Below are 72,089 nucleotides of genomic sequence, written 5' to 3'. Positions count from 1 at the left end.
TGGGGATCCAACGGGCAATCTAATTAACATCTGTTGCATTCATGTCTCCCCTTCAGTGCACAGCTTTGTAACAGAGGGCATTAATAGTGCAAGTCAGACCTTTCTAGCCTCAGACTATTGAAGCATCTTCCCAGACATCTAACATATTGTCACGGAGTAATGAAATTCTCTCCAACGATAACAGAAGCCATTTCTGTCAGGCTAATTTACTTTAAACATCAATGAAATGGCATTTTGATTTTAATTTCTTTTACAGGGGAAGAGCATGAACGTTGGCAGGAAGGTGGTGTTCTCATGAACAGTTTCCACTGGAGAGGAGGCTTGAAATTCTCGCCAGTTTTCAGGCAGGCTTGACAACTGAGATTATTACAAGGCCAGTAGGAACTAACAGGACCGGGAGGGATGTTTCTCCTCTCCCCTAGCCCTTTATTATCAACTCCCTGACTGCCTCTCCCTCGAAATGTCTGGGCAGGTGGAGGACACACTGAACGGAGGGCTCTGCTCAGAGGAAAGGCAGAGGCAGATTAGCCTAAAGCTGATGAATGTCAAGCTTTGGGGCCCATCACTTGCCCAACTCCTTTCCAGGACCCCAGGAAAAGCACGAGCAGGATGTTTGCATGATCTTCTGGGGGTACAAATGTTTGGGTTACGTATATTGCCTTTGCCCCACCCGAGTCAGAGCTTCCAGTGTGTCCATCCCCCAGATGATGAGCACCACACCCATTAGGTGTGAATATACCCATCCCCACCTCACTCCCAACCTGGCCGACCCCCTATGAATGCTACTACTATATGTGCATTTAAGTGTTGGTCAGCAGTAATAGATGTATGTATTATATTATTTTTCTATATTAGGATGCATATTTACTCGTTTGTAGGATAATATATTTGTGTGGGACTTTGATAGAGAGCTGCCAGTTTGGGTTGACTTCTTGTTTCCTGTGTGGACAAGGTCAACATCACCATCAGCAACTATTTATTGAATGCTTATCAGGCACAAGGCAATGGGAATTTTTGGATTGCTAATTCCCAATCAGAGGAAATTGTTTCTTCTTCTAAAGGCATTTGTCTGTAGCCTTGCAGTGATAAAGTACATTATATTTAGTATCACATTTGACCCTCACAATACCTCTCTGAAGAAGGTGTTACTGGATCTTTTTTAGAGATGAGTAAAGCCTCAGAGAGCTTATGTGACTTTTCTGAGTTCATGAGGCTCATAAATGGCAGAGCTTGGACTGGACCTCCTGCATAGACCCCATGCCATCACCTTCCTCCACGACCACAGATGCCTCTTGCTAATTTGTCCCTAGATTCATCATTAGATGTAGCAAGTAGGACACCATGCCAGAAAATTTTCTCGGGACATATCAAGTCTAGGTTCTAATTGACTCCTTCAATTACAGCTTTGAACAAGTCAATGAATATCTCCCAGTTTCTGTTTCATTGTATGTTAAGTGGAATAATCATCATTACCCCAGCTTGCTGTGAGCAAGGTACCTTTATAGAGGTAACTATGACCAGAGCTCTGGGAGGAAACTGCTAAAGGGTATGGGGTGAAAAAGCTAAATAAGGCACATGATGTAGCTGTTACCCCTTGATTCAGATCTATCTCTTTCTAAATTTAAAAGATATCAGATGCAGACAAAGCTTCTTTGTAACTATTCTAAACTGGTGTGTGTCCTTCCCATGCATATTTTATAGTTTTACCCATATATACATTTCTATATGTAATGCTATGTGATTCACAGAGTTCCCAACATATGGCAAGTTCCGATAGTGTCAGTAGGAGAGTCCATCTTTCTCTACATCCTGGTCAAATATTGATATTGCCAATATCATGAATTAAAACTGGTATCCACTACTTTAATTGCATTTCCCTCATGACTAATGAGGTAATACATTTCTTAAGTTTATTAGACATTTACTTTTCTCCTTCTGATCTTTGACCGTTTTCTCCTATAGGTATGTTTGTTTCTCTTAATGATTTTTGAGGTTCTCTGCTTATTCCAAATACAAATCAGTCAGTAATATTATAAGTCACAAATATCTTCTTTTAATCTGTGATTTGTCAGTTGACTTTGTTAATGATTTGTTTTATTACACCAATGCTATTCATTTTGATCATAGAAAAATATATCAAGTTTTCTTTGGGGTATTGTGGTTTTTCTTGTTTAAGAAATTCTTTTTCTACCTGCTATTAAAAAATATTCCTCCTACATTAATTCTACAAGGTTTAAGCACCCCCTTATTTTAATAAGGGTCTTTAATGGAACTGGTATTGGTTTTGCTTGTGGTATAAAATAAATACATAATTCAGTTCTCCACAATGAAGGCAATTTCTCACAGTGCCATTTATTGAATAATCCAGTCTACTTCTTTATATAAAATGCCACACCCATTGCATACCAAGTTTCTATGTATGTATGGGCTTATTGTATTCTGACCTATTGGTCAAATAGTCAATCCCTGAACCCAGAGAGCATTTTTAATAACAGGTAGAGAACACTTTGTTAATAGAATGTAACTAACAAGAGGCTCTGCATCGAAGCACATGGACATCATTGGCTATTTTTCCTTCAGATCACACCGTAAGGGTCTTTAGCTACCTACCTCCTGTGGTTGTGTGGAAGTCACCATGGCACAGTATCTACAAAGAGTAGCTCCTTGCCAAATTAGTGCTACCTTCTGGACTTACTAAACATTCCAAAGGGTAATAAAATGCTTTAAAAGGATACATGAAAATGATCCAGCTGATCATGGTGCTCAGTTAAAGATGGGATCCCTTCAAAAAGATATCCTTGGAGGGTTAAAATTTTAGGAAATCTGTGGGAAATGTTCCTTACTAAGATAAATTCCGTGAAGCTTTGACAACCACAGTGCTCTAACCTGTAGTAGTAAGCACTGCTTTTCCTGATACCTAATCTTTTTGTATCTTGACCAGAAGAGAAGGCCTCATTCAAGTTACCTACTTTTGTTTATGACTGGAATTATTTTCCACTTTTTCAATTTTAAAATCTTCTGAACCTCCAGCTAGAATCTTTCCATTTCTTTGAGGTTTATTCAGGTCAGTCTTAGGAAGGGAAAAAGTTAAGTGTCTGCATAGATGTACTTTGTCTTGTTTTGGCCTCAGAAATTGAAAAGAATATGACTTTGACATATAGAAAGAATCAAAATCTCCCTATGTATTATAAAATTTGTGTCCCATAAACTAGGGTCAGTAAAAAAACAATTAAAATATATGTGAAAATCTTCAACCTAGAAAGAGTAATGGGTGGAACCCATTGGTTCCAGTTTTATATCCAGATATTAACAATAAACTCATTTGTCTCATCAAAAGCTGCATTTCCCCAGTGATTTTTCCCTTTTTCCCTTCATCTTAAAATCACTTCTGGCAGGGGAGGCACTTGGTCTTGATAGTGGTCAGAAAGCCATCAGTCTGTCAAGACACCTAAGAACCTCATCTCATGCAGCCTCACGGACTAATCCTCAGATTTTATCCAAAATAGTGTAGCAATCCCATTGGAACACAACTCAAGTAGAAGATACTTTGATTAGAGTTCTAGGCACTCAGCTTTTAGACACCATAAATATAACATTGATTGGTTGGATTTTATCTGTAAACTTATTATTCTATTTAGAACAGGAATAGTTTAGCCATAAAAACATAAGAGCATAGAGAATGTCCATGTGTGTTCAGTCCTCCATTCTTTTGAATTCAGTAAGTTTTACTTGTTAAACTATGATTCTATCAGACTTGAGTCCAGAAGCAAAGGTTATTTCTTGTACTGGAAATCTACAAATAGCAATGAACTAAAAAGAAAATAGTGTTACTGAAGCTGGCAAAATAGGTGGAAATATTTTCTCAGAATATGGAACCAATGTTATTAGTTGTCCTTAGCAGACATGATGGCCTTTGAGTTTGCCATGTTTAATTAAATGCATATAATAATGAAATTGATATCTCAAACACATTTTGGTTTTTATCACCAGTGGTTAAACCTCAAGACTGGACTGACCTTTGGCTTTCACTATTCTCTTATAGTCATGAAAGACATGAGTCTTACACTTGAGAACAGACTAAGTCAAACCAAATTATGACATTTTCCTGGCAGAAAACTCTTAAAGTTTGTGCAATTTTAATTTTTAAAAATTGATGATGTTTTGCCAGTAATTTGGCTTAGTAAATGTATATGCATCAATACAGTAGTGAATTTGATTTTTTTTTGTTTTACTTGAGCTTACTTTTCAATACACATGAGTAAGGAAAATTTCCTTCTAATATACATTTTCATCTATTATTATGCCAATAATAATTTGAGGTTGCTCATTTTTATAATCACCCCAAAGGGGCTTTTAAAAAAGGTAGTTACTGTGCTATTATAAAATGGATGAATAAGCAAAAATTAAACTGATGAATAAAATATATTAGTAGAGGTTGGTTGAAACTCTCTGTAGGTATTTTCATGGTGTTGATTACCAATGGAAAACAACCAAAGTCATGTAGATTTATGAATCAGTAAGTCATAATTACTGAGTACTCATGAAATGCCAAGACAGAGCTACTTCTGTGTAAGGATTATATTATATTCTCCCTTAGACAGCCGCAGTAGTACAGTGATGCCAAGGTTATGCCACAAACTGAAGATCAATAGCAAGGTATATTTTACAAAATGAAATAGTTAAATTTTTTTTGTCAGAAAACAATTCTTAATGAATGTTTAAGATAAAAACATGTTAGTATTAAGCATAAAGTGGAGCATCACAAAGTTTTGTCTTTTAAAAGGGATAGTTAGAAAGGGGGATTGTGGACAGAATAATAAAAAGGGGAACAGTAAGAGTATATTGTATAACTTTATATTATTTTTCTTTGTGTTTGCATTCCTTTAATTCTATTCCTATCCTTTGGTTTAACAAGTGAGCCAAAGGCAGACTTTAAGCAAATTGTGAGGAGCCAGAAGTGGAAGAGAAAACCTGGTTTGATAAAATAAAGGCAATTTTTTCAACACGTGGGACCAGTGCTTCATCTTGTTAATAGATGGTCTGTGAGCTGAATTGTTACTAACAGATAAGCTATTAATTTAAAATAGAAATTGAATCCACCTTATGGGATTTGCAGAAGTAATGGTTTTTCTTCCATGTTCCTTTCCAGATGTTCTTTATATAACTACAGGCAATCTTAATTTTCAAATATTCCAAATGTATAATTAAAGTTACAGTTTCACCTCAATTTAAAGTATTCAATCTTGAATAAACTTGGATAGACTGCTGCTTTGGCAAACCAAGAAAAGTATCTTGAATTCTTCTGATTCCTCCTTCAGCTGTTCTGTCTGCCATCTGGATGTCAGCCACTCTCCCCGTCTCAAAACATGCACACCTACTTCTTCCTTTCTGGCACAAGCTTGGACCCTACTTTTCAGAACATAACTTCCTTTATATAATATTGTTGAGGGCACAGAGCCTTTGTGCTTCATTCTCCCTTTTCCAACATCAAGAAATATGTCTTACCTTGGATTGCCTATACATTTCCTGTTGTTTGTGTCTTTAGTCAAGTGAATATGCCTTTTTGCACCACTAGAGCCTTCTAAACCCAAGAATCTCACTCAGATGAACCATTCTTTCAGTGATTTTTTTTTCTTCTGTTTTGTTTTGTTTGGGCTTTTCTTTTCTCATGTGCCTTATTTCTTAAAATAGAACAGTAGTGTGGGATTGACTGAAACAGAAATTCATCTAAATTTTCAAATCAAGAAATCCTTTAGGAAAGTGGTCCACTTCTTCAAAGTAGGAGCAATCTGTAATCCTAGATCATTGTGGAGTAGCATGAGCAATCTTCCATCTACCATCTTGCTGGTATAAATTGAATCATATAGACACCATTTCTTGCATTTATTTGTTATATTTTGTTAAGAGATACCAATTAGCTTATTCTCAAGACTCACAAAAAAAGTCTCAAATGTTTAGTCACTAATGAGGGTATTTAGCTGTGAGCTTTAGAAACTTCAAAGCAAAATGCTTGACAGATGTGTTTTCTATTAGTTTGCTGCTTCTTATCTTCCTACTTCCAATGCCATTTTTGCATTTTCAAAAGGTTCTTTTCTTGTACCTGAAAAAGAAAGGCGTGGTTGGGGTTGGGACAGGTGTGGTGGCAAGGAGGGAACGTTATGGTAGGCACAATAGCTTTGAAAGAAAGGTTTATCATCAAATTCTGTTCAGGTCACAATATCTCTGAACCTCCATAACATTTATTTTACAGGGTTGTATATAAGGTTGATACACTAAATATTAAAAGTATTTATTTATCAGCCTTTCCCTGTTATCGTTTTGTGCGACAGACAACACTAAAATCTTAGGGGCTTATTAAAACATTTATTGGGTGTTCATGGATCTGTTTATGCAATAGACAATTCATAATACCCTGATTTGACCATTATGCAGTGTATGAATGTATGAAAATATCACATATACCCCATAAACATGTACATTATGTATCAAAAAAGAAGGAGTAATTTACGTTTCAGGAAGAAACAAATCTTAAATAACAATTATCACTTTATAACTACAATTTGTTTACTATTTTCTTGATCTAGTCAAAGTGAGGAGAGAAAAAAAGAGAGGAATAAATAATAAAAGAAACCAAGTAAAACATTTTAAAAAATCTTAGGGGCTTACAAAAACATTTATTGGGTATTCGTGGATCTGGCAGGGTGGCTGTGGTCTTGGCTGGCCTCAAGCTGGATTGGGATGGACTCCAGGGTTTAGGTTAATTCAGACAGACTCAAACTAAAGGAGCAACAGCTATCTGGGCATCCGCTTCTCATGGTAGAAGGTAGAAGCTCTGAGAAGACAGGTAGGAATTGCCATGCTTCCAAAGGTCTTAGCTTGATACCAATACTCTGTCACTTTCACCCACATTCTATTGAGCAAAGCAAGTCACATAGTCAAGCCTAAAGTCCATGGCAAGTGAAAGAGGATCTGAAGGCAAAAAATTCAATGTATTACCACATAGAATATACTTGGTTTTCAATGAATGCTTTTTTAAAAAATGAAAAGTCACGCTCTTAAAAAGTCACATTTTTATACCTAAATTCTAGCAAGTACATATTAAATTTAATTTTGCTGATTGAGAGTTTAGATTGCTAAATATTTATTTTAAATAAAGTAGAGTATATTTCAAAGATCCTAATATCTGGATCACCAGTGTAATTGAACCTTCCACTCAAAGAACAGGGTCATCTTAAACCTAAAAAACACGCTTGTACTGTTAATGATGGCTTTCCTTGAGTGTTTTAGAGTATGTGTAGATTTTAGAGTACAGGTAGAATACTTCGATATAAGGACAACTATGAAAATGTATTGGAAGAATTAGGATTTGAGATAAAACTTGAAAGGAAGGGGAAGAGAGATACATGCAGCAATTGAGAGAAATGTTAGAATTTGGGGGAGAATTTGGGCAAATGACACAAAGACAGGATTATTTAGGAGGCAGTGAGATGCCAAGAATGGGTACCCAAGTTTAGGGCACAGCATATTTTCTATTTGTTCATGTTGCTCTATTTATTGTTTATAAAGTTATTATTTATTGTACCAAAGCATTTGTTTTGTAGCTATTTCAATTTTTTTTTAGACCAAAAGCATTTCTAAAATCTGTGTTGATTCTGTGGTCTACTCTCAGAAGCATAGTTAAAGGTAAGATTGCAAGTGAAAATTTGAACATTTTCTTTCATATTTCCTGTGTCTTCCCCCAAAATTTCTCTAATTAAAATGAAATTTTCTTAACCTCTCCCCTGCTACCTAGTGAAATAATATATTTAATATTTAAACACTACACACACAGGCACACATATACAAGTTTCTAATTATGGAAGGTATGTATTTTCTGGACAACTGGGATTTTAATTATTGCACTTTTGCTAAATATGATTCTTTACAATTACCATTAAAAGTGGACTGCAGGGTTTTTGCCAACTTTCTTCATGGGCTAGCTAACGACAGTTGAGAAAGCTTTCATCCTCCTTATATTAGGATGAAAAGCCCGTCTCTGACATTAATTCTGTAGATGAAAGGGTGACTACTTTTCCTTTTACAATGCTCGCCTTTCAATGGCCTTTCCTGGTAAACGTTTCAAGGCAACCTCTAACCCAGGCACATTGTGAAGCACTTCTGCAGATCTAGGGAGAAAAGAGATCATCAAAAGATGAAGCTACAGCTAGATTTCTCACGTCACCCTGAATGTACTTCAGAAATACTTCCTTAATTTAAAAAAGTTTTTAGTATTATCTACTGTTCCAGATATTGTGATTTCAAGAAATTAAAATATAGTGCTTCAACTAGATGGATAGTTTTTATATCAATGAGTAGCTCATTTCAGTTTTACATCTGTAGCTCTTGCTGTGCCTCACAATTCTGTAGATGCTCATACTATGCATACACCAGATCCTCATATAAGCAATAAACAGATTTATGGAAATATAAGCCATCAACTGATAAAGCACATATAGTGCAACATCAATGAAGTAGAGTGTCATTCTGAAATACAACTCTTAGCAAATATTTGACTCATCTCTTTATTTTAGGATACATTTTCCTATGGATGTTTAGCAAGGATATACTGAAAAGGATGAAGAGTCTAGAAATGGATTGCATTCCCCCCTCTTTTTAAAAAAAATATTTACATGCATAAACTTTCATGTCAATGAATGGCTTACGGCAGTACTTCTTAAACTGCCTCAACACTGAAAAGCTGCTAATGGTAGTCCATCTGGAGATATTGCAGAGAGAAGTTATGCCAAGTCCGGTTTTTACTTTTAAAGGGATCTTGAATTGCCTGTCTGCTCTATAGCACATGTATGACAGAAATGTTTGCTTTAATGCTTTCCCAGAAAAGAAAAATCTCCAGGTAAACATCATTTCTAGCATGCTATGCTTTGTTTATTTTGTGGATTGTAGTTCTCCTGCCCACAGTTTACACATCCAGGAACATGTGTGTACTCCTCTGAGAAATACAGAATATTCAAAAAAATCCAAATTTGTTTGTTCATTAAACATACATGGTAAGGAATCCAAATAGAGAACCTGATCTCTGTTCTCAGGGAGATTTTAGCATTGTTGGAGAAATACAACAAGTATATAAATAGCTGCAATTTACAAAATAGAAAGTGATAAGATTTAGAGAAAAGTGAAATAACAGAGTATGACTGGTTAGATTAGTTAAAATTTTTATGAGCAGGACATTTAGGGTATAGATACTCAGAAAAGAATAATTGGAAGCTACTTCAAGTAGTAAAAGTATCAAGAAAAACACAGAAGAACGTACAGAAATTATTGACATTTTTTCAGATGCACAGAGGGCAGTAAAGCTGGTAGAAGACAACTGAAAAAAGAATCATTACATTTAGTGATTGGCAATCAGTCAAAATTTAAATGGACAGCAAAATAGGTCTTCTACAAATCTAAAAGTAAGCTTAAAATGATTACTTTTCTGCAATCAAGAAATAAGGAGTTTCCAGGTTATGACATTAACATAGGTCTCAGCAGTTATAGTTTTAAATAATCCAACTAAAGCATTATAGTAATTCCAGATTTAAAAAACAATGGCATTTTCTATCTCTTAATTCTGAAATCTGACCTTTCTTCAGAACAAATTCATTAAGTGTTTTTTAGTGATAACTACAAGAAATACAGATACAATCACTGTAATCTTAAATTATTCCTCCTTCACACAATGACACAAAAAATCCATTTTAGCAAAGACCTGATTGTAAGATGTAAAATAATAAAGTTAGAAGATAACATAGGAGACTTTCTTCATCACTTTGGGACAGGCAAATATTTCTCTAACAGATCCCACACAGTGCTAACCATAAAGAAAAAGATTGATAAATTGGACTTCATTAAAATTAGGACATTCTGTTCATCAAGAGACATGATTAAGAGACTCAACAGGCAAAGCAAGGAGAAGAATAAGAAATGTAAAGCATACTTTATACTTAAAAAAGTATATGTACACAACACTTGAAAAAATTCCTACAAATTAGTAAGAAAAAGATATACAACCTAGTTTATCTACTTAAGTTGTACATAAAATACTTTAGCAATCAGCAATTCTATTTGACCTATGTTGCCAATTTTAAAAAATGTATAAATCTGTCCACAAAAAGACATGTAAAAGAATGTTCTCAGGAACATTATTATTATTATTATTATTATTTTTTTTTTTTTTGAGACAGAGTCTCGCTTTGTTGCCCAGGCTAGAGTGAGTGCCGTGGCATCAGCCTAGCTCACAGCAACCTCAAACTCCTGGGCTCAAGCGATCCTTCTGTCTCAGCCTCCTGAGTAGCTGGGACTACAGGCATGTGCCACCATGCCCGGCTAATTTTTTATATATATATATATATATATATATATATATATATATATATTAGTTGGCCAATTAGTTTCTTTCTATTTATAGTAGAGACGGGGTCTCGCTCTTGCTCAGGCTGGTTTCGAACTCCTGCCCTCGAGCAATTCGCCCACCTCGGCCTCCCAGAGAGCTAGGATTACAGGCGTGAGCCACCGTGCCCGGCCGAGGAACATTATTTTTTAATAGTCCTAAACTGGAAAAAAAAACCCTAATATTCAACAACTGAATGGATAAACTGTGGTATGTTCATCAAAGAGAAAGAATAAATTGCTGCTATACATGGCAACATGAATGAATCTTATAGACATATTGAATAAAAGAAACCAGACAACAAAGAAACCAAACAATGAAATCATCTACTCTATGATTCTAGTTATGTAAAGATAAAAACAGGACAAACTAATTTTAGATAAGAAATTAGAATATTAGTTATCTTTGGGGAGGATGCAACAGGAAGGAGGTGCAAGGAGTCTAGAGGGATGATTATGTTGTCTATCTGAAGCTGAGTGGTTTCCACATAGGTATGTTCACTTTGGAAAATTTCACTGAGATGCATTCTTAAGATGTTTGTACTTTAATGCATGTATGTTACATTTCATTAATAAAGTTTTAATAATCAATTACATACTGGCAGTTAGAATAGAAAGGCTGTATAGGTCATTCATTAAAATTTTGTTGTGTAATACAGATGTCCTAAATATTATTGAACAGAGAACATTTTGAAATACTACATGAATATATATTATATATTACATATATATTCATATATCTTCAGATCATGAAGCAGAGACGACACATGGCTGCTTTGGGTAAGACTGAAAACTGAGTTCTATGGGAAACAGAATTGAATATTATTTCAGCTGTGAGAAGAAGCTCACTATACATTGCCCAAAATATTACAGATTATTTGTATCATGTAGCCAATTACTTCTATTTTAAAAAGATAAATTGTGCTTCACTGAAATATCAAAACTCTTCATTTTCATCAAAATATCAAAATTTCTGTGCTGCAAACTAAACCATGAGGAAAGTAAAAAGATAATCCACAGTAAGGAAGAAAATATTTACAAATCATAAATTTAACAAGGGACTAGTATCTAAAATATATAAAGAACGCTTACAACTCAATAGTAAAAAGATAACCCAATTTCAAAGTGGGCAATGAATTTGAATAGACATTTCTCCAAAGAAGATATGCAATGCCCAAAAAGCACATGAAAAGATGCTCAACATCATTAGCTATTAGGGAAATTCAAATTAAAACCACAAAATACCACTTCACATCCAAAAAGGATGTCTGTAATTTAAAAAAAGAGCCAACAATTGACAAGGGTATGTGGAAAACTGAACCTTCATAAATTGCTGATGGGGATGTAAAATGGCGCAGCCACTTTGGAAACCAGTTGGGCAAGTCTTCAAAATGCTAAACACAGTTATCATATCACACAACAATTCCACTACTGGGCACTTACTCAAGAAAAATGAAAACATATATACACGCGAAGACTTGTATGTGAAGTTTTCATAGCAGCATCATTCATAATAGCCCCAAATTGGAAACAATCTATAATAGATGTCCATCAACTAATCAATGGGCAAATAAAATGTGGCATATTCATACTATGAACTATTACTTGTCAATAAAAATAAATGAAGTACAGTTACATGCTACAACATGGATGAAACTTGAAAACATTATGCTGAGTGAAAGAAGCCAGTTATAAAAGGACAAATAGTGTATAATTCCATTATATGAAATGTCCAGAACAGGCAAAGCCATAGAGACAGAAAGCATATTAGTACTACCCAAGCAGTACCCAAGACTGGCAGGCTGGAAGGGATGAGGGAATGGCAATTACTGCTAATGGGTATAAGAGTTTCCTTTAGGGGAGATGGAAATGTCCTAAAATTATATTGTGGGGATAGTTGCACAATTTAATGCATATATATTTACAATTTGAACTGTATTCTTTAAATGGATGAAGGGAAGAAAACAGTTAATTTTTAAAACTGTACAATATTTTGATTAAAGCCCTTTAAGTTTATAAACTAGCAAATATACAGCGTTTAATTCATTTCTTATAGTAATATTTACCCTTATTGAGTACTTTCTACTTACCTATTACTCTTTTTAGTGCTTTCGTGTATTAACTCAATACACAAAGTGACTATGTGAGATGGCTACTATTATTTCCCTCTAAAGAGGAAGGATCCAGTGCTCACAGAGACCAAGTATATAATTAAGGTCTAACAACTAGTGACACTTCATGACTCTAACTTAGGCAGCTTAAATTCCATATTTTAAAACATTACACTATATTGATTCCATCTCCCAACACAACAGGAGTTCTAATCTTATTATACAATTCCCCAGGGGAGCATGGACTTACCAATGATGTGGTGATAGAACAGCTGTGGGGTCATGAAACTATACAGCAAATGAAATTTCTAGAGATGAACATATACTCACTTTTGTATATGGATATGGATAGAAAAACACAGAAGAATAGATTTAAAGATAACTCCTACATATGCATGCAGCTAGAAAATAATAGCAGCATGGAAAAATATGACATTGACAGAAAAAGGTAAATATTTTATATAAATGTACCTGTCAGAAACATTTTTTGGCTGCAAGTAACTGAATATCGAAGTCACTGTGACTTAAACACTACGTTTATCATCTCTTATAGCAAGGAGGTAAGTGTTCCAGTGATTGGTCAATGGCATGGAGTCTCAGGCACTGTTTATCCTTTTGCTTGGCCAGATTGATAGGTCTCTGCCCTCTGGCTTGTCCCTCTTCTTTGTACAATAAAAAAATGCATCTTTAAATTTTACAGATTTGCACATTAACACCTAAAGAGACATTTTCTGTTTTGCAGCTCTTTTTATCACAGAAGAAAATCCCTGCCAACCTTTCTCACTCCTAAGTAGGAAATCCTTGCCAAAATCTTCTCACCCCACTTCCTTCCTTTCAGCAGCAAGGGTTGCATGGTATCAGCCCATTTCAAATCAGTCACCTGTAGCAGAGATAGAGTGTGATAAATGGCTTTGACTAATCAACATCTACCTCTTTAGGATACCAGTTTGACAGCATGTAAGAGGGTGGACACCCCCAGTAAATTGGAGGCTATGGGCTTGGAAAGAAGAAAGGGGTGGAAGGCTGGTTGTTGGTTTGGCGGCCAGCAGTGTCTGCCACAAGAAAGTAGTAATGCTAAAAACAACCATGCCTTTACAAGTAATAGCCTTAACCACAAACCAAAGTGCCATTTCTACATGAATTCTGCGTGGAGAAGACATTTTCTTATGTCTACACACAGATTTCTCAACAACAAATAAAAATGTGAACAGTATCACCTTTGAGTATTCAAGAATATTGTGTTTGATTTTCTCTTTGAAGCATGGTAAGATATATCATTGAAATGCTAATGTTTAACAAAGTGAATGTTTAAATGATTCTTTTATAATAAAATATGACCTGCACTACCTAAATTGGAAGCCAATAGAAATACTGAGTCAAAAGATTTTTTATTCCTTGCCTAGAGAAAAATTTGGAATTAAAACCTTTAAAATCAAATTTATTTTCTTTAAGCCATTAGGTGATAGATTCATACATTGTGTGGAAAGGTTTATGACTGAAACATTCAAGAATTACCAATGCATTTAAGTTCATTTCCTTATCACTTTAATTTTCTTCTTCCTAATTTAAATTCTGTTTGCAAATGTTTCAAGTAATTGTATTACTTTTAATGTTTTTTAATTCCATACTCGCTATCCTTTTCAATACCACGTTAAAACTGCAGCACAGAAGAATGTTCTTCATCTGCTATAACACAAGCAGTTCTTTTAACATGAACTTTGGAGGTCTTCTATTAGTTTCTAGGAGGGAAACTCAAGTTTTCTGAACTCTGTGCATAAGAATTATGAATAACTACTTGAAAAATACAAACTTAAGGATCTCTTTGTGCTTAAACTACTATAACATTGTAAAACTACACCTCTCTAAAAGGCTTATGTGCACCAAGAATTTTAACCTCTGCACCCCTCTGATAGGTGATGTTTCCTTTTTCTTCTTTGTGAGAGGAACAAAGGTCTCACATTCATCCGAGGCTTAATCCGAGTTTTTAGGTTTGATAAATACGGTGTAGTTGGATGGCAGAAAGAGAGAGGTAGCAGTTTGGAATGATTTGAGTTACTATCAGAATGTTTTACTTTGATCATATGCTAGATATTCTAGATTTTAGAAATTAAAAAAAAATTAGATTATGACTCACTACAGAAGGGAACCAAAGGTAAATAGATTAAATAAATAGCTTTTTCAATAAAATAGTAGCCCTATACTCAGTAGGGCGAGCCTTAAAAAAAAAATTAGTAATTTTCCTACTTCAGATTATAATTTGAACAGGAGGAGAACTGACTCTCTTCCTTTCACTGTCAATTCCAGGAAAAGTAGCACTGACTAGCTAAGGGTACCTTTTATATCAACTCTATATATGTATACATCATTACGGGGAAAAAAATGCTGTGGTCACCTTGAGAAGACAATGCCTTATATTTTATGGGTGAAGTGAGGCTCTCCACTGTCAAAACAATCCTGAGATCGCCCCCAAATTCTGGGAGCCCCATTCTCTATCTGGTCCTCATCAAGGTTTAAGGAAGCCAAAAAGAACAACTTCTTCATTCTGGGCGGTAGGTCCTGGAAACAGACGCGGACCCCTGGTGAAAATAAAAGGAAAAGGGTTTGTCGCTCCGTCCCATCCCCCAACTCTCCTGTGTCTCCAAGACTGAAGGTGTTAACCGCACCCCGCCCCAGGCCGTGCTCTCAGGGGCAGCTCCTTATCCGTAGGGACAGTTCAGGATGTGTTTTAGCCTCTCATCAGAAAAGAGCCCGGAGGAGGATCTCTGAAAGCAGGGAGCCGCGAGAGGCGGGAGGAGTGGGGGACCCTCCTTGCACACACCTCCCGCTCCGGGTCTCGGGAGCCCAAAGCACGCCCACAAGGCCAGGCGCCCGGTCGCTGCGCCGGCGGAGAAGAAGGGCGGGCTGCTCCTCGCGGCTCGGGCGGGCCTCGGGCCAGGGCTGCGGGGAGGGGAGTGGGGTGGGGGGTGGGGGGAGGGACGGAGGCGGGGATGGGGTGGGCGAGGAGGGGCGCTCGTGTCACGTGCGCGCGCAGGAGCTGTAATAAATGCCCGCGGGCGCCGGGGAGCGGCGGAAGCGCTGGGCGCCTGGCTTCGCGCGCACAGAGCAGGAGCTCTAGGTCGCCACCCGCCGTCGCCGCAGGGCCCGGCGCAAGTCCCCGCCCCTGGCTCCCGCAGAGAATGCTCGGAGACGCTCCGGCGCCCACCCTGGCAGGCTAACGAGGCAGCTAGCTCCCTCTCCGCCGCAGCTCGCACGCTGTGACTTTGGAGCGCTTCGCCTGCCGCCTCAGTTCCAGGGCGCGGGAGTCCGCGGAGGCAGAGCCTGGTCGCCCCCGGGCGCGCGGTGCACGGGTCCCTCCCGAGCGGGGCGCTCTGTGGGCGGCAGTGTGCGGGGACTCGGGGCGGCTGCGGAGGCCGCCGTCCCGCTCGGCTCGGCTCTCCCCGGGAACTTCACACTGGAGAGGTAAGGGCGGCTCTAAAATGCATCGCCGCGGGGTCAGGCTGCCAACTTTCCCCATCTCGTTTTTTTTTTTTTCTTTTAAAACTCTGCTTAAAAAAAAAAAGGCAACTTATAAAGAATGGTCAGGCCCAGGGGGTGGAGTGGGGGGTGGGCTACGCGGCCAGCGGAAGCTCGTTCTTGTAAGTGACTTTGTGGGTTCACCTCCCTCTGTCGCGCGCTTGGGTTAAATGAAGAGCGCGCGCGCCTGCGGCGGGTGGGAGGAAAACTCTGAGGTCCCCGGGGAGCTGCTGGCATTCTCGGGTGCAGGCCACAGGTCAGGCACAGACTTTCCAGGAAATAATGACTGCGTTCTTGACCTGCGTCCGGATAAGAGATTTCTCCCAGTGACCGGAGCCATTCATTCTCGAGAGTTCGCAGGCCGCCCTGGAGGTACCCATGGGTACGTGTGTGAACAGCCGTTTATTAAGACATTCGCCCCCAACTGGGGAATACTGTGGACATTATGAATGTTGTGAGCCAGCGACGGGACGCTGGAATAAAATATACCTTAAATGGAAGATAATACTCTAAAACTCACTTTAGAAAGAAACATGGACCTCTAGGCAGAAAATAAAACATTCTAGGTAGATAACATCCTTTGCGGACTTATATGTAATACAGGGCCATTGAAATCTTGTAATTCAAATAGTATTTCCAAGCTTTGACTCTTCTGGGCTGCTTTTGCCATCTGTTTTTGGCTTTACGGATATTGCCTTGGGAAATGTAGTTGTCTGTTTTGTGGAAACATACACTGTGAAAAGTCCCCTGGAAGAAAAAATGTCGGTGTCCATTTGTTGGTGTTACGTAGACAAGTCAAAGTAGCACACTGTCGTTGTAACTTTTGCTTTTGTTATTAAAAAATTAATATCTGCCTGTATTTTCATCTTAATTGCATGACATGTCGTTATAGCCGAAAGGAGTGGAAGAGCCTGTCTTGGAGATTATCCCGGGGAAATCCTGAGGTCATTCATTATGAAGTGTACCGCGCGGGAGTGGCTCAGAGTGACCACAGTGCTATTCATGGCTAGAGCGATTCCAGCCATGGTGGTTCCTAATGCCACTTTATTGGAGAAACTTTTGGAAAAGTACATGGATGAGGATGGTGAGTGGTGGTCGGCCAAGCAAAGAGGGAAAAGGGCCATCACAGACAATGACATGCAGAGTATCTTGGACCTTCATAATAAATTACGAAGTCAGGTGTATCCAACAGCTTCTAATATGGAGTATATGGTAAGGAAATTTTTCAAGTGGTATGTACAAAAGAAATGTCTATTTATGTTTTCGGTCACCATGGTTAAATTTTCTCATGCTATTTTTTAATCTTTAACCATTTGTCCAGTATGGAATTTAAAAAAAAAAAAAAGATTTTCTTTAAGGGTGTCTTCTTCTGCATCTTCTTTTATCAGGATTCCTCCTGTTTCTAAGAGCTCTTGGAATTTCAGAGTAGAATTAAATACCTTTAGATGCAATGTTCCTACTAAGTGCTCTAAATTCAACTTCTACCAGAAGGTTACTAATACTGAGAATGCTGAAGAGTTGGTATATTTGCTTTTAAGTGGCTTAATAGACAAATTGCTTCCTAATTTCTAACTGAACCTTCTCTTGAATAGTGGATCTGGAAAATTCAGAGATTATTAATTTCAAGAGCTTTCTGGAGGGCTGATATATATATATATATATATATATATATATAATATATAGTTTATGATGGGCCCTTGTTTCTTACAAGTATGTAAATGGCATTGTAAAGGATACATTTCTTTTTTTTTTTTTTTTTTTTTTTTTGAGACAGAGTCTCGCTTTGTTGCCCAGGCTAGAGTGAGTGCCGTGGCGTCAGCCTAGCTCACAGCAACCTCAAACTCCTGGGCTCGAGTGATCCTTCTGCCTCAGCCTCCCGGGTAGCTGGGACTACAGGCATGCGCCACCATGCCCGGCTAATTTTTTATATATATATCAGTTGGCCAATTAATTTCTTTCTATTTATAGTAGAGACGGGGTCTCGCTCTTGCTCAGGCTGGTTTTGAACTCCTGACCTTGAGCAATCCGCCCGCCTCGGCCTCCCAAGAGCTAGGATTACAGGCGTGAGCCACAGCGCCCGGCCGAAAGGATACATTTCTATGGTTGCTGCATGTTAGAGACAACTTTGGCAATGGCTTTTCTTTCTGGATTCATTATTTGTGAACTTAGAAGTATGAAAATAAGCCTGGGAAAATGATTTAAAAAAATATGCAACTTATTCTTAATGACCTTATACTTCCTCTTAAAGTAAATTAGCAAGTTTGAGAAACAAAATTACTTCTTTAAAACTATCAACATATAATTCAATATACTATTATTTCATACCATAAATATTCAGAAAACTTAAGAAAAATCTATTATATTACTTCCATGAATTTGGAATGCACTAGTAAAGCCTGATAATATATAATTGTTGGCGATGGCAAAGTTTATTTAATGAAAATGAGAAATGACATTTCTCCTTGGGGTACACTGTAGCTAGGTTGTAGTTAATTTTAATAACATTCTAGTTTTTCTTCTTTCCTGCATTTACATTAGTTTTGATGGGTATTCTCCATTTAGGTAGCTTCCATGAAACATGGAAGTTCTAAGTTCTCATTACTCATTACAAAATGCACCATTAATTTTTTAACTGGAAAAAAAATTTTATCCTAAAGAGAGTAGGTAGCACTCAAAAGAACTAATCGGACATTAAGAATTGGGAGCCAGAAATGAGGCCGCTAAGTTTAATTTATGGCACTGACGCCTACTAGCTGTGTGACTTTAGGCACTTACTAATTTCTCTCTGCTTTAGTGCCATTGTGTCTAGTATGTGTACTCACCTCAAGGGGTTGTTGTGAAGATTAAATGAGATAACCTGGGTAAAGTCTAGCTCATTATCAGGCATACTGCAAGGTCTCAGTAAATGTTGCTAAGACATATATTCCTAATTTTATGTCTCTTCATACTGTTTAAATATGATATTCAGGGAAGTTGTTAGCTCTTCTCCAAATTCCGTGCAGGATATGACATCTGTAATGTCTCATATTTCTGCTTCTTGTATATTTTAAAGTGTTTGCCCAAAGTGAAAAATTCTGTGACTTCTTCATCTGTGAGACTTCTAACAGAAAAGCCAATTATGGAGTCTTTCCAACTAGGCCACTGGATGCTTATTCCATGTGGATAGATATTCAGTTGCATTTTATTTAAAATAAGAACTTGGAAGTTCAATCCTACAAAAAGAAATCTGATAATATTTGTATGTATTTTAAGTAATATGGAAATCATTGAAAGAATAGTTCTGTGATTCGTTTTCATGTCTGACTTCCAAAAAAAATAACTGCTTATTGTATGATGTCTGGTCTGGGATGTTTATATGAGTTTCATTTTAGTTTCACTGGTTTCATTCTATCCTTGAAATGTAGATTCAGAAACCAGCCAGGGTTTATATTGTGTTGCCCTTAGATACTGTTGGCACTGGAACCGTGTCTCAGCCATTAACTAGGCTGCAGAGGAATACATTACCCAACTGTAATACTGAAATACAGTTTCTAGAATACACACTTAAGGGAAGTCTAAAATAACAATTCTATTTTATTTGAAATACTGTTGATTTAAGTATTTAATAGCAATGTGAATATAAATGTAGATCATTCTTATAAAAATACAATTTATTTAGTTATTTAAAGTGTATTTATTCGAGAAAACAAAATTAAAAACTGGCTGAAGAGCTATTTCCTGTAAAATCTGCAGTGTTCTATGATAAGTGCCATCACTGTTGGCCACTTGTACCCTATAAGTGTTGAATGCTTGAATAGCCAGTTACCTTATTTACACTTAAGTGTGTATTTTACTCTATTCTTTGTCTTTGAACCTATGGCATCCAAGTTACATCCACACTTACTAATATTACATATCTATATCCCTGCCTCTAAATTGTAGTGTTAAAAATTGAGAATGGAAAGTCAAATCTTCCCTTGAAGAGCTTATGGGTTGGTTGAGAAGAAAGAATAGACACATTTGACACATTTCTAGTAAGCAAGGACACAAAAGTCTTTGTTTATGTGTATGAATAATGCCAAGGGAGCACAGAATAATGGAACATTCCTAATTGTGAGAGTTAATCACTGGGAAAGATGAGCTACATGTTGTTTCTTGAAGGCAGTCAGGGACATGAATCTTGAGAAAGGGTGGAAGGTAGACGTCATTTAGAGGAAGAGGAACAGAACAACACAGGGTGGCAGGAATTGGCAGCCTAGTTGTAGGGAATGGGAAGCAGATTAGGTTGATGAAAGTGCAGATCTTGTGGCAGACTTAGAAGCAGAGAAATGAATTGTTGGTGATAGAAACCAGTAATCCTAAGGGAGGAGATTACCTACATTTAATTTGGGGTACATTGAGAAACAAAGACTTTTAGGTCATCCAGTGAACCTGTTGCCTCCAGATTTTGGAGGGAGAAATACTAAGCATTGTTTTCCTCATTGGTAAAATCAGTGAAAGAATATAAACCCTACAGGTTGTAATGAGATCAGACATTTGATACTTCTAAACAGGTTCACTTTCTTCAAACCTTCCCTTCCATGGGTTTTAAGACCCCATTGCTTGGTTCTTTCATCCTCCATGTCTGTATTTCCTATGCATCTCTTAAAAATTTATTCCCTAGGTTTTCACTTTTGTCCTTCTCTCTGCCTACAGGGCCTTACCTACTCCTTTGACTTCAAGTACCATTGTACCTTTGTGGCTCTTGTATTCTTTATCTCCACCCAACAACACTGTCTTTAAGCTTCATTTTTCCCATTTCCTACTGCCCATTGGATCATATCCACATGATATTACTCCACAGTTACATCAAGCCAAAAATGTCTAAAAAGAAACCTAACTGCCTCATCCTTTTCCTTCACCCTCACCTGTCCACCTGCCTTCCTTCCTGGGTTCTTTCCTAGTGAATCTCATCAACATCTGCACAGTTGTCTCTGAAAATCATACAAACCCCGCTGCCCCCAAATTGGACACATTCTCAATTCCCACCACTCATTTCTGTGTACCATACACAGGCAAACATAAATATACAATTACTTGCCAAGTTTTGTAGATTCTATCTCAAATGTCTTTTGAATCCATCTCTTCTATTTCATCCTAATATTTGCTCATTGTCTCACACCTACCTTGATACTATAGCTTCCCTCTTAGCAGACCTTACCAATCTCTTACTATTTGATTTCTAATTTAGCCCTCTCTCCTCACTATTACTAAAGCTGACTTTTCCCCTCACACAAATCTGTGCTGGTTGCTCAGCTGCACAAAAGTTCTTTTGACTCCTGGCTGCTCACAAGTTAAAGCCCACCATGATTAGCTTCTAAATGGAAGCACATGTTGTGCAGTCTGCTCCAGAGCCGTTGACTTCCTTGTGCATATTTATATGTGCACATATTCCTGCGTTCACATTGAACTACTTGCTGTTCTTAAAAGTGGTCATGCTTCCTCATGCCTCTTTGCCTCTTTGCTCATTTAGTGGCCTCTGTGCCTGAAATATCAGCCTGTCTCCTAACAAACTTTTGCTTATCCCTCAAGATTAAATGCAAACATTGTCTTTCCTATAAATCTTCCTCTGATATGCCCATTCTTCTGCCCCACTCCTAAAGTACTTTATCGAAGCCTATTTATAGTATTAAAGTTTTGTTTCAATGAAATATTTACATGTCTGTTTTCCTATCCAAGACTTTGAATTTCTAGAAGGCTATGAATCGTACCTTATTTATCTTTATAACCCAGAGCCTGGTGTGTAGAAGAGGTATTCAGTTAATGTTTGTTGATTGAATATTGTTGAATGCTCTCGATAAATACGTGTTGATTGAAGGGATGGATGGAAGAATAGGTAAGATCATACATGAGACAAATACAGAGGACAGGCAAGAAAGAGGAATTATAATAAAATCTAGAAGGTAGAATATCACCAAAACCAGAGATATTGATGCAGGAAATTGAAAACATTTGAGAGGAAGGCATACATGCATACATGCTTCAGCTAATTCAGGATTTTTTCTATTTTTCAAATAATTGTTCTATAATATAGAGCTACTAAGCTAATACTGAAGTTATTCAAATATTGCAGAATTTAATAAAATGAACTAATGGGTATTTACCTTTTGTTACAAATTTTTAATCTATAGCTTGACTAAAATCCAAAGTAATTTACTGTTATGCAAAATGCACCCAAGTCTAGAATGTACTTTAGCTACCAGGGCACCTGACCTAAAAAGGACACACGGGCCAATCATATACACCATCTCTCATTGTGACTACCATTTCTGTGTCTTTGAGAACCATTGGCAGACACTGTGGTGGGAGGGCTGATGGCTATGCATGTTTCCTTTCTCACCTCACTGATGGGTGAGGATATGGGCAGAACTTTGGCAGGCACTTTTCCAAATGTAGAACAAAATACATCTGAATACCTCTCCTTTTGCTAGGCAACCAGAGGCTGTGAGCCGGATAACTGGTGGTGCTTTCAGGCCATGGTGGTGCATGTTGATGCAAATGATGGCTTGGCTCCAGTTTGTTACTTACATTTTTTTCTAAGGCTATGCTTAAAAGTGGTAATCATGTTTTGCTTTGTTTTCTGTGTGCTTCAATACAACAGATAGTTCCAGAAACCGAACATGGGACAGCCTAGTTTGTTGAACAGAGTGATTCTAGTCTGAAATATGCAGAAGTTACTTTCAGCGTGTGTGTTGCTCTGTTTATTCTCATAAATCCATATTTTCTGACATTATTTGCCATCAGTGACATACATCCAGAATAAATGTAGATAAAGAAATGTCCTCACAATTTGTTTACCATAGCACATTTCTTAATCTTGATAAACGTGTCAGGAAATCATTGCAGTTAAGGTTATTGCAACTTTTGATTCTTTTTTTTTTTTTTTTTTTTTTTTTGAGACAGAGTGTTACTCGGTGTCCCTGAGTAGAGTGCAGTGATTGTAGTCACCACAAGCTCCAGGTCCTGGGCTCTGAGCAATCCTTCTGCCTCAGCCTCCCAGGTAGCTGGTCTACAGGTGCACGCCACAAGGCCCAGCTGGGTTTTGTCGGGTCTCACTGTGTTCAGGCTGGTGTCGAACCCATGAACTGCAGCTATTCTCCAGCCTCGGCCTCCCAGGAAAGCTAGGATTACAGGAGTGAGCCACTGTGCCCATCCACAATTCTTGATTCTTAAATAATAGTTTTCTCTCTGTATAGTGGTGCTTGCCTGATAATTTTCAAAAAAATAATATTTTTATCTTTTATTGATATATAGTATCTGTATATCTGTAAGTATACACTTACAGCTACATGAAATCTTTTTGTTGATTCAAAGAATATCATCAGTATTTTCAGTTACTATATTTTCTTCCTAAATTTAAAATAGCTGATTAAATTTTCATAAAGTTTTTTTTGTTTTACTTTAATAGTATTATTTACATACAATAAAATTGTTTTAGGTATCTTTGTCTATAGAGTTTAAAAAATTACAAAACCTTAATTTGAATAGTTTCTTGTAAGATATTGACACTTAAATGTATTTTTCTCTTTGAAAATTACACCGTAGACGGCAATGCCTCTAGAAGAAAATAACATCACAGCCCAATTGTATTGAAGTTAGTAATTAATTACCCTGGAGTTCTGGGAGAGTAAAGATTCTCCCTTAATGTTAGGCATAGCCATATGTCTAAGGGTTTAGATTGGCAAGAGAGAAAAGTAGTTTTAACAGGAGAAGGGAATCTGTTCCAAGAAAAATGCCACAAAATTTTGGAATTGTATTGTTATTTATTCCTTTATCCAGCATACATTGGGAGTTTACCACATGCCAAATACTGTATAGGGCCCAGCAGTAAACACAACAAACATTCTCGTTGCATCAAATAGGTGTGAAGGCTTTGAATCCTCTAGACTCAGCAAGGGGGCCCATGTGGCTAACAGAGTGCACATGAGAAATGTAGGAAATGAGATCAGAGATTTAATTGGGGAGGGCAGATGCAGGTCATTGTAGAGACCCTCACTTTTAGTTTGAGTAATTAGAAACCATTTCATGCATTTGGACAGAGCAGTAACATGATCTTACTTATACTTACTCAGGATCATTCTGGCTTTGTTGAGAACACACTTTCAGGTGGTAGGAGGAAGGGCATGGTTTTGAACAGGAAGGCAAAGTGATTGCAATAATCCGTACAGCAGCTGATGGTAGCTGGGAGTGGAATGGTAGCAAGGAAGGTGAGGAGAGATGTTAAGAGTGTGAATATAAACCCCTTTGTGATAGTAACATTAATCTTGAAAAATTTAAGAAGGCCTTATTGCAAGATGAATGAAATTTACTTGGCTGGGAGGCAGCCAGTAGGCTGGGATTTCCTGCATCTGATGCAAGATCTAAATCTGTCCAAGCCTTGGCTACAGTGTTTTGAAACTGATGGCAGTTTCTACTCTGGTTTAAATATCAGTCGGGGAGGATTCTGGATCCTTTAACTTACCGGGACTTCCAGAATGGTTGCAGAGATTCCAGACATCACCAGTTGCTTGGTACCCATTTTACCAACATAATTCCAAGAAATTAGAAGAGGTGGAACCCAACTTCTGCTTTCTCATACTTCCTGGGATGGAGATGCCTCCTCTTTTCCCACCTGGTCTGCTATTCCCTCCCCAAACCCAGTTTCCTTCTTCCTTCCCTCCATAAACAGAAGATGAGAACTTTAGCATGAGACGTAAAATAGGAAGTGATCCAATTCCTGTCCAGTCATCACCAATTTTACTATCATGGGAAATATCATTAGGATTTTATCTAATTTTGGAGGTAGCACAGACAGATTTCAGATGGGAGGGGGACTGTAGAGTTGAGGAACTGGAAGCATTGGAGTTGACATTTTCTAAGGTAGGGGATGGTGTAGATAGACCAGCTTTTGGTAGAGAAAGCTGGAGCTCAATTTTGAACATATTAAACTTGAGATTTAGCTTAAATATCCAGGTGAATGTGTCAAGTATGCAATTAGATACATAGCAAGTAGCTATATGTAGGCCAGTCTCAAACATAAAATTAGAATTCATCAACATTTACATGGTGTTTAATGTCATGGAGAGGGATGAGATTGTCAAGGAAATGAGCATAGATAGAGATCTTCAGGAAGTGAGCCCTTGACACACTTTAAAGTGTGGAAGAAGGGAAGGTGAGGAGAAACAGGAAGGAGACTTGAGAATTGGGAAGAAAACCAAAGGAGCATGAAGGCCTGGAATCCAAATGAAGAAAAGCAGAAAGCACGATCAACTCTGTCAAATGCTGCTTATAAAAAGCTCAATTAAAATGTAGATATGACAATATTATAACATATTTAACAATATGGGAGCCGCTGGAGAGCTGATGAAAGAGTTTGGGTGAAGTCACAATGGTCCAAGAGTGGTTCAAGAATGGGATGAGAGCAATAAGCATGCTTATTCATTTATTCACCAAACATCTGTGGGCCAAGTGGTATCCACAATCTTAACTCTTTTCTAGCCAAGCGTTTTCAACTTAACTTTGGAAGAGATAATTCAATTAGGGAATATATCTCAGATTTTATGATGGTCAATAGGAAAATGTAGTTACTTTATATGATTTTTTTTTTGCAGTTGCCTTTACTGAATGCCTCCATTAAAAACTGAAAATATTAATTTATAATCATATATAATCACAGTTAAGGGTGATGTTTAGTTCAGGAACATTCTTTGCTATTGTTCAGGCTGTGCTCTCTCACATATTTCTTACAACCAAATAATTGCACATGATTTAAAATTTAAATTCTCATTTTTAATGATTTTTACTAACTCCATTAAAGCCAGGTGTTTAAAAAAATGGCAGTAGGTCATTGTTTTATATATATTATATATATTGTTTTATATATATTATTTATATAGTTTTATATATAATATATTTTATATATATTATGCATAACATATACAATATTATAGATGCTATATAATATGTGCATATATATAATATTTAGTTTATGAAAAGAAAAATGTGAAAATTCAAGTGGTAGTGAATTATCTGGTGAAAGTATTTCAGTGTTTATGTCTGAGTAACTTTGTGTTTATATTCCCAAATATAATTTTAAGAAGACACAGCAAGATTTTTTTATAATTGATTAAAGCAATTTGTTGTTTTTATTGATATATTTGTGTTTAGGAAAATACATTTAATTCAACAAATATTGATTGAGCATTTAAGTGCCAGGCACTGTTCTTGGTGCTAGGGAATACGTTAGTGTATAGAAAGTTTGACAAGTTAATGAAAATAAGCAGAGTGAGATGACATGGGATGATAGAGGTGGAGCTAATCGTAAGGGTATTTAGGGAAGGCTTTTCTGAGTTGGTGGCTTTTGATCTGAGAGCTGAATTACAAGGAGTCAGATAAACAGAGAGACCTATCATTCTGGGCAGAAGGAATACCAGGCGTAAAGTCTTAAAGTCAGGAATGAGGTCACAATTCCACAAAGAGGCCTGAGTAGCTGGATTTTATTCCGAAATAGGGGAAATGTTAGAAAATGAAGTAGATATATAAGCATGGGCCAGAATCCTTTGGGCCTTAGAGGCGAGGAGAAACTTTGGACTTTACTCTGAGTGAAATGGAGAGCCATTGGTCACTGTCTTGCAAGGAACCGTCCTGTTCTTATTTCCAAATTTTATAAAATTGCTCTGACTACCTTACTGAGAATGGTCTGAGGGACAGGCAAGGCCTAAAAGCAGAGAGGTGAGTTGGGAGGTGTTGCTGTATTCTGTGTGGAAGACGTTGGAGCCTTGGACCAGGGTGATAACGTTGAATACAGCTTTAATGCGAACGGTAAAGGATGAAGAGGAATCTGGGATGTTCTTTGTTTTTTACTAGCCACTTGGGGGATAGTTGAGGCATTTCCTGCGATAGGAGGAGAAACCTGAGACAGTGAAGATGAAATCCGGAGTTTCTTTTTGGCCAAGCTGTGTTTGAGATGCATGCCATCTTAAGTTGCCTTTAATGGTCAGTGGAGAGGTGAAACTTGATAAAAAATGTGAAAATCATGTAGCTATCGTTAGGAGCCATCTAAACTGAACTGACTAAACATCATCCAAGGAGAGAAGATTTTTTTATAGACAAGGCTTGGAAGCCACAGACTGAGGGCTGTGGCTTAGCGCTGTGTAGAGGTTGAGCAGAAAGGAGAAGTTAACAAAGCAGCTGAGAACAAGTGGTCAGGAAGATTGGAAGAAAAGGCAGGAGAGACTTGTTGTCCCAGAAGTCAGAAGAGAGTCCAACATGAGAGAAGTCAACTTTTTTCAGTATTACAGAGAAGCTGCATAAAATGAGGAAGAAAAACCAACAGTGGTTTTGTCAATACTGAGGTCATTAGTGATCTTCATAAGAGTAATTCCAGTGGTCGGATACTCACGGAAGTCATCTTTAGGAGGTGTTAGAGAAGGGGAGGGAGTGGAGAAGTAATTTTAACTCTTCAAGATAATGTTGCTATGAAAGAGATCAGAGAAATGGGATAATAGCTAGAGGGAAATATGGGAAACCATTTGTTTTTGTTTTTTTGGAGAGTATGCTTATAAGTTCATGGCAGTGAATGGGTTGAGAAGGCACTTGGTACAGGAGGAAGAAAATATAAGTCCAAAGTCAGTTCATTTATTCTGACAGGAATGGCTGAGGATTTTGGTATAGAGCAGGTAGTTTGGAGTATTTGATGAAAAAAAGAATTGTCATGTGAATGCTTCTCCTTGTCCCGGTTAACTATAAAGCAAGATCATAGTCAAGCTGAGATTGAGAGAACAGGACAGAAGGAAGTCTGAGGATAGGACATCATGAAATTGTTTTAGGAATATCACTAGGGATCTTTGTGGAATCACATGCATGGGAGGTTTTTAGGTGCTTTAAGTTCAGAAATCTAACAGATATGGAAGAAGTTTACTACATGTGTCAAAGGATTGCCAAAAATAAGAGATTTAAAGTAATGATGCCTTCTCTGATTTGCCATTGGTCACATTACTTTATATGGTGTCACCTGCTTGACCTTTGGAGACCCCGGAGATGAGAAAGAGATGATCAAAGACATGTTGGTAGGAGATTGATTTGTAAAGTATTCAGAAATTAGACAATACAGATCAAGCGCAGATACAGACCAAATAGTGTGTTCGAGGTTCACATTGCAAACTGAATGCTAAATGCAGATAGTTGTATGGAAATCTGAAAATTAAATTTGGAATTATGGAAATCTACTGGCTCAAATATATAACTTGGATCAGTGGGTTACCAAACGGGCCAGAAAGAAGAACCGAAAACTATGATCTGGTGAATCTTACTTTTTTTCTTCTTTTGACTAGTTAAGAGAATCAATAAGGTGTTATTAACTCAATTACTTAAACGTACTTATTTAAGTAATTTAAGCTTATTAGGAAAAATACAGCAGATTTTCTCTAATGGCAGCACATCAACCTCAAAGGCAAAATATCAACAGGGACACAGTCTATTTAGTAGGCTCTACATGCTTTATATTTTATTTAAGTTTTTAACCAAAGAATATTTTGAAATTGATCAGCAGGATATTAAAGATAGAAAGTGTTTTCCACAGAAAAGCAAATAGGTATGATTTTGGGGGTAGAAATAAGGGTGCTTTAGTATAATACAACTCAAATTTTAATGTGCGTATGAATCCCCTGGCAATGTTGTTAAAACATAGATTTTGGTTCAGTAGTTCTGGGGTGAACCCCCCAATATTCTGGATTCCTAACAAGCACCCCGGTGATACAGCAGCCACTGTTATGGGAACCTTGCTCTGAGTAGGAGGCTTTAAGTTTCCTGGAGAAAGCAAGGTTTAAACTGAAACATGAAAAATTAACTCTAGAATTCATTCTTTTGTTTTCTCTTCCTCAACTAATGTTCTCCTTCGTTTTTATAAGGTAGTAACTATTAATACAGGAGAACAGAATCTCCTTCTTTATTCACTGTTTTAAAGTACTTAGAATCCAAAATGATGAAGAGGCTCGAACTTAAAGATTCCCCATGGCCTAATGTTTAAATCACTCTAATTGGAGGAGTAGGAAATGAAATCTCAAAATTATTTAATGACGAAGTTCTGTTGGATAGTGAAAAGTGAAGTGCAGCCAATAGTGGGATAAACTTTAAAGGCAGTATGAGTGGGGAGGGAAGTGGTAGAATTTCAGCGAAGGTAAGTGTAGGGGCGGCAACTAGAAAATAGGATAATGAGCTATTAGGTAAGACTTGGTTAGACTTGGGAGTTACTGTTTATAGATTGTCCCCCTATATGTTATCACAACTCAAGCAATGCAAAGTAACCACCAAAACACTGGATGATGTGGTAAAGGTGATCGCAATAAAACATAAAGCTGTACCTTATACTTGCTCAAGACATGGCAAATGTATGTCTGAAACACTGGATAAATGGATGAGATCAAATGTAGGCTAGAGGAGGAAAACCCAAATGATAAAAGTGTTGGGGGAGGACAGGTCTTGAATGAAGATGAAATAAGAACATCAGAATTCCTGTCTGGAAAGAAAAGATCAAGAGGTCTGTTAAACCAAGGGTTCTGTGGCCAAAGTGAGTACAACCCGAACAAATAAAAACCAGTGCTATTTCACATGAACATCTTTGCTGGTGTTTCTTGTTGCTGAACAGATCCCTGTTCAGCCAGCCTGCTCCTCCCCTTTGCAGATGTGAAAGCGCTTTGTGCCCTCCTTACTTTCTGTCTGCTGAATTTCTCCTCTTCCTCCAAGGCTCACCTTAAGCAGAATCTGCTTTTGTCTACACCCTCCATACAGGGTTAGCTGCTGCCCCTAGCCCAGTTCCCTGGTTTCCAGAATCTCTTAGACATGACTCTGCCTGTGCTGTTTGCATCCTTGTCTCTTTCTCCAGCCTTACATTCCTCTGTGGGAAGGGACTGTGCTACAGACTTATATACATCTCCCACCCTCTGAATTCCGGGTTGTGTCTTCCATTGGCCAATCCAACCAGAAGCCAGGGAGCAAGAGAGCTTGAGGTAATTCATTAACGTGGAGTGGAGCCTTTTGGGACATAGAGCTTGGCAGCAAGGGACTGCGAATAGCTATGTGAGGACAGATGAAAAATATTTGGTACAATCTTCTTCTTCATATTTTCATGGACTTTTGAAAACTATATTTTAAAAATCATCACCCTTAGTCATTGTTTAAATGTTGAGGACGATAAAGCTAAAAGAATATCCCCGAGGAACACCTAAAAATCCATTGAGAATGCTATGCTTATTAAACCAGCTTGAGCTTCCTAGAACTCAAGGAAAATAGGAAAACATGATTGACACAGCTCTTACTCTCTGTTAAGAAGCATACAAATTTATCGTTGTTAAAGCAAGAATTAATTAATGAACACAAACAGAATTCTCAATACAGCAACATAGGAATAATGAGGAATGTAATATAGCAATTTTATTAAAAGTATGTGAACATACATTTGAATGTTTCTTATATTAGTCTTTGATTTAAGTTGAAGTTTTAGTGTTAAATTGTGGATTTCAGTTTCTATGTGTCCGTAAACTTCCTCTTTTACTAATTTGTCCAAGAAGTTTTTCATTCATTAGATACATTTTTTTCAGTTTGAAAATTTGGCATCCCCAAGTACACTAAATGAAAACAATTATTTTTTTATTCACTTTCAAAACCTAAGTTACTTTTATTTTGACATTTAAATGTAAAACATAAACTAATCCATAAGTAGATATTATAAAGTGATTTATTTTGAGAGTTTTTCTTTCCTATCATGCATTTCTCTAGGCTTGACTTTCAGATCAGTCCTGCATCTATCTAAAATTTACTGGGCTATGAATAAACTAAACACAGACATTCATTCTTATAAGTTGATCCAATGTCTATAGATAAAGACTTAAAGAACTGATAAGTTAGTTGGTACTTTTTAATTGCTAAAGGATTTCCTTAAATACTGAGGTCTCCTCAAATATCCAGAACATGATCTTGAAGATTAAAGTACTACTCTCTTAAAGGACAATAAAAAATAATGAAAGCATCATAGCCTTGGATTTATCAGAAAGTCAGTAAGAAGATATGACATTTACAAAAAGAATCCAAGTTCAACTTTTCAGGGCTTTACCTGTATTTAACATAGGTACATTATCAATACCCTCCCTCCCATCTGTGATTATATTGAGCATGTAATGTAGGAGGCAAAGGAATTTAGGCTCTTATGTCTCTGACCTGTTATTGCCCATTCCCTGGCAACCGTGGAACTAGAAATAATCAATAAATACATATTTTGGTGATCTATGATAAGCCAAGTTTTACAGTAGCTGCACAAAAAATGTAAGACACGGTTTTGCTTTAAATTCTAGTTTGAGAATTAAGACCCAAAGCAATAGAGCTAAGAGAGTATATAGTAATTCGGGGATCTTGACAGTGAGATGAGATGAATCTGTAGGCACTCTATAGAAAATATAAGGTTATGTCAAATCAATGGCTCTGCTACTCCAGGAAGACAATCGGCCCTGTATCTTGCATCTGATATGGTATCTGTATAATACTGAAATAACAGGCTTAATTGAAATTCTTTTGTGAGTTTATCCACATATTAAATTTCCCTTTCAAAACTATTTTAATTTTAATAAAATGAAGAAGCAGTTGCCTAAATTATTAGGTTGCTACCCTTTTTTTTTTTTGAAGGTTTTAAGGCTTTGTTTTAAAGTAGATTTTCAGTAAAACACTGCCACAGGTGCCTCACATCTCTGTAATTTCCAGGAGACCCTAAAATGTGCTTTGCCTTGAGGTAATGCAGCTTTCTCAGTAGCTGGCAGTACCTCCTTGCCCCATAATGCAAGTGTTTCCTTTGAAATCTGAGCCTTGTACATTTTTCCTATAACTACAAAGTCTTTTTAGAGCAGGTGAAGCACATCACTTAAATACCTTAGGTAATTGAATTGTGAAGAATGCATTACAGCTGTTTTCCATAGTGCTTTAGCCACATGATTTAGTCACAAAAGCATCATACACTCTTTTCAGCACAGGCTTATTCACTTATTAATTTCATTGATGTCTGTCGGAGGGCAGAGAAAATGGCTTTAAAGATTTCATAATGAGTCATTGTGTTGGGGATTTGAATCGAACGTCTCCTGAACTGTCAGGTGTGTTACTTTCATAGAATAATGACCTATTGGGCTATTTTGGAAATCAAGTTATTGCTGTAAAGAGGATCACATTGAAAACTTCCTAGATCTTTGGATTGTAGTTTCTGATTTAAATAGGAAAACACAAGTGATTGGGGAGGGATTTAGTTTTGAACTAAGGTGCATAATTTACAAACCTGTTTTCCCAGAAGTGTTGGCATAGCAAGAATTATGCTTTAAAGTTGGTACTTAAAAGAAGATAATTGTATATGTTTGATTTTTTTTAACTACTTCTACATTCATGAGTTGATTGAAAAATCCTAGTGTTCTTGTTAGCTGTGCAAAAAAATTACACATGGAAGTCTATACCTTATTTCAAATATTTTACCATCATATTTTCAGGACAAAGCTGAATAGAGGCTTGGTTTTTGCTTTTTATTAAGAATATCTTATTCAATTAATTGGGAAGTTTTACTGAAGTTTCTCTGCGGTATTTATCTGTTATTAACAATATTAAAACATGATTCAGAAACAATTGAGTTCTGCTTTCATAATTAGACTCACAATTCGAAAATCTGAAACCTTGCAAATGACAAAATAGCTTTTGCTTCTTAGGTAAGAAATAGGCTTAATTGACACCGGAAATAATATTTTACAGTAAATAATTCTTATGGGGTGTTACAAGCAATACAGGACATTCTTTAAGTACAAATGATAGAATTTTAAAGCTAAAAGAAATTGAAAAGACTTATTCTAGCTCCCTAACGGTAGAGATAAGGAAATGGAAACCAAACTTCACATAATCAAAGAGATAAATTTGAAAGTATGCAATTTAAATTAGAAAGAAAACTCTTTCAGGTGTATCGTATATTTTAATTATCTGTGGTTTAAGTAATTTAAACACGTGCATACTTACATTTGTCTCTGTCTACATAAGAAATCAAGAAAATTTATCATGAATGCCCTTGCTTATATATGTCCAGAATACATGACACTAAGGAAGGGGCATTTTTAACACCATTAATAGCTAAGGTGCTCTCATTACTTCTGACAGCCATTGATGTTCAGAACTGAGGTAGGTAGGATTGGAGATAATGGTAATCTGAATTAAGCATGCAGATGTCCATGTCTCAAAAGAAGGTTATCTGTAGAATTAATTGTTAAAAATTTTTTGCAAATGCTAAGTCAGTTTAAAAAAATAATTTTATTGCATTATTTGCTGTTTTCAGAAGTGGACCATAGGTAAGACCAGAGCTTCCAGCCTAATCTGGGCTTTCAGTGTAACTGCCTTTTCAATGCCACCATGCTTTCATTAGGTTATTACTTTACCAGAAAGAAATGCTTATTTTTAAAATTCGTATTAAGTTGCAAATTCTACCATAGGCTGGCTTTTAATTGTCATTTAATTAGACTACCTAAGTGTATTAATTGGGACTTTTCTTGCATTTATTTTTTTATCTTTTATTTTTGGGGGACCGAGTCTCACTCTGTTGCCGGGCTAGAGTGCCATGGCATCAGCCTACCTCACAGCAACCTCAAGCTGTGCTCAAGAGATCCTACTGCTTCAGCTCCCCTCCCTCCCCCAGTAGCTGGGACTACAGGCGAGCGCCACTACACCTGGCTAATTTTTTCTATTTTTAGTTGCCTGGCTAATTTAATTTTTTTTTAGTAGAGATAGGGGCTCACTCTTGCTGACGCTGGTCTTGAACTCCTGACCTAAAGTGATCCTCCCACCTTGGCCTCCCAGAGTGCTAGGATTACAGGCATGGGCCACTGTACCTGGCCTATCTTATATCTTAAAGCTACATCAATTTTGCAAAACATTATGAAAAATCAAATCATCTATATATTAACTTTGTACTATTTAGAATTTTAGGTAATTAATTACAATTGTTCCAATTTTCTATTTTTTTTAAAAAAATTGATCTTACCTATGTAAAGACATTTTTCTCAGCATGTCTTTGAAAAGATCTATGGTAGCTTCATCCACTTCGGTGGGATTTTCTAGAATGGTTGAAACTCTTACAACCCTATTTCTCCCTGCAAAGAATAGCATCATGGAATAACATAATTATGGAATTTTATGGGAGTTTCTAATCAGTAGTTATTTCTGTGAGGCATTTAAAGGTGTTAGACCATCCATGCTGGTCAATTTTCTGCTGAAATTTCTTTATTTACTAACTTATTTATTTTCTTCATTGGTGAATCTAAAGAACTCTATAAAATAAACCACTTAACATCTTCCATGTCATCTGGGTTTCTTTGGTAAATGAATTATATTTTCTTGAATAAATACTTACCAATAACTTAGTGAATAAATAAAGGCCTAGATGTGTGAAAAGTCTAATGTAATTACACAATTTTGCATCAACCTAGTAATCTCACAAAACTTTACTCCATATTCTTTAATAGAATCTAAAACAATGCTAACTAATGGAAAAGCTCTTTAGCGTTAGTTTTCTTTGTGAAATTACTGTTTGATATTTATTTAAAAAATAATATACCTTCCATTTTAGTGCTTTATTGACATTCTTGAAGCCTCAATTATCAGAAAATATTTATCTTCAGAAAAGTTTTTAGTGACTAACATTTGGTCTTGTGTAATGTACTACAATAAAAATTTTGAAGTCATAAAGAGGAAACAGTTCCCAGGACATGCATTTTCAAATTATGTGAATCTGGACAGAATAAGTTTACTGTTGTCAAGAAGATAATATTATGTTTGAAAGTATACTTAATCTTTTCTAAGAGAGAAAACTATTCTCAGTATCAACGAGAAAGAAAAAGTGATGTCACTAATGACTGTGTTTGCCTAATATTACAGAGATACAACTTATTGGTAAGCTAGCAGTATTAACTCTACCAAAAGCTACTAGATTCTTGAATGATTTCCAACTATCTATTTTACTAGAGCAGCATAGTAGTTATTCTGTTAGGAATATGAATTGTACATGCTTATTCATATTCATGTACATGCTTGTACATGCTTATTCCATTTCACAAAGGATAGTAGTCAATTAAATTTCCCATATGTCTAGATAGCTACATAATATCCACTTTCTACAAGTACAATATTTTACTAAAATTACTATATATTTCTAGGTTTACTTTTGAAAGTCCTTTGTCAAGATTAAAATTTCTCATATGCACACACACAAAAACGCTTGAAATGAGAAAGCCTCCATGTTAAAATCAGCTTAAAAATATCATTGTACACAAAGAATGTCAATAGTATTCTAAATGTTTCTTTTAGTAATAAAACTTCATTGAATACTTTACTATGTTCTAAGAAGGAAAAACTTACAGATGTAGTTGGAAAGTAGAGTTGTTTTTATTTCTACACACCTCAAACACCCATTTTATAAAGAAATGGCAATTTTACTGTGGTTTGGCTTTAAATTAGTGCTGGGTGAATAGTTCAGAGGGTGAAAAAAAAAAGAAGCCCCTTAGGCCATCTTGATTTAATTTGCAAACCTAAATTTAAATAGAAATATGTAGAAACAAACCTACATTTAAATGGGATGGGTATGAATTATTGGAGATCTTAAAACCTGAAATATTTTGATTTAGCATAAAAATATATGTACCCTATTATTGTTATATCCTGATAATATTTCATCCAAGATAGCTATATTTTCTGTAAATTTATTGATTGATTTTAGAATCTTCTTCATTTGTATTATTGAACTTGACCTAAACACCTATGCTTGATTAGATTCTTTGAATAATTACTTTTAAAATAGTCACTAATTAAGTTATTAAATATTGATAAAGAACTAAATTTTAGCTCCGCTTTGCTTCACTTCTTATATTCAAATAATGTATGCCCTTATTTTAGTAGTATTTTAGTTTATTCAGTGTGTATTTTCTCCTATTTTAATGGATTCAACAAAAATCTTAAATCATTTCTTAAAGACACCTTATCCATGGTATATATTCAGCAATAGAATTTTAGTCCTTGGAGTGATCTCAGTTACCTTCTATTTCAGCTGACATATTTGAGTGATAGTTTTTATTCCAGTTTCTATACAACAGAGATACAAACAAACGTAAAATATAACAGATTTGTGCATTTGGAACTAGTCATATATCTTTTCTAAAAAGGATCCATTTTTAATTTCATACGAAAAACTGACATCTAAGATTGTAGAATCATGTGTAAAAGAAAAGTAAATTGACCTGAGTAAGGGACTTAAGGACTCTTCTCAGAGCTCAGCTGGGTGGTCCTCACTTAGGGTCTCTCCCATGTTTGTCCTGACTTCAACTACCATCTTCTGAGGGTTTACAGACTCACAAGTCTCATGCCTAAGCTAGGAAAACTCAAATCACCAGAGCAACTTCTGTGTTTCTGTGTGGTCTCTCGGCATTGTCTTTCTGGCTATCTCTTCAGGGTGACTGGACTCCTAATTTGTTGGCTCAGATCTGTCAAGATGTATCTCAAGAGAAAACAACAGAAGCATTATTTCCTAATCTAGCCTCTAGAAATCTCACAGCCTCATTCTTTCTATTAGACATGAGTCACTGTCCAGCTAAAACTGCAGGAGAGGGGAGAGAATTCAGCCCTATCTTTGGTATGAAGGTTATTTTAAAACCATCACAGTGGTTTCAAGGCAATGTTTTTAGCCATCTAGGAACTGTTTATATTTTTTCTGTGGCTCGTGGGGGCTCTTTGAATATGAGGTTGCTATAATAGATTAGGAACCTCTGGGTAAGTGAAGTTTTACTGTGCATGTGACTAAAGTAGTATGCAAGAATCTGATTTCCAGGATTGAAGATAAGAATTTATTTTTCTCTTAAGGACAGCTTTCCTTCCAGGGAACCCTACCTGGAAACCTGCTTACTTTTGAGAGATGATTATTTCTCCCACTTTCTAGATGTAAAACGAAATCAACATTTTGCTCATTTTCTGGGACTTCAGCAAAATTCATTTTTTCTTACCTAATTTTTCTTTGGACAAATAATGACCATGATTTAAATCATCTCTTTGTATGATAAATAAAATATAATTATAAAATTATGTCAAACTTACATAATAAAGTTAATAATATAAATGTAATAAAATAATATAATAAAACATGATTTTCCATATTTCAGATCTGCCATGGAATAGGGAGGAATGTCTATTTATGAAAAACTAAATGAATGAATGAATGAAGAAAATTCTCTTCTCCAAACATTCTTTTTCATGGCTCATTCTCCATAGTGTCTTTTCCTTTTGGACTATAGTCCTTGTTAGGTTTCTTCTGTCCTTTAAAAATCAAAGCAAGTGAACAAATTCTCCCTAGACCCTTGCATCTTACCTATAGCTTCTGCTTCATATCTCTTCTTGCTCTCTAAGTGTTAAGAAAGTAACCCCCACTTGCTTTGCTTTCTCCACTTCTTTCCATTCATATATTTAACCCTCAGTGTTCTGATTTCTCTACCTATCATTGATTAGAAATTGCACTTAATCATGAATCAGTACTTAGCAAATCTCATCATTCTCTATGACATTTGACCTCATTTCCCATTCTCTACTCCTGAAATTTCTTATCACTTCTATAATTTAATCCTTTAATTTATCTGATACCATTTTTCCTGGCTTCTTACACTATCTCATTGTGGTTTTTTCCCCCTTCAGTTTTTATAACCAGAGGATTTTCTATTCCTCTTCTCATTCTATGTCATATTCCTGAAGAAATTAATCTCTGGGTGAAAAACTTCAAAATTCGTATCCTCAGAGCATAATTTTTTCTCTGGAACCCTAGTCAGATAGCACTACTCTCTACTTCTGCAGTCCCCAATCCCCCCAGCTGCAGACCAGAACTGGTTCGTGGCCTGTTAGAGATCAGGCTGCAGAGGTCCCCCACCCTTCCCATCCACAACCCTCCCAACCCCACCTCTGTGGAAAAGCTGTCATCCATGAAACCTGGGTGGGGGGCACAGCAGGAGGTGAATGGAGTGGCCTGGGGTGAGTAAGGGAAGGAAGCTTCATCTGTATTTCCAGCGCTCCCCATTGCTAGCATCACTGCCTAAGCTCTGCCGCCCCTTCCCCCCCATCTCCCTCTGGGAAAAGCTGTCTTCCATGGAACCAGGCCCTGGTGCCAAAAAGTTTGGAGACTGCCGCTCTACTTGGCATATCTGCCCTCTTATTACATCACCTCTGAAATATGCTTAGAAAAACATAGACACACACTTCTGTTACAACAATCTATTTCCCTTTTTGTGTTTCCTTTCTCCCAATCTGTTAACATGATTAGTCTCTACCTTTACTTTCCCTTACCACCTACTTCCAGATATTTATCCACTTTTAGTAATTTAAATACCAAAACATCATTTCACTGTCTGCTCTTTTCCAACCTCATAGCTCTCTCTTTAGGTTGTGTTCTCTGATTCCATTCCATTCCCAGCACTGTCTTCTTCTCTTGGCATGCCCAGAGTGCTGTAATTGTGGTGCCAAGATTGAGCCCAGGTCTACCTGGCTCTGTTTCTACCACCACATTGACTAGACCACCTGTTTTTCAAATTAATAGCAAGTTGGATGCTAAACCAAGGACTTGCAAAATTATTTCAGTAAACACTTCACTGAGATAATTTAATCAGTAATATAAATTATTTAAAAAGTATTAGTTACCCTCACTTTATGTTATGTATAAAAATACGTTTATATTTATAGGAATCAAATTCAGTAATCATTCTTGTATTCAACAAGAAGTTATTAATTACCTTGCTTATATGACAGACACAGAAAATAGGCCAAAGTTATGGGCATTATTAATAACTGGAACATGCAACTCACAGTCTCATGAAAGAGATAGATGTGTAACCACATACTTACATTGCAGTGTAATAAGTGGCAAGCAGAGGAATACAACAAAGCTTTAAGAGCCCCAAGAAGGGAATAGCATACATCTAAGAGAATTGAAAAGGTGTCACAGAGAAATTATTTTATACAACTGGATTGTGAAGAAAGAGTAGAGTCTTGTCTAACAAATAATTGGGAGGAGGATGTTTATACATAGGAAACAATGCCAGCAAGAATTTATGACAGAGAACAGTGGGACCAAGGACTTTATGCATGTGGGAATTTGTTGAATGTGTTTAGACAGGGGAGTCATTTAGGTATATTTGTGTTCACTTAGGTACTTATAAACATTTGTGGGGGGAATTGGAGGAGTAAGAGATGGAGGTGAGGAGACTGATTTGGAGGCCAGAGAAAAAAAATCTAGGTGACTTTTGAGTCTGGTGGGAACCCAAACTAAGTTGTTGACTTTGCAAAGAAGTAAGAAGGAAAAAAATATAAGAACTGATCAACACTATATTCTGAAGAAATGTCTAAACTCTACATGTGCACGTTGCATTTTTGTTTTAAACTGTAGACATGGGATGTAGAGCTGGAAAGGTCTGCAGAATCCTGGGCGGAAACATGTATGTGGGAACATGGGCCTGCAAGCTTGCTTCCATCAATTGGGCAGAACTTGGGAGCACACTGGGGAAGGTATCGTAAAGCACAGCTTTTTGTTTCTGAAAAAATTAATATTTGAATAAAATACTTATTAATTCATCATTGCAAATTTGCAAAAACTTGGTACCCAAAAGAAAAACAAGTAATCACCGAATAACAACAACAAAAACATATCAGAATACTCAGCAGCTTTTACTTATTTTTATTTTAAATCGTTGATATATTAGTAATGTAATAAGCATAAATATTTAAGATTAGTAACTTACACAAAAATATCTTTCTTCCATACTTTACCAATCTATTTTGCAATATTTGGTTTTACATTTTCTCCAACATAACTTGCTCTTTGTGGTTATTTTCTTCCTTAGATATAGGCCCCCAACGTTTCATGTACAGGCATGGTATGATGAAGTGAGAGATTTTACTTATCCATATGAACATGAATGCAACCCATATTGTCCATTCAGATGTTCTGGACCTGTGTGTACTCATTATACACAGGTATGTTTTGGGTGTATTATACACCATTTCTCCAAATTGAGTTAGTGTAATTGTGGGTGAACTTAAGCTACTGAGCTTGTGTCTTTCTTATGTCATTTGATATGGTTATTAAAAAACAATAACGTATGGTTATTGATTATGTGAAATAGGCTTACAAATTTCTATAAACAATAAAAGTAATTATTAAAAAGCCCAAACATCTACTTTAAAAGACATTATTTCCAATATTTTCCATAAGAAACATTTTAGGTATGGCCCCAATGAATGTATATGGAGAGAAATTTATTATTTTCAGAGTCTAAGTTTTATTCCAAAGAATAAAAATATAGTTTTTAGTTACCAGTTATATTCAATCTTTACACATGTGCAAGATTTATATATTTTTTCATATTTAGTGTTCACATTTGGTATGTTCTAAACAAATTAAACAAAGGCAGATTCAACTAGCTAAAGGTCAACACTGATCTGAGTTTCTAGAATTTCTATGACCTGTGATCAGTGAATGTAAAGCAGATATATCATTGTGTATGTTTTTACATGTGACAAGAGTAAGATCAGCATCAAACTACCTAAAAAACACTGTCACAATGAAAAGATAGTGTTGTATAAGCAATTTGAACCCTTCAATTTCTGTTCCACTACTTTCAGGATGTGAAATTCTGTTTCTTGGTAGGGCAAGTTTCTTCATAGAAATTTTAATTTGATGTTTAGGTTTGTGACAATGTAACTTTTTAAGTACTCAGTAAACCTGCATTTGAAAATGCTTACATTTTATGGCCAGATGCAGTTATTTACCTGTAGATCTCTTTCTTAAGATGAATGAGGTACTACCCAAAGTTTCCAGAAAAAATGCCCTTTTTGATACTGCCTTAGTTCATTTTGAATGATAAATGTTGGTTTCTCAAGTTCAGATTTTATACGTTTTCCCCTCAGATATGTTGTTGTCTTATTTCATCTCAACCTGCTTTTTCTGAGCCTTTCTTTTCTCTGATGCAGGTGGTGTGGGCAACCAGTAGCAGAATAGGCTGTGCCATTAATTTGTGTCATAACATGAACATCTGGGGACAGATATGGCCCAAAGCTGTCTACTTGGTGTGCAATTACTCCCCAAAGTAAGTAGACAAAACACTGCGTTCACACGTAAATTTTTCTTGACAATATGAAAATAACTTTATGTTCCTGATTTTTTCCCATTTTCAGTGTGTGTTATTGAGTAAAGTGTATTGCTTTAATTCAGTTTATTTAATATGACAACATTTATAGTTACCTAATATATAAACAATGCTTAAAGGGAATATGAAATTTGAAAATATGATCTTTGTGAAGAAGGGAATCATATTTTTTAGTTTTACCCATTGATCTATACTATTCCATAAATATTAAATAAATTTGATTTATTAGATATTGACAACTGGGAAATGTATTTTCATCTGTGTAAAGACCATTTAAGTGATTACATCGAAAATACTATACAACCAGACTCAAGATTGAATTTAAGTCTAAGATATGTTTTTATTAAAACAAATGGGATATAGGTGAATATATAGCAGAGTTTGGTTTTCTACAAAAGTTAGATTTTATAGGTTTTGACTATATATATGGCAAATTACTTTGAAAAGTTTCAAAAGAATGAGGCATTAATTTAAATTTAAGCCTAGTCACCAAAAGAACTCTGTACTAAAATAAATAAATGTCTTAAATCTCCACACAAAATCATTACTTATATTAAAATATAGTGTTATTTTGCATTACCTTATAAATTATGCTGTTAGACTGCCCCTTGACATTTAGGTTTGTGAGGATGTAACTTTTGAATTATTTAGTAAGTTTCTTAATCATCTCTTAAAGGGGAAACTGGTGGGGCCATGCTCCTTATAAACATGGACGACCCTGTTCTGCTTGCCCGCCTAGTTTTGGAGGGGGCTGTAGAGAAAATCTATGCTACAAAGGTAGGTGCTTTTGTATTGTAATATTCACTTTGATTTATATTATAATCCAGCTTCCACATTACTTGTGTTAAAAAAGTCAAAGTGCACTTAATTATTACATGAAAAGCTTCTAGAACTCTTATTTCAAATATTTTGAAAAACCTTTTAAAAATACTTAAATTATTACGTGTGTTATGCCAATATGAGTTTAAAAGAAAATTTCACGATTATTTCCAATAACTACTTCTAATTCTACTTTGAAATTACCCCAGAGTGACAAGTATATTGATATTTTTAAAGGTCATCTTGTATTGCTGACTAGAGTTATTTCCATAACTGTCATCATTTTTGAAGGATTTAGCAACTTACCACACTTTTTAGCACTTTAAAAGTTTTTGCCCAAATACCCTGTTGTATATCTTATTGAACCATGCTCAATGAATTGTACTGATTCTACACTTACTGCAGACTGTGTAGTTTTTCATGCTAAAATAACAAGAAAGTATAATAGTAATGTAAAACTGTTATAAAAGTAGTGCCCTCAAATGCATTTGATGTCTTGAAAAGTACATATAAATACAGTGTCCTATTTATAGCCTGTAAACTGTGTTTGACAAAGCTTTGTGAAAAGTCATGCTCTTGGGCATTCAAGTGAACATTATTTACTGCCTTGTACTTTTTTCTTCATGATTATTAAATGGGGAAAAATGTCGAGTAAATGTATCAGAAAATATTTGAATAATTACAGCTCTTTTTTCAGTGCTCATAATGAGATACGTCTCTTTTTTTCCCCCTAATGACTGAATGCTCATTAGCTATAATGAGTAGACAAGAAATACTCAGATATGTCCCTCTGTTGCATAAGCCATTTTTAAATTCCTGGAAGCATTTGAAGCATCTTTTCATTGTATCAGTGTCTGTGCCAAAACCTCCAGCCTACCTGCTCCTTCACCAGTGGCCACACTATATTTTATTTAAAGCTGAATTTCCTCTGCTTCCGATTTCATACTTCCTTTTTTTCTAGGTTCTGAGTTCGTAGGCACACATGAAAACAATACCCCTCTCCAAAATGTGCCACTGTCAAGCCCTTGCTATTGGTCAATCTGGAAAAAAATTAAATTCAAATTTGAAATTATTCTCCACTATCAAGTTTAAATTTCTGCACATTGAATTTCCTTCTAAAAGAGAAAAACCTTTCCATAGAAATGGATATTGTAGTAAATAACAGGCATAACAATCCTTCTTTAAACCAGATTTCCATTTGGGAGAATTTTAAATGTGATTCTTCTGAAAATATTAAGAATACAATTTCATTTGAGAATACAAATGCAATTTTACTAAACCCCAACTTTATTAGATCGCTGTGTAGATTTCATAGTATCATTGTGAAAACAAAACACTGGTAATATGTTGAAATGTAAGCAAAGCTAGCTTAAAGGTGACTCCATTAAATATTAGCCAAACATTAACGTAAAAGCAGCAAGGGTTCAAAGGCTTATGTGTGCATTTCATTTACTCCAATGCAGTGCTTTTAAGATCACCACCTTAAGCCAAAACCTGTGCCAAAAACAGTACCAGTTTTTCTAGTTTTAAATGTTAGATGGGAATATCAAAGTCTATCATTATCTGATAATTTCTGCAAATACAAAATGACATTAATATTTCCTAAATCTGTTTTCTCTAACAGAAGGGTCAGATAGGTATTATCCTCCTCGAGAAGAAGAAACAAATGAAATCGAACGTCAGCAGTCGCAAGTTCATGACACCCACGTTCGGACAAGATCAGATGATAGTAACAGAAACGAAGTAATAAGCACCCAGCAAATGTGTAAGACCTCTGCATTATTTATAAAAATTATATGGCATACCCATCAAGATAATAGTAATTTGAATATTTTTAGAATGGACAAAACCTATTACAATATATATAACAAATTACAGCAGCTTTCATATTTTCTAAGTTATTCTGGTGTTTTTTTTTTCCTTTTAGCCCAAATTGTTTCTTGTGAAGTAAGATTAAGAGATCAGTGCAAAGGAACAACCTGCAATAGGTAATATTTATTATTATTCTGAAAATTAGCTGATAAAATATAAAATGTTTTTATTTTATATTGACATTCCGAGAAACTAAATTTTGTTCCCAATTACTTTGATTTAGGTATGAATGTCCTGCTGGCTGTTTGGATAGTAAAGCTAAAGTTATTGGCAGTGTCCATTATGAAATGGTAAGTATTACAAATGTAACTATTTGGTTCCATAAAATATTTGATTTTTTCATATGGAAAAATAACAACCTATATAATATAGATATTTTGCTCAGAAATGGTTAATTTAAAGTCTCATAAGTAGTAAAAGGCTGTGCCTTATGCAGAAGCCTAATATTTTAACATCCTTTTATCTCCTCCTTTTCTCCAAGCAATCCAGCATCTGTAGAGCTGCAATTCATTATGGTATAATAGACAATGATGGTGGTTGGGTCGATATCACTAGACAAGGAAGAAAACATTATTTCATCAAATCCAATAGAAATGGCATTCAAACAATTGGGTAAGTTTCTTTCCTTTGTAACTATACAATTGCATGAAACTCCACAATGGGGTTAACTATAATATAAAAAACAATTTATTACAAACTTGCAAATTTGTGGAATGATTTCCTATGTATACGATTTTGTTCAAAGGCTTGATATGTGGTTTTCAGCTATTACCAATAACTCTTAAAAGCTTTATATACATATTTATTGATTAACTCATTCATTCAGCTAATGTTTATTAATTACTTTCAGTAAATAATAAAGATTAGTTATTAGTTTTAATAAGCCAAGCACTATATTAAAGAACATTTATCCTATTATTTATTTTTTTCTCTTAAACTTATAGAAACTTTCTTGAAATTTAAAGGCTACATTTAATAGATTGTATATTTTGTGCCTCAAAGAATGTTATTTCTTTTGGATACATTATAGATGGTGACTATTATCATAATAATGAATGTGTTATTATAGATTAACATAAATATGTCTACCATGTTAAAGTACCATCATAAATAAGCCTTACCTTTTACAATAGATGGTTTTTCTAAAAATCTGGGTATTCATGAACCAATTAATATTTTGACATATTAAGGGTACCTAACCCTATATTTCTGTTTTTTAATAATGCATATAATGAGGAGAAGGTCATTCTTTTATTACAGACATTTTACTTGATACTAGGGCAAAAAAATGAATAATGTATACCCCCTTAAGGTACTTATTATTTTGTAGTCTTTTTTACAACACTGCCTTGTATTTACTATTGTGAAGGATTAAATAGTTTGGCTCTGTGAAGACAGGGAGTTGGTATTTGAGAATTTTAATTTTGATAGGAAACACAATACATACATATATATATAATATGTATTGGATTATATTCTTATGTATAAGTTTTTGAGATTAGTAATGACAAGAACAGCCTCTAACATTAAGAATGGTATTGATTTGGTTCATATATGAAGGTGATATAGATTTAGCATAAAATTGATGATATTTTCTTATATCACTACTTATATAACTATTTTAACAAAAATATTTTAAAAAATAAAGTATTCATAGATCTGAAAGATACCAGAAATTAATGCTGATGGGTGATGCCTATAAGAAAATGATTGACATTTCTATCTTTTTATCTTCAGCAAATATCAGTCTGCTAATTCCTTCACAGTCTCTAAAGTAACAGGTTAGCACTTTTTTCATCTTACTTTCTTACAACTATATAGTATGTTATTGCTTTCAAAAGATTCACTTACTGTTTTGTGTTTTAATTCCTCAGTTCAAGCTGTGACTTGTGAAACAACTGTGGAGCAGCTCTGTCCATTTCATAAGCCTGCTTCACATTGCCCAAGGTAATGTTTTCTAAATTTTCTCTCTTTTTTTTTTTTTTTTTGCTAGCCAGTGAACATATATGGGGCTTTGGCCCTGTGATAATTGATTTTGCCTGAATTTTTTGCATCTCTAGGATTCAAAGGTTGTATAATCTTGAACTACTAAGCAGGAGGAAGCAGTGGAACATCTCAAACTACATGCATTCAGGGCAGGCTTAGTGTGCTTTCCTCCAAATGCAGAAGTACTTTCTGTTAGTCTGTAATATCAGGGCTTATGAATATAACCTATATGTTTACCTGTGCTACAAAGAGTCCTGTATTGGTCTGCTTGGGCTGCTGTAACAAAATACCATTGACTTGGGTGGTGTAAACAACAGAAATTTATTTCTTCCTAATTCTAGAGTTTGGGAGTTCAAGATCAAGGTACTGGCTGATTTGGTTCTGTTTTTTTTTTTTTTTTTTTTTTTTGAGACAGAGTCTCACTTGTTGCCCAGGCTAGAGTGAGTGCCGTGGCGTCAGCCTAGCTCACAGCAACCTCAAACTCCTGGGCTCAAGCAATCCTCCTGCCTCAGCCTCCCGAGTAGCTGGGCCTACAGGCATGCGCCATCATGCCCGGCTAATTTTTTCTATATATATTAGTTGGCCAATTAATTTCTTTCTATTTATAGTAGAGACGAGGTCTCACTCTTGCTCAGGCTGGTTTCGAACTCCTGACCTCGAGCAATCCTCCCGTCTTGGCCTCCCAGAGAGCTAGGATTACAGGCGTGAGCCACCACGCCCAGCCTGATTTGGTTCTTGATGAGGGCTCTCTTCCTGGCTTGCAGATGGACACCTTCTCTTTGTGTCCTCACATGGTGGAGGCAGAGAGTTTGTTCCCTTGTATCTCTTCTTATAAGGGCACTAATCCTGTTGAATAAGGGACCCACCCTTATGACCTCATTTAGCCTTAATTACATTTATAAAGGCCCTGTCTCCAAATTCAGTCACATTGGGGATTGGGACTTAACATATGAATTTTGAAGGGACAGAAACTTTAAGTTCATAACAAATTCTTACAAAAAAACCCAAAAATGACAAAACTCATATTTTTTAACATTGTTATTAAGTTTCTAAATGAGATCAATTTGAGTGTATTTGGTGAGTCAAAAAACCCACCTTTGCCTTTCTTTTATTTTTATTTTGTATTATATATTCTCTTTTATAAAATTATATTGGGGTTTATCTACTATAAAATAGTGACAAAAATACTTTATCTTGGCCAAGCTAAGATGAAAACTGTTAGAAGTATTATGGCCATAAACCATACTCAGTACATAGGAAAAGTGAAGCATGTCCCTATACTCCCAGTCTTAGTTCTGTCCACACAACTTTCAAAACCCAGTAATGAAACTTAGATAATTATAACTTCCAAACTATATTTGATAAAAAAAATTAAAGGAGCTTAATTTTTATGATGAAATTTATTTACTTTAGAAAAGCTTCATTACTTATCCTTCTTAAACTAAAGCAATGTTTCACAAATGAGATTGGTTGTTAACAAAGGAAATAATAGAACCTTCATAACAGAAGACCACGTTTACACAAGTGAGTACTTTCTGCCAGTAGATAGTTTCTCAATTATGTATGTAATACAAGCAAATAGATAACTTGTTTCCTTTCAAAAACCAAATCTTTTTGTCTCTAATGTGAGACTCCTGTTGTAATATTTTTGGCTGGCTAACTTGATGTGTGCTGATTTGAGAATATTGAAATTACTCAGCATGTTTCTTTACTGAAATCAGATTTCAAAGTATGTAGGATAATTTTAGGATCCTTTAGTGTGTGAAATTTATCATATATTTTTTTGCCATCTGACCACAAATGAATATATGCCAAATATTTTTGTTATAAAAATATAATCTGTTACTAGAATTTCATTAATTGTGGCCTTATAAGGCTTACAGATTTGATTAAATCATGGTTTCTTTTGTAATCTTAGAAAATTTTGTAGAAGCTTTTTTTCAGATTTCTCAAGCCACTATACTTACAGATTTTATTTTTATGGAAAGCAGAAAACATGTATTATTAGTTGAAGCTGGTAAATCTTAGCATCATAATAGGTGGAAAAAATAGGAATTTTAGAATTACACATTTATAAATGTTTGTTAAATACCTACCTTATACGAGTACTATGCCAGGCCTTATGTTAGCCATGTAGCTAGTTTTATGGGGACAAAGTAATAAGGACAGTCTTTGTGGAGCATTCCAACATAAAACCTTCCTCAACTAAATACTCAATAAGTGATACTTTTGTTTCTATAAAACAATTTATATCAATATTCCTCCAAAAGAGAAAAATCATTCAAGTAAAATCTTAATACACAAGTTTTCTATTTCTTGACTTGTTCTAGGAGAGAGAACATCAAAAAAAGAAAAATGATATAAATTTTTAAAATTAGTTTTAACTTTTACTTTCACTAATAAATCCATAGAAATGATAATTTATGCATAATTTTAATCTTAAGCAGTCTGGAAAGTTCTCCTTTTTTATTTATTTCAGAGACTAGTGAAATGGTTTATCTTTTCCTCATATAAAATTTTTGATAGTTTCTTAAATTATTTATATGACAGTTTATAACTTTTGGGGAACCATATGGTTGGTACATCTGTTTTAGAATTTCATATCACTTAAATAGGTTGAAGCATAGTCTATTCTGTAGAAAATTGATAAGAGCAAATAAATTAAAGGAAATTAGCTCAAGAAAAGCTTGAAGAAACAAGATTTACCTGCCTGGTCATGTCCTTGAGAGGTTCCATGGCTGGCAGAACAACCTAGAATAAATTATTAGTATCATAACCTTGTGGATTTGGTGTATGCATGTATGTGTATGTGAGTTTTATTGGAAACCTTATCCTGTTTTACATATATCTATAAAAAAATTAGGTCTTTAAAATCTATTGAATGCTCAAGACATACAAGTAGGTATCGTTAAAATATGTCAGCCTTTTTATTCAAAGCTTAGAGGCAAAATGTAGGTAAATGAATGTTTACTAGACCACCACCTACTTCCTCAGTAGTTTGTAACAAGATGTCGGAAACAGAGATTAGAACACAAACGAGCAAAACCTCCCTCAGTCTTTCTTTTAACCTGAACTTACCTAAGTAGAGACTAAATCAACTTGGAACTACTGACCTTGGCTATCTGCAAACCGAGTGCTAAATATGACACAGCATGATCCTAAAAGCAGAGCAGATGGTTTTACAACCAAAAGGTTGGCAGTGAATGCCCGGCAGTTTTCAAAACAATGAGATCATTTTCTAGCCAGAGGGGACACCCTTCCTCCTGCAGAAACCCCAGACAGCATCTTTTATACTAATCAGCCCTTTAATTCAAAGTTACAAAAATTCAGATTCTTATCACTTATATTTAAATGCTTCTGGTTTAGATGTTATGTGTTGTATATGCACTCTAGCGTGCACGATGGTATAAAGATTTTAGAAATAATAACTAGTTATTTCTTAAAAGCTATCTTAAGGAATATCTGCTTTCAATTGGCAAGTGTGCTTTCAACTGAAATGTTTTTAGAGTAGTTTTAGGAAAGTCATTGATGCCATCGTCCACCAGTGATTTTCATGTAGCTGTCATGTTGAAAGTCTCCTTTACTATGTAAAATGAATTGTGTTTTTTCAGTTTTAGTTCATATTTCCTTTTAGTGTGTGTGTATGTGTGTGTGAATTCAAAAGAGCCAATTGATTTTTTTAAAAGTACCATTTGACAGTTTCTTAAACACTGGGAATTGATTTTTTAACATGCCATGTTATTGATTAAACATTATAATATATTTATGTTTAAGTAAAAAGCTTTTGGAAACTTCTTTAAAATGAGCTAAGCCAGTCAGATATCAGTAAGGCGGTAGGATTTCTGGAGGAAGAGCATTCCCATGCAGAGAGGCAGATAAATGCAAGGGCTCTGAGGCAGGATCTTATTGTGTATGTCTGAGGAAAAATCATTAGGCTAGTGTGACTGGACCAGGGTGAGAAAGTAGAAAAGAAGAAGTTAGGATATAGAGTCAGGTGATTGAGGTTAGAAGCTGTAGGGCTTGTTGGGCATTCTAAGGATTTGTCATTTATGTAAAGCCACTGGAGTGTTTAGAGCAGAGGAATGACATGTTTAGACTTTAATATATATGTAGAAAATAGGTTCGCGAGGGCCAAGGTGGAAGCAGGGAGATCACAGGAGAGCCTGCAGCAGTCAGTCAAACTGCAGATGACAGAGTCCAGAGTTAGCATGACTGAGCTGCTTAGGGATGCTCTGGTCTTGGATCTATTTTATGTGTAGCCAATGGAAATTGCTGATGGATTGCATGTGAGGTGTGAGATGAAGGGAGAGACCAAGGACAGAATAAAGGTTTTCAGCCTGAGCACATGGAATCATGGAAGTGCCATTTATTGCGATGGGAAGCCTACATAAAGAACAGATATGGGGAGTAAAGGACAAGATTAGAAATGGGTTTCATACATGCCACGTTTGAGGTATTCATGCGATCTAAGTGGAGATGTTGAATAAGCAGTAGGGTAATACACAGTTGGAATTGAGAAGTCCCAACTTGAGACACAAACATGGAAATCAGAAGTTTATAGATGATAATTAAAACCATGAAATTGGATTAGATACCAAAGATGTGAACATAGAGAAGAGAAACTGAGATGAATGAGGCAACGATTCCGATTTTCCGAGTTGCCTGTTTATGAAATTCTGCAGACACACTGTGTGCTAAGCTCTCAGATACATAGAGATGCTTCTTGGTGTTTCTTTCTGCTTTAAATCCCCAAATCAGAAAGCTTCCTAGCTAAATTTAAAAACAAATCACATTTGTGTCAAAAGATGGAAGTAGATAAAGTAAACAGATGCAATAGTGTCTATTGCCTGGCTTGTACAATTGACCAATTTCAGGAGAAAAAAAAATGAATAGGGTTTAGAATGTTGATTTTACTTTTGTGTATGCATGTCTATGGTTTTACTAATAAGAAAGACTGAAGTAACCAGCTTACTTAATATATATATGTATATTATTTTTTTCAGAGTATACTGTCCTCGTAACTGTATGCAAGCAAATCCACATTATGCTCGTGTCATTGGAACTCGAGTTTACTCTGATGTAAGTATCCTAATTTATACAGCTTTCAATGTGTACATGCACACTGATATATAGAACATGGAAACATGCTGATATACATATCCTCAAAAGAGTTACTCATCAATATCATTGAAAAATTAATATCCATATGTAAATCAGAATTCATAATCATTGATTTTAACTAAATTTTTTTTCATATCCTCCCCATATATTTTATGAGACAGTTAATGAAATAGTCTACAGATATTTTGGGAAAGGGAAATGTATTTTGCCTTTCATTAATCTTTCTTTTGGCTCTTTGGTATTTGAAGTCTAAACTGGACAATTAAGAATCTGTCAAATGTATGAACAGAGCCTTCACTGCCAAAGGGGCATTTAAAAAGTAGCATAGAGTCATAAACAGATATACTATATTAAAATATATACAAAAGGAAATTAGTTGAGGGGATGTTGTAGTGGATGACTTTAGTGGGATTGGACAAAGAATGTGAGCTGTGATGGCTTCAGGATGGTCACGTGCTCTTTGAACCAGGTTTGAAGTGTGGGTTGGTAAAGAGTGTCAGGGACACATTCTAGTTGAGATGAGTGGCATCTACAAGGACATGGGGGTGAGAGCGAATGAGCTGCATGGGGGCCTAGCAAATAGCTCTGCTTGTCTCTGAGCTGCTAAGAATTGGAGCTGAGAGGGGCTGCAGCCAAGTTAGTCTGAGGGATAGAGGAGTCCAGCTCTTCAAATGGGTAGATAGAATCTGAAAGTGCATGCTGGTGAGTTTAGGTTTTATGTGGCAGACATTTAGAAACTGTTTCAGATTTCTGAGCCAGAGAGTGACAAAAACAAATTTAGAAAATAGCTTCTCGATGCATGCATTCAATAGAATACTAGCCAATTTGATAGTGTAAAGAGATCTGAAATATGGGCATTACCACTTGTTCCTCTTAATGACTTCATTTAGGTCCAGTTTTTTTTTTTTTTTGAAATTTAGCTTTAGCTTTGAAATTATTCTCATTCCAAGTCTCTCTCAAGCTCGAGGTTTATTCTTATCTGTAGTTTATCAGTGTCCTGCTGGTATCTTGGCTTAGCTAGTCCTCACATTGGTGCTTATATTCTTGCCTCTGTTTGAAATAAATCCTTTTTGAAATTTTTCTGTCAAAACTATGTTCGTTCTTCACATTCTAAATTATTGACGCTTTCTCTGTGAGGTGCATTGCTGGATCTCGTAACCTAAGTCTGAAGTTTTCCTTCTTTCAACCCCTATAACTTTGTTTTTTCCTTTTAGCATTTAGCCTATTTTATTAGGTATTATGATTGTTACCCTATCTCTTTTACTAGTTTGTAAGTTCTTTGAGCACAGCAGCCAAGAAAGTCATTTATCAATTTTTCATGACTAATTTGATGTCTGCCATGCTGTAAATGAGATAGGCTTGTTCCTGCCTTTTTAGAACTTAGAGCACACAGTGATAATCAGACATTCAGCAAGTACTTTGCGCATAAATATGTGTTGAAAAAACAAACTAATAATCGTGTGGGAATGTGCCTATCTGGAATCATCAGAGATTTCCAAAGAAACCATACTTTCATACTTTCCAGATTTTCCTTTTAAGCAGCAGATCTTTTCATTTTAGTTATGTCTGTCTTTCAGAATAGTCTATATACTTCTGTACTTTTAAGCCATCTCTTTGCTAGAATTAAAGTTTTGTCAGAACCTATATCCTGAGATCGTTTTATCTTCCTACATCAGTGAAATGGGTAGGTAATATATATTATTATGTAGGTCCTTTGAAGAGTAAGGTGGAAATGTGAAGATTGCTCTCACGTGCTAAGTACAGAGTCAGAGATTGAACCATTAATTGCTAGTCTTCTTTGCCCCTACAAAATACACTATCTCTTCAGTGAGGTTCATATGGGGAAGAGTGAGAAACAATCACCAACATCTCTCCTCCCTACCATCCTCCTCCTCCTCTTTCTTCTTCTCTCTCTGACTCTCCATTTATTGAGTTAGAACTTGTACATTCTATTGCTTTGAACTTTTATTTATAGTTTACTACAGACTAAGTTAATTTCTGCATTAATTAAAATATTCTACTCCTCACAGATTAATTCTTTCTTTTCATCATATATTAATTCTTACAAAATATTCTACTCACAGATTAATTCTTTTCATCATATATTAATTCTTACAAACTGTGTATGAAAGGAAAATGTCTTCGAACCTTTGGACTTGAATAGGAATGCCTGCTGACTGCATAGTTGTAGGCAAAACAATAGTCTCAAAGCATTTTAAGTGCTTGGCTTTAGTGAATGTTATATCTAAGCACTTTTTTTTGCCTTGGGAAAAAGTGCTGATAATACCTTTTTAACAGAAGAGAGTAAATACTGAAATGTGTACAGACTTATTTTTAATTCAGTCTGTTCTGAACCATATTGGAGGCAAATTTTAATTCAGTGTGGGCCTTTCAATGTTGAATAAAATGCCTCCTCAGAGTAGAGATACAGGTTTTAGATATATGGTCTTTTCTGATATAGCAAAAGCATGAAAAGGATTAAACAGCTTGGTATTCAGGCTTTCTGATCTAATAAATACTGACTGATGCTGCAGAGTTCACAGCACAGTAATAAAGCAAGGTCACGTAAGATACACATGCTTATGTGAACTTACAAAAGCATATTAAATCACCCACGTATGCATTGAGATAAGAAAAGAACACACCAGTGGTATCAGAAAAGACCCACAGGGATATGAGGCAGATTGCTTTTTACTGAGACAGTTCAGATATCTCCTTTTGTGGAATGTCCTCAGGCTACACTCTCAAGCTATTGACAGATTTTGGTAGAACATTGGATTAAAGCAAATGTTTAAATCTTGAAAAGATTTTAATAGGCCAAAAGGAATGATTTGACTTTTAGAAGTTATTTTTTGAAAAATTTGAAAATATTAGACCTGAAATAATTATTTCCTTCTCCATAGAAATCACATTCATTCAAGATAATATGACTGGTACAATATATATAACCTTAGAATGTCCCTAAGGTTCATGTCAGACCACTCAAAGCAGGGTGATTGGCACTGCAAATTTAGGTAGAAGTTATGATTGTTCTTCATTTTTTTCTTCTTAGAGTTATTCTTTTAGGCAAAAATTTTCTGCATAGATTATGTTATTTAATAGGAAATGACTTCCCATTTAATATATCCCATAATTTTGGAAAAGGAGCCATAGAAATGTACAGAACTATTGCTGAATTTATATTAGGCAAAACGAAACATAAATCAGGTACAAATAACCCAACCTTTCAACATTTGGCCACGGTGACTCCAATAGGGACTAGCAAAGGCTAAAATTTAAAAAGGACAAATAGACCCTAGAATAGATAAAAGAGGCCAGGTGCGGTGGCTCACGCCTGTAATCCTAGCATTCTGGGAGGTCAAGGCGGGTGGATCGTTTGAGCTCAGTAGTTCGAGACCAGCCTGAGCAAGAGTGAGAACTCATCTCTACTAAAAATAGAAAGAAATTAGCTGGACAACTAAAAATAGATAGAACAAATTAGCCAGGCATGGTGGCACAAACTGTAGCCCCAGCTACTCGGGAGGCTGAGGCAGGAGGTTCATTTGAGCCCAGGAGGTTCATTTGAGGTTGCTGTGAGCTAGGCTGATGTCACGGCACTCACTCTAGCCTAGGCAACAGAGTGAGACTATGTCTCAAAAAAAAATAAACAATTAAAAAATAAGAAGAGATAAAAGGAGCTGATTTGCTGTTTCTTGCTTTGGCACTCTAAAACCGTGCAATGAAGACTGGACGGGTCTTTGCTAGATTAGAGCTGGGAGGGGGCGTCTTATCACTGCAGCCTCCCTGAAGGTCTGCCCTCAGAGCTGCTCAGAATGGGCTTTGAGATTTGACTTTTGAAACATTCCTTTATGTTCAAAACATTATCCTCTAGCTGCTCACTGGCTATCAATAAAGGGACACATTTCAGTGACTTTAGTCCGGTAGAAGAATAGGCTGGGCAAGTCCAGCAGGAATTTCCTAACAATGACAAAAATTTTTCCTTGCCTCCTCAGCTGTCCAGTATCTGCAGAGCAGCAGTACATGCTGGGGTGGTTCGGAATCATGGTGGTTATGTTGACGTTATGCCTGTGGACAAAAGAAAGACTTACATCGCTTCTTTTCAGAATGGAATCTTCTCAGAAAGGTAAAAAAACAAAACAGAACATGTATATGTGTGCGTCTGTGTGTGTGTGTGTGTATATATATATATATATACCATCCATCTCTTTATGATTGCTTTACAATGGACCCATTTTAGTAGGGGTTCAAAGTTAAGTGGCAGAGCCAGTATGTTTCCTTTGCACACGTTTGTAAACAATCTTCCAGGGATGGGAGAAGCTGTAGTACCGGAGGTGCCTGTCTCCTGCTGGCTTATAAAAATCAACATGAAAATCGGATTACAAGTCAGAACCACTCTTTTGTTAATTGATCATATAATTAGGAAATTTCTTTCATCCTCTTTTGGATTTTCTAGATTAGTTTTTATGTTTCAGTCTTTCTAGGTGAGCAAGGGACTGAATATTTCTCTAATCCAATTATCTGATAAAGTATTTGACAAAAACAATGAGTCTGATTTTCCCTAGAACCAAGTTCTCTCTCTCTTTTTTTTTTGTTTGTTTGTTTGGTATGGAAAGAGTGTATCTGTCATCACAAGTTCTCTTTTTGATTTGAAGTTGGATACCTAGTGTGACATGAATGAACTCTTTCAGGTCTTCTCAATACAATTTAGCCTGCTAGTATTATTTATTTTAAGGATTTGAGAAAATCCATGACTCACTTTATCATGCATTAATAAATATTAAGAAAAATGAACCTATGATGATTTTTAAAAAAATCATTAGTACTTATGGAAGTAATATTAAGTCCCATTTATTTTTATAGATACAAAAACTTTTAGATATTTTCCTGGGTTCTTCAAAATTGCCAATAGAATGTTCACATATATAGTAATTTCTAAAGGCCATGCAGGGTATCTAGATTGCCTTCCACATAACCATCTGGGTGTCATCATCATAATAAGACAGATCTGTATTTTTCTTATCTCTGAACTGCTGAGAATTTTTCATAGGAGACTGTATCAAGAGGCCATTGTTGAGAAGGTGACTTCTCTATAACCTGGCTCATGGTCTCCTTAAGCAGATACAATATATAAAGTGAACTCCTGAGTTACAGAACCTGATATGAAACTTTATAAGCTAAATGTTGTGATATGGTTTCATTTACTTCTCATACTTCTTAAGTTTATTTTAAAATATAAAATGATAGAAGATGAGCTAGTAAAACTGAGAATAATAATTATTTTAGAGTACCTCCTATGAACATTCCAGACACTAGACACTACTGGGAACTTTAGGTATATTAACTCAGCTCCATCAACAGCCCTTTAATGTCAGTTCCATAAATCCTGATATTATATGTGTCAACTGAGGCTCAAAAAGGTTAAATGATGTGTTGAAGTTCATATAACTTGTAAAAGCTCAGAGCTCAGATCTGTGGGCTCAGAGATATGCATTTTTCCGATATATTACTGCAGAAGAAACACATCAAACACATCCACTTCTTAGGGCACTTGGTCAATCTGTTGTTGATAAATAAAAATAGCTTTATGTTGGCTATATGCTTATATGAAAAACTTGGTGTGCGTGCATGTAGGAGTGTGTGTATTTATTTTGTGTGCTTTGTGTTTGTACACGTGAGATATCATTCTTTTCTCACTTTAAAACTCTCTCCCTTTTTTTCTTATACATGAATAAATACATAAAATGGATTTCAATTTGTCACTTTCTTAGCATTTATTGTGTTAATCTGTAAAAGTCTTATTAATTATTAAGCAAATAACACTTTATGTAAAAAGGTAAAAACTTCAAATGTTTACGGTTGATTAGAATAAATAATGATGAATGGTATTATCAATGTGTTAACCTTTAAAGATTTAAAAATATACATTGATTGCTGTTGCCAAATAAAATATAAACAATTTAATAAAGAGTAAATGTTATGAGTCTGCATTACTTTAAACTTCCATTTTAAAAGTATCCCCAAAATGAGATTGAATGTTGTGTGTTTGCATTTGTTCATTTCAGTGAAGAAATGCTTAAGTCCTTTCTGATATGACCATTAAATTTCCTCACTATCATTTTTCTTGAAACTATTAAGAGTATTAATCTATATGATAGCACATTTAGGAAATGATAGCAAGCTAGACTCTAGAGTATTGCCTAAGTATCTGCAACCATTTTAACTTGTAGCCATCCCAATAGCTGTAAACCTTAGTCTCGGTATTGCCCAGGTAAAATCAAATAACAACTGCCTAACTTTGATTTATTAAAATCAAAGAAGGTAATATATTAGTAAGATATCTAGAATCTATGAAGTTTTATAGAGACTACTATTACTACCATTACACATCTTAAATTTCTTTAGTAAATTTGCAGTCCACCATACAACCAAGATTTAAAGAATTATGTCATCCTCACTCAAGCTTTCCAATAACAATAAATTATAGTAGCCTAAGAAAGTTGACCATCTGGATTCATATTCATAGAGCTGCTTTCTTGACTGTCATAAGAAAGCATGATTTATTGGAAGGATTATTTGTGGAGATGACATCAATATATTTCTGTATTTTTTGCAGTTTACAGAATCCTCCGGGAGGAAAGGCATTCAGAGTATTTGCTGTTGTGTGAAGTGAAACACTTGGAAGAGGATCATAAAAACTATTCCAAATGCCATGTTTCTGAAGTTTGTATAAAACTGTAACATTACTGTACAGAAGATATCGACTATTTTCAGCCCAAAAAGTGCCAAATGCATATAAATCTTAATAGACAAAGTCTATGGAATAAAACATGGGACATTAGCTTTGGGAAAAGTAATGAAAATGTAATGGTTTTAGAAATCCTGTGTTAAATATTGCTATATTTTCTTAGCAGTTATTTCTACAGTTAATTACATATTCATGATTGTTCTACATTTCATATATTATATGGTGCTTTGTGTATGCCACTAATAAAATGAATCTAAACATTGAATGTGAATGTCCCTCAGAAAATCATCTGGTGCATTTAAAAAATAGTCAACTCTAAAGCTGAAAGAAACCTTATAATCACATTTTCCCCAGTCTAGTGTTATGCCATTACGTACTCCAAGTAATCTCAAACTATTTTCCACTTAATACCTGTACAGTTTTTTCTTTTGTTAAGTTTAGTCATATAGAATATTAAGTTCTGATATTGCACTTCTTGTTTTGTATAAAATAATCCTTTAATATCCAAATGAATCTGTTAACATGTTTGATTCCTTGGGAATGGTCTTAATTAGTCAAGAGTTAGCGGTATGAAAACATTCCTGGTGATCGTGTAGTAAATATAGGGTTAAGCCTGGGCAGCCAGCGCTTTCTATGTATTGTTAAAATTGAGGTCACATATTTCCTTTTGTATCCTGGCAAATACTCCTGCAGGCCAGGAAGTATAATAGCAAAAAGTTTAACAAAGATGAGTAAATGTATTACATCACCATTGCCACTGATTTTCTTAATGGTAAATGGCCTTGTGTATAAATGTTGCCATATTATGGTACCTATAGTGGTGATATATTTGTTTCTATGAAAAATGTATTGTGCTTTGAGACTAAAAAATCTGTAAAATGTTACTTTTGGTAATTTTTTTTTTTGTCTGCTGGTGAATTTATTCTTTTCCTATAAACATATTAAAATGAGTCATGTTTCCAAGTCTTATTTTCAGTTCCCTTTGCATGCTTATTTTAATTTAAAAATCATTATAAGATAAATGAACAAAATTATTGTAAGCCTTTGAAATTGGGTTTACTAACATTAGTATAAATAACATCCATAATAGCAAAAGTCTGCAAAATCAACCTGATTATGTATTTGTATGTGCAAGAGAACACATTATTACAAATATTCTAACAGGAGAGAATTTAAGTAGAATGAGAGAGATGAGTTTTTGAAGTATAAGGAAAGAATCTGAAAGATATAAAGTGATTATAAAGGAATTGACAAGACAACACTTCAAATATTTTTAGCAAGTAAATGAGTAGGAGTTGAGCAGATAAAGGGAGATAAATTACACATTGGGATCAGGAGAGCAAGAAAGCTGGATAATAAAAAAGGAAAAAAGAAAAGGAGAGGGGCTCACATAAATAGAACCAACATTTCATGATCATTTATCAAGGACTGGCAGGAAAGTAAGTGGTCCAAAATAATTGGTAATCAAAAGTTAATGATTTATACCTTAAAATCTTCAAAACCTTAAGCAGATTTTGTGGGGACGTCTTTTCCAAGATACACTACCAACCTTCATCAATAGTGTGACTTTACGCAGGCACATCCTGCAATATCAGGCTGTTCCTTACTGTCTCCCCTAATAGGGAAGCCCCATCAACCCCATCAGTATATGGGTTCTCACATTTGCTCCTAGTTTCCATCCCATCTTCACTTTCCTGCACTATTGCAATGTCAGCTGGAACCTCTGCATCATATCCCTCTCCATTTGTTTTCAATGCTTCTGTATTTCTTTCCCTCTCTGGAATTACTCTCTTCCATGAGTTTCCATTGCTTAAGAAAGCCAACCCCCCTTGTAAAAGCATTTAGGAACCTTCATAGTCTTGTTTGTATGTTTACCTATCTTCTACACAGGTGTGTCCTTGTGTACGTTATTTCACTGCCTATTCTTCAATTACCTCACCTTTAAAATGGGACAAATAATATCTCATAGAGATGGATTGCACTAAAAATTGAGACATTACGTGTAATGTACTTAACACACGTAATATAAAATATAAAACACGTAATGTGTATTCAATAAATGTTATTTCCAATTTATCATCATAATCATTTTCGTTTTTATTTACCTTGGGAAACTATGAATATGTCATACTATGCCATTGATCCTCTGGCACTTAACTAAATGTGATATTCTTCAGGAATTTTCCTGCAGTTCTCCTGGTGAGAATTAGATGCTCTCTAATATGATACCCTTTTAATTTGACTATATTAAATATTTAATTTGCTTTGTTTATATATAGTTTTTTAAATTTAAGGATAAACTCTTTGAGAATGGTAATACTCTTTCTTATCCGTCTTTCTACCCAAGAGCACAATTGTCTAAGGGATTTTTACCTTCTTGCACTCTACAAATGGTAGGCCAGTATTGTTAAATGAGTGTTTAAACAGTTTCTAATTTTATTCTTGATAAGTGAATATTTTTGCACATTGTCATAGTGGAAGTTCAACATTAAAGTATTATTGCCAAAGAAAATAATTTATGGATAGATATTTAATATGTAGTCAATACTTAGTATTAACATCATTATTTTAGCTTTTAAAATTTACCCGACCATATATTAATAAATGTTTTTCATATATTAAATATAATTTAGAATTTCAAGCAGAGTATAAAAAAGTCAATTTCTCTCCTAATATTTTAGATAATTTGCATATTACAGCATCCACTTTTCAAGTCAAGTATTTTAAAATCTTGACCGTTTTCTAACATTTCTGACATGTTTTTAAAAGAAATGTAAGGTCTTCTAAATAGCATGGGGAGCTAAGCAAAGAAACAGATCTATCATTTTTGCAAACATACCAAATTTCAGATTTGGAATTTAAGCTAATTTATTGCACAAAGAATGACATTGTTTAGGTTGGTTTAGAAAACTTATCTGAGGTGATATTTCTACCCTGGCACCATAATATTCAGGAGCTGAAGAAATAGTTTAGTGAAATAATCTGATCCTCTTTCATTAATTTGTTGGAATTAAGTCTAAATTGTATCAGTTTGAGATTTCAAAAAGGCAGGCAAACTCTTCAGAATACTGCTGTTATGCTTAGCAATTAGATATTTTCTATTTCCTCTTCTCCCCTAATCCTATGGCACATTGCATGGAATAATCAGAGTGTAAAACAATGCTGATAAGCAAACATTCATGCATGACATCATTAAGTTGTGGAAACTAATTTTTCAATAATTAATAAAAAAGCATTTCCTAATTAAAACCATAATGAATAATCAATTATGTTTATGACATTGCTGATGAATATGAAAACCTGAGGAACTATACAAAACCGTGTATCTGATAAACACGGTTTTTAAAAGAAACGTGCAGAAGATGAAGTGGAAATCAGACCACTTATGCTAAAACAATTAAGAATTTTTTTACAAGCGATATGAGAACAGCATGGCTAGGAACAATATAATGAAAAACAATAAATAAACAAGTAATAGCCTCTCCTGAAGCTTTCTGTTTTCTGCTTTCATTCTTGCAAAAAAAAATTGAGTTCCTACAATCTGCTATGGATGGTGCTGATCACTGCCATATGTTTATAAGCAAAAATGCCCTCAGGAAATTATATTCTAGTGAGGTACACATTAGTGAGATAATCACAAAAATAAACATGATTATAAACCATGAAGATTGTAGGACTGCATATCTACAAAGAAAATATTCATAGTACCGTGAGAGTATTGAAAAGTTGGACTTAGGGGGTAGAATAAGGATGACTTTCCTGAGGAATTGACATTAAAGCTTAGATCTTAAGGATGAGTAGGAGTAAGTAGGAAGGAGAATTCCTTGCATAAAACAGAATGTGCAAATATTAATACCTTATTGAAGGAACATTCTAGAAACAACAGTAAAGGAAAGCCAAAAGTCAATGTGTCTTGAGGGCAGAGAACAAGAGATGCTTTACAATATGAGTCTGGACTAGTAAGTGGGGGAATAGAGAAGGCTGGACAACATCTCTAGAGTTAAAATGTACCACTGGTGCTCAAAGAGATGCCCAGATTGAACAAGACTATGACATGACCCAAACAGTATGCACTCAGGTATTCAGAGTTTGAGCAAAGAAGCAAAAGTATTGAATACACTGTATAATATCAACCTGAGAGTTTTATAGCACTTTATAATAAAGTACTTTAATACTCCTGGGTTCTAAAGAATTTGATTCTTATATGATTAATATGTCCGTAAGCAATGGATTTCAGATGATTGAGAGGGGTGAGAGAGGATGACATGTACTGGGTCCTAACTGTGTGTTAGAAACACTGCTATACATTTCATACATGTTTTTTGATTCTTAAACATGTGAGAAATATTATTTTCTCATTCTAATATCTTAGGATGCAGATTCTAAAAGGTTAAGCTACACTGTCTTAAGTTTGAGAAATGTAATTCATGTCTCTATCTCTCTAAATCCAAAGCCCATTCTCTTGCTGCTAGATCACCCCTGCTGAACATCTCCACAGGGACAGAGGATGACTCCACTAGTTTCTTCTACACTATGTTTAGGAATTCAAAATTTTATAATCCTTGAATATGCTATAAATTTGTTAGATGTAGGAAAACCTGTAAAAGAGGAATAGAGATTTAGCTTTCTTTAGAAGTGGCCTATAAAAAGATTAAATAATAATAATAATAAAAAAACATTGGTTCAAGGAACACCAGAAAAGGATGAGATTTGTGTTCCACAGATATTTGAATTAGTAGGCTACTTTTTCAAGATAATAAACTGAATTACTTCGCTTTCCCCAATGTGTAAAAAAGGAAAATAAAGTGAAACAAAAATATTATGCTCATGAAGGCATGGATATCCTGAAAACGGACAGCAGTTGGAATCATATCAATGATGAATCCAGAGCACATGTAGCTGCAGCTCAGGGCTCATACTGGAGAAGACTGCAGTGGAGGGCAGGGCTTTGCTTTACGGCCCAGCCGTAAACCAAAGTGACTGAAGAATCTGCTTTCTGACTTCCATTCAGGTGGCCTCCTGGACTGCATTCTTTACTCTCCAACTCCTCCTGCCCACATTCCCACAAATGAGTCCAACTCAACACACCACCACACACGCGAACTTTTTAAGTCAGGCCTGTCTCATCTAGGCGGCAGGTACACACAGTAAGACACCTTTGTTCATCAACCCAGTTCTTCAAACATATACATGATTATACAAAAATAATTATCAGACATGAAAGCACAGATAAGCAAATGTCACATCAATTGACACCAGAAGCAGATGTTTCAGAGAAAAGTAGAGCATCTGTAAAAACATTATTATTAATATCCTCAGGGGGAGTTTAGAAGGCAGTATACCCATTAAACAAGAAAAGGCTAGTATGGAAAAGAAACAAATGGAGAACAAGAAAAGTAGCAAATTTTGGAAGAGTCTTAAAAGTAATTAAGACTCAGCTATTGAACTCTGGGAATTGAGAATGAGGACACACTTGGAATTTGTGACATGGATTAAAAGAAATTTTAGGAGAGGCATAGAAGTGGAAAACATACAGAGAAATTTCTTATTAAAGATAAAAATATAAAATGTATATAGATAGCCACATACATGATAATATTAGATAGTCTCAATAATCATGCAAAGTTAGTCATAAACTATGACATAATGTTGAATATCTAGTGAGAAATTTTATTTCTGTATCAGCTTTACCTCTAGTTGGATAATGCCATACAAGTTTTATTAAACTTCTCTTAGACATAGTTCACTCATATGTAATACTGGAATTATAATAATTTCCTCACAAGGTTGTTATGAGAATTAAATTAAATGAAAGAACATAGATGAAATTGCCTTGCACTTGCTGAACACAAATTTAATGACAGCTACATATAAAGCATTTCTGTATCTCCCAAAATTTTCTGGTGCGTATTCTCAATCTCACAAATGCCCACAGGTTCAGGCAAACATTGTTGTACTTTTTGTCACTTTTAATTAGATTTATCTTTTTTAGGGTTTTATATAAATATTTATTATTATTGTTTTGAGACAGGGCTCACTCTGTAGCCCAGGCTGAAATGCAGTGGTACAATCATAACTCACTATAGCTGCAAACTCTTAGACTCAAGGATCCTCCCACCTTGGCCTCCCAAAGTGCTGGGATTATAGGTATGAACCACTGTGCCTAGCCTTATAAATATAAATACAATTATATACTACATAATATCTTGTGCCTGACTTCTTTTTACTCAGCATAATGCTTTTGAGATTAATTCATATTGTTACATTTATCAGTAATTTTCTCTTCTTTATCATTACATTGTATTTTGGGGGGGATTGACTCAAATTAAATTGTATTTTATTGTATGAATATCATTTAATCATGACGCTAATGACAGATATTAAAATTGTTTTCTGTTTTAACTAATATGGATGAAGCTTCTATGAATATTCATGTACACATCTTAGTGTACACATACATTTTGGTAAATAAGTAGAAAAATTGCTGGGTCGTAAATATATGTGCAACTTTAAAGGATTTTGCTGAAATATTTTTCAAAGTGGTTGTGCCACATTACATTCCCATAGTAATGTATGAGAGCTTTCAGTTGCTCAACATGTTTGGCAAACTTGGGTATTTTTAATCTTTCTAATTTTGGCTAGTCAATGTATGTGTAATACTCTCCTATTGTGGCTTTATTTTGCATTTACCTGATGGATAAGACTACTACTTTGTGAAGTGTCTGGTCAAATCATTAACTTATTTTTAAACTGGATTGGTTGTCTTTTTTATATAATTATTACCGTAGAAGTTTCTTTTTAGATTCTGGATGCAAGGCCCCTGTCAGATATATATAGTTCAAATATTTTCTTCCAGTCAGTGGCTTAATTCTTTGGTTTTTCTTTTCTTTTCTTTTCTTTTCTTAATGTGTATTTTGATGAGCAAAGTTTTAAATGTTGATGAAGTCCAATCTATCAGGATTTTTTATGTTGTGGTTTATGCTTTTTGTGTCATATTTAAGAAATGTGGTTACGGAGATTTTCTCCTATGATTGCTTCTAGGAGTTTTATAGTTAAAATCTATGATCTATTTGAATTAATTTTGTACATTATTTGAAGTAAGGGTGGTTTATTTTATTTTTTTCCATATGGATATTCAGTTTTCCAAGTACTATTTGTTGAAAAAACTATCCTATCCCATTGAATTATCATGATACCTGTGTTAAAAATATTCAGTGACCACATATATGTGGATTTATTTCTGAAGATACTATTCTAGCATCATCCAATAGAAGTTTAATGTGAGCCACACATATTTTAAATTTTCTAATAACCCCATTAATAAAAGGAAAAAAATTAAGTTCATGTTAATACTATATTTTATTTAATCTAATATATCTATCATATTATTTAACATGTAATCTATATAAAATATTTGGTAAAATTTGTCCTGAAGACTAATTTATTTGATATTAATTTTACCATTCCAAGATTTTTATGATACAAGATTTTTATGTTTTAGTTCTATATTATAAATTCCACAATACATTATTGTGTTTGTTTTACAAAGTCAAGTGTATCTTAAATTTTAAATGAAAAAAATGTATATTCAGTCACAAATTTATGATTATAGATGTTCTTCAAAACTTTGTATTTTGCTTTCATTGCTGATAAATATTTTCACTGAATATAGAATTCTAGATTGACAGATGTTTGGTTTAAGTATGTTAAAGATGTCATTTCATTGTCTTCTGGCTTATGTGTTTTCTGAAGAGACATCTGTAGTCATTCTTATATGTACTTGTCTCTAGGTAGTGATTCTTTTTTCCTTTATCAGCTTTTACAACCATCTCTTTATCACTGTCTAAAGGTATTATGTCCTTATACTAGGTTCTAGCCCATGTGAGTTCTCTATTAACTGTTCCAAGTGATGAGCAAGGAATCTCCATCCTGGTTGATCACAGCGTGACTCTCTCCTAGTTTGGAGTGAGCTCTGAAGTGGTTCTGTTTACTCTTCTCTGATTGCTCTTTGTCAGCCTCTTGCAGTTTTACAATATGCATAAATAGCTTGGTCTTCAGCAAAACTCGAGGTGAGCCCATGCAAATTTCTGGACCTTTTTCTTGGGATAGCTTCCTCTTTTCTGGAACTCTGCTCTGCAATTTCTGGAAGTCTCAGCCTCCTTTGACTCTAGTCTTTGACTGCTCGCCTCAGACAGAGGTGTTCTGCTTGGGCACTTCCTTTCTGGACTAGGGAGGGATGTTTCTCAAGGCACAGATTCAGGAAGATCTTGGGGATCGCCTTGCTTGTCTCCCTTCTCTCATACACTACAAGTGTTGCCTAATAACCAACATCTGGAAACAGTTCTTTCATACAGTTTTTCCTCCATTCTACATACATGTGGTGGGAAGAGAAGGTTAATCCCTGTTATTCTATCATGGTAGGAAGCAAAAATCCTATTTTTTTTTAAAGAAAGGTAATCTAAGAAAAAGCCTTCTTCTATTCCTTTCCAATTTGATTAGCTTAAAAGATTTAAATAATAGTATCTAGTTTATGTTTTAAAAATAGTATGATTTGCAAAAAAGTTTGGTATTGCTTCAAATATGTGTATTCCTAACTTCACTCAAATGTTAGTGGCTTCCCACAGAAACAACAATCTTATCAGAACCAAGAATTTGATGGGAAGGGTAGGAATGCTTGTTAGAGGCTTAACTGGAGGTTGGAGGAACACAGAAAGTGTACTGGACATGACAATTTGATCTCTAAACACAGAAATATGTCTTTACAAATAAAGTAAAGGCATAAGCTGAGAACTGCATTTTAAAGCATTTGCTTTAAAACATTATCATCCTAAAATGGAAAAAGTAGAAAGGGCAAAACTAAAAAAAGCTAAAATATTCTAGATAAGATTATTTTAAGAACTTAGAAGTTGGACTGATTTCTTTAATATGTTTCTGACATTTATAGCATCTTTTACTCCCTTAAAACACACTATCTTGAATCTTTGATATTATAGGCATATTGATGTCTTATCTAAGTAATTTTGATGTTTGCATAAATTTTTATAATTTTAAGTTTGTTGTTTTTATTATAAATAGTATTAAAATGAATAAACTTGTGGTTTGAGTTTTTATTTTATTTGTTCATTCATTTATTTTTTGCTTTTTTTCTGTCTGTTTGTTTTGGGTTTTTTTTGTTTTGTTTTATTTTCTTTTGATCTTTAATCTTACCTTATGAGTGCCCCGTTTAGGAGTTAGCTAATGATTTAGGAGAGATTTGTGTATTAATTACTGGACTCTGTCTCTGAGGTTTCCTCCTCTCCTGATATTTGCAAAGTTGTCCTTTGAAATCTACTCAGTGTGGCAGCCCCAAAATATCACCTCAGTCTTCTCAGCACAGTATGACTCGCACTTTCTGTTCATGCTTTATTCCTCGGCTGAGATTTGGAAAATGACTTCATGAAAAGCCCAGAAAGGACGAGGGTACACATTATACACTTCCCTTCTCTCAGGGACTATAGCCCTGTAAGATTTGCTGACATTACTTGATTTCTAAAACCTCCAAGTACATGTTTTATAAAACTGTCCGGCTTTTATAGTTGTTACGTGCTGGAGAGTTAGCTATTCTATTGTGGGTGGAACCACAAAGTTACAAATGTTTATTTTTTAAACTGTATTTTCTGTAGAAAAATGTAATGAAACCCATGAAAATAACAATATCAATGTCAAAGAATATATGATAAAAAGTATTATTAGTACCTGAACCCCAGGTTCTCTTTATAAATTCGACTAAGCTTCGTTCAAATTTACAGTCACAGATATGCATATCTTTGTGTGTTTATGAAGATGTGCAAACATACACTTGAACTCTTAACCATCATGCTACTCTAAGTAAGAAATTAATACTTCCTTATTAATTTAAAACATTTTCCCCAGTCATTTTTCTTTTCATTTTTAATGTTGAATTTGTATGTTGTTAACTCTATTAAATCATTTTTCAAATGATTTCTGAATTGTGTGACTTGCTTATCACCATTCTCACTAAAAGCATATGTTTAAAAAAATCTTCCAATGTTTTCTTCAAGCACTTTAAAGTTTTCATTTATATATTTAACTGTTACATCAATCTAAAACTTATTTTGGTATAAGGACTGAGGGAAGGAGAAATCCAACCATATTTTTCCGAATGATTATCCATTTTTCTTAATACTGTTTTTTGAATAGTTTATCTTTTCTATATAAATTTGAAAATGCTGCCTTATTTGATATAATTATTGAGTCTGTTTCTGATTCTTTATTTATCAGCCAGTACTAACATGCTTTATTAATTTGCTTTGTAATACATTTTAATGCTTGGTATGGCTTAGTACTCATGTATTTAAGAAATTTCTACCTAGTCTCACATGTTTATATTTCCGTAGGAAGTGTAAAGTCATTTTTTTTGTCAGTGAAAACTCCAGTCTGAGAACAACAGGTATGATATGGAGTGCCCTATGCTTTTGCCTTTTGGTTATTATAGTTTCTGCCACCATGATTTCTATACTTTTCTTTAACTATATCCATGCTATCTCTTAGACTCTAGTTTCAGACAGTAGTTACAGACATATTAATGGCTGGGAATACCTCGTAGCATGCCTTAGAGGGATACCTTTATTGAGAAAAGCATCCCTTTTACTCAAAGCCTCAGACAATGAGTCCAAATCTCTAGGCTTTGGACCCTTGGAAGAGAGCGGAATTATCACAGGGGTTTGTGAATCATTCAAATGTTTTAGAGTGAAATCTGTTGATTTTGTTTAGCTGGCATTGATTCATTCCTCTTCTGATAAGAATATATTCGTTTTATTTGGCGGAACGTACTTACTATACTTTCAGTCCATATTATTCATTTGGAGGTGATCCTATCCCCAGAATCCTGGGGTAGACCATGATCCAGGCCTGGAACAAAGCATTTTCAAACTCTCTAACCAAAGTTAATGTTTCGTGATGTAAACATGAGAAAAATGATGTGCTTTTGTTTTTAACTATTTTGAAAAAGCAAAATCGTTTGGGAAAACTATTTTGAAGTGATTTCTTTATTTTTTTCCTATATGGAGATTAGCTAAGGATAATCTACCCATCCTCTGCTCCCAGCCAAGTCTGACACTTGATAAACACCTGGAATTTTTCTTTTCTATAATCTAATGAATTTCTCTTTTTGTATAATCCCATTTGAATTGTTTTTGTCATACATATATCAGTTAATTCAACAAATATTTGTAGATCTGGAAATACAGCAGTAAAAATAAACATGCTAAGTATATTATTTTTCTAATGAATAAATAACTTACATTGAGATATATATGACTGTAATTCCAATTTATGCAGGCATTTCTTTTTCTTTATTTCTTTTTCCTTTTTTTTTTTTTTTGAACAGAGTCTCACTCGGTTGCCCAGACTAGAGTGCTGTGGCGTCAGTCTAGCTCACAGCAACCTCAAACTCCTGGGCTCAAGCAATCCTCCTGTCTCAGCCTCCCGAGTAGCTGAGACTACAGGCATGCACCACCATGCCCGGCTAATTTTTTCTATATATTTTTAGTTGGCCAATTAATTTCTTTCTATTTTTAGTAGAGATGGGGTCTCACTCTTGCTCAGGCTGGTTTCGGACTCCTGACCTTGAGCGATCCGCCCAGATCAGACTCCCAGAGTGCTAAGATTACAGGCCTGAGCCACTGTCCCCAGCCCTATGCAGGCATTTCTGAAGTAAACTATAGATTTAAGCATGCTTTTGAACTCACATTAGCTTTTACTCATTTCATAATTTTTTCATCAATAGGTTCTAAATGTGAAAACATTTTCACGAAGATTCCTGTGAAATTTCTTTATTAAAAAGTGGTCTGATAACTCTAAGAGAATAGAAAATGGTGGCCTAGTAGAAATAAATTAAAATAGAAAAAGAAGCCCCTTAATCCTGAGAGAAAAATGGAAATACATTATTTTCTTTTCAGCTGGTCCTGAAGAATACATGTATTCTTGGAAGATAATCCTCTATTCATTTGGTGAATATTAAACTGAAACACTTGGCTATTGTGAACATATAACGAGGGCTGACCCTTAGGTAAAATCAATAGGTCCAATCATTTTGCTGACAACAAACTAGGAGTTGCTGACTCTTGAAAGTTTGCTAACAACAAACTAGGAGTTGAGCACCTTTATGGTTTCAGAACATTGGGGTAATCTAAAATCTGGAATAAAAAAAAATTTTTAGGAATTAGTTCTTGGTTGACAAATTAGGTTGACAAATTGGGCTGGAGTCTGGAATCTGTACTGTTAATAGAGTAAGATAAACATAATAGAAAAATTAAAACAGTGAGAATGCAGAAGTAACTAAGAGTCTCAACAGATTCACTTGTCAGTGATGTCAAAGATAATTCTAACAGATGAGGCTACCCTGGAGGCTTGTGTAGGATAGATACAATGAAGGTGAAGATGTTAGTATACATTTTGTGGTCATTAGTATAAGAGAGGTTATCATTATACCTATCTTTCATTGACATAACATAAGCAACCAAAATTCTTGACCTTATAATTGTTTTAAATAAAAAATAAGTAGTAATGCATGTATTCTACTGTAGAATCTACCTACGGTGATCTAAAAGGATGTTGGTCAATTGCAATGCAAGACCTACTTTGAATTTGTTCCAGTCTTTTCGAGACTTGTTGCATTATAAATTGTTTCTTTGTCTACCAACATACTTTAATAATTTAGAAATATTTATTCATACAAAACATTGCCCACAAATACTTGTGCATTTTGTGATTTATATAAGAATATATTCAAACATAGTATATACATATAAAGAACCATTTACATATGATCACAAAACAAATAATTTATTTCTTATATATATGCATTATTTCTTTTTATCTGCACCCATTGTATTCCCTCACAATACTGTAGATGATAAAATTAAAATCATAGTATTTGACACATAATACAATAAATGTGAGAATTTTACAAGTGTTTAAATACTGGAATATGAATTAGTAATCTGTTGTGTGCTGTTTACTAACAACTATTACTAAATAATAAACTTCATTGCATGTGTTGAATTATCTTTTCCTCTTTATACTAGTCAGCTTTTTAAAGCCATTTAAATTTTTCTTATGTCAATTGAGGAAATATAACAATCCTGCAAGGAAAGAAGGAATATTCCTTCACAGTGAAAAAAAAAAAAAATAGAGCAACCCACAGATAATTTCCACTGGTTCTAATGGCTCTTCCCCAGCTCTTTCGGTCAATATGATGTTCTGTTTGACAGTAGTCTTCAGTGTAGCACTGCCAGAGAAAGCTGGGCTGGGCATGGAGCAGCCAAATAATCTTCCACGTCCTCACACGTTGAGTAAACCTTTGCCTACTGGCAGCTTGCTTGCTGGTTGGAGCACTCAACTGGAAAGGAGAAACAGATATAGATATAAAAACCTAGACTAGGGTAAAAGAGGAGAAATGGAAAAGTTCAGGACAAAAACAAGGGGAAAGTATTTGAGAATTTTTTTTTCTCTTAAAAATAAAAAAATTTCTTAAAAATTAAAAATAAACATTTTTTATTTTCTTAAAATAAAAATGATGTATTGAAGTGAGAAGTGTTCATATGTAATTCATAGCCACCCAAACATTGCTTCCATGGATTTTGAAAACAACACAATGTAATTAAAAAAAGTTTAAATAATAATGTTCTTTACAAGAAAAATATTTTTTTAGGAATGCCATTGAAAATAAGAATGAATAAATACAATTCACCACATAAATAAAAGCAAGAACAAAGACCATATGATTCTCTCAATAGACACAGAAAAAGTATTTGACAAAATCTAGCACACTTTTATGATAAAAACTCTTAACAAAAGAGGCATAGATAGGGCACACCTTAAAATTATTAAAGCCATATATGATAAACCCACAGCCAATATCATACCGAAGAGGGAAAAATTAAAAGCATTCCCACTTAGAACTGGTACTAGACAAGGTTGCCCACTATTTCCACTTCTATTCAACATAGTTCTGGAAGTCCTTGCCAGAGCAATCAGACAAGAGAGGGCATTAAGAGTGTCCATATGGAAGCAGAAGAGGTCAAACTCTCACTGTTAACAATATGATATTATATCTAGAAAATCCCAAGGATTCAACCAAGATATTCCTGGAATTGATAAATGAATTCAGTAAAGTCTCAGGATACAAAATCAATGCACACAAATCAGTGGCATTCATATACACCAATAATAGTCAAGTAGAAAATCAAATCAAAGATGTAA

The 72,089-nt window shown here is 35.0% G+C and overlaps 1 protein-coding gene across 1 annotated transcript; it reads left to right on the top strand.

Annotated features, from left to right (window-relative positions):
* Positions 1–16,944: 16,944 nt before the first annotated feature.
* CRISPLD1 (cysteine rich secretory protein LCCL domain containing 1) lies at positions 16,945–60,061 on the top strand. The gene is made up of 14 exons (XM_012751495.3): positions 16,945–17,264; positions 39,523–39,641; positions 39,977–40,109; positions 41,106–41,221; positions 41,958–42,058; positions 43,725–43,865; positions 44,028–44,088; positions 44,196–44,262; positions 44,454–44,584; positions 45,710–45,753; positions 45,847–45,919; positions 50,962–51,037; positions 55,072–55,202; positions 57,693–60,061. The coding sequence occupies exons 1-14, from the start codon at positions 17,007–17,009 to the stop codon at positions 57,742–57,744; spliced, it is 1,503 nt and encodes a 500-aa protein (XP_012606949.3). The 5' UTR covers positions 16,945–17,006; the 3' UTR covers positions 57,745–60,061.
* The last annotated feature ends 12,028 nt before the right edge of the window (positions 60,062–72,089 follow it).

The sequence above is a fragment of the Microcebus murinus genome, chromosome 7, assembly GCF_040939455.1.
Source record: "Microcebus murinus isolate Inina chromosome 7, M.murinus_Inina_mat1.0, whole genome shotgun sequence".
Classification (NCBI taxonomy): domain Eukaryota; kingdom Metazoa; phylum Chordata; class Mammalia; order Primates; family Cheirogaleidae; genus Microcebus; species Microcebus murinus.
Note: the sequence above shows the minus strand (reverse complement) of the source record. Positions and strands in the feature narration are given on the sequence as shown.

Bases quoted from the DNA above. Each gene is read 5' to 3' on its own strand.
- CRISPLD1 (XM_012751495.3), top strand. From the start codon at position 17,007: ATGAAGTGTACCGCGCGGGAGTGGCTCAGAGTGACCACAGTGCTATTC. The intron at 44,089-44,195 runs GTAATATTTATT...ACTTTGATTTAG, and splicing joins AAAGGAACAACCTGCAATAG to GTATGAATGTCCTGCTGGCT. The intron at 44,263-44,453 runs GTAAGTATTACA...CTTTTCTCCAAG, and splicing joins GCAGTGTCCATTATGAAATG to CAATCCAGCATCTGTAGAGC.